This window comes from Pteropus alecto, unplaced genomic scaffold (genome assembly GCF_000325575.1).
Source record: "Pteropus alecto unplaced genomic scaffold, ASM32557v1 scaffold223, whole genome shotgun sequence".
Classification (NCBI taxonomy): Eukaryota; Metazoa; Chordata; class Mammalia; order Chiroptera; family Pteropodidae; genus Pteropus; species Pteropus alecto.
Window position 1 is genome coordinate 1199012 of NW_006434441.1, and position 69102 is coordinate 1268113.

Below are 69102 nucleotides of genomic sequence, written 5' to 3' on the forward strand. Positions count from 1 at the left end.
CTGTGTGTAAATTATACCTTATTTCTTTTTTTAAATTAAAGGGGGATAAAGAAGCTGGAAGGTATGGACACACCGGGCACTAAAAATATGAGAAACAGGAAGGAGAGGGCTGTGCACACGCCTGTTCCTCTTCCTTGAGTCCCGCCCTCTCATCCAGCCTCAGAGTCAACCCCCAACACACAGGCTGCTCTCCAGGCTCAGTGGGGGTGCACTCATATCAGCACCAAGTGGACACAAACAAGCATTTAGTGCCCTCCTGGATGCTGGATACCCTGAGCGAGGGGCACTGCTGACACTCTCCTGCTTGAACATCATGTTCCTCTTGAGTCCTTGACGACTCCCTGGCTTGCTTCCTCCCTCTCTGATGGTCCCTGCTCTCACTCCTTCCCCAAACCCGGTCCCCTTACTTGGGCCATCCTGCCTGTGGCTAACTGCACTTCCACACCTGCATGTCTAGCCCAGATCTTGCTCCTGAGGTCCGTTTGTGCTGCCATCACCTCCTTTGATCTCTACCCGCTGTTTCTATTAATAAAATCTGAGATCCAGATCTAACGCACATGGTGCCTGTCGTTGGCTGAAACCCACAGTCTGTTTCCCACATAAGCTGAGCTCAGGGCAAATTGCTTTTAGGCAATTCTACAAGGGCCCCTTTGCTCAAGAACCTCCTGCCTACTTCATTGAGACAACAAAATTCCTCAGTCCTCCCCCTGCCCGTCAGTCTGAGCTATCATCTTTCCTTCACGTTCACTTACAAATTTCATCCATGTAGTGCTCTCCACTTGGAACACCCTCCCCATTCCTCTTCACTTCCCAGTTCCAGCCTTTCCTGCCTCACAGATTCATACAGCCTTTCCCATAGAGTAGCAGGACACAAGACAAGGCAGCAAAGTAGGGGCCTATCCAAGGACCATTGGGGGTAGTGAATCTGGTCTCTGGGGCAGGAAGCTGTGGCAGGAAACTGTCAACAACACAGTTTGAGAAGCTCCTCCCCACAGTGGCCACAGGTGCAGCTTGGGTAGCCAGAGGGGGGTTCATGCAGTTGTGGGGGTGGGGAGAGGCTGGCCCCTAGGGCCATAAGCCGTGATTGGCCACCTTGGACCCAAGGCCAAAGTGTCCCAGAGACAGAAGTGTTCCCTGTGTATTCACAGCTTTATCCCAGCTCCCTGTCTCACTGCCAATAATGACAATAGTAATGGCAACGGCTTTCAGAGGAGCTGGGCCAGTCTGCAGCTTCCTATGAACCTGGGCTTGAGCAGGAGGACCAGATGTTTCTGTCATGAGCTGTATCCTTCAGATTCTGTGGCTTTCCCAAGAGATGGGCCCACCACAAGACCCCCATCCCAGTCCTGCCTGGGCAGACCACACCAGCCTCCCCTTAGCTCAGGAGCATCTTGTGAGTTCAGAAACCCGGACTTGGCCTTCCCCAGGTATGCAGCTCCACCGAGACGGTGGGATTTTCTGTTCTCACAGCCCAGGCCCTGCCACAGGAGGAGGAAACCTTAGAGCCTTGGACAGACATATCTGCCCGAAATTCCAACATTCAAGTATCCTCTTCGGGTAAAGGCAGAGTTAGATTATATCTGTTCCAGAGAGACCTGACGCCCCAAACATGCTGCAGAGGAAAAAAGGGTCAAGTGATCAAATACATTTTGAAAAGTATATTAGCATATTAAAGGCTCTGATGCAGCCACTAGGGGAAACAGTATGGAGGTTTCTCAAAAAACTAAAATTAGAACTACCATATAACCCAGCAATTCAACTTCTGGGTATTTGTCCAAAGAAAATGAAAACACTAATTCAAAGAGATATATGCACTCCTCTGTTCACTATAGCATCATTTATGATGGTCAAGACATGGAAGCAACTTTGTGTCCATTGATAAACAATGGATAAAGAAGATGTGGTACATATATGCAATGAAATATTAGCCATAAAAAGAATGAAATCTTGTCATTTGCGACAACATACATGTACCTTGAGAGCATTATGCTAAGTGAAATAAATCAGACAGAGAAAGACAAACTCGTTTGATCTCATGGGTAGAATCTAAAAACAAAACAAAGACCTTGAGAAGACCTGCTAGAAGGACGCTGTCCAGTTTTGTTTAATCCCACAGCTATGTCGCACACAACATATTCTAGGCATCAAAAGCCCCCATTAAACGCCCATGATGAGAGCCCAGAGCGGAGGCAGGCTATGGAGGAAATCGATCCAACTGGACCTGCCGGGAGGGCATGGGAGTGGCCCAGCCAAGCCTGTAGGCTCCACATGCCACCCTCAGATATCAGAAGGGTCCCCACTCAAGGTGCTGCCGAAATGAGGGCCCAGCCCCTTACTGCCCATGCCTATTCTCACTGACCCCCAGTCCTCTTCCCAAGACCCCAAGGCCCTCTGGAAGCCATGTTTCCTGCTCCTTAGTCTACAGCCATGGTGGGGGCCCCTATTCCACCAACAGAGGCAGCATAGGCACCTGTCAGCCAACAACATGCCACTTAGGTTACATTCTAAGTTATGAGGACAGCAGTTAGCATGGTGCCATGGATGGCGATAGACTCCGTCATATCTTTTTCCTAATCAGGGCATCAGATTTAAATCATGAAATCACAAGTCTGCTCTGTAGTAGCAAGTGTGGTCCTGAGCAGTGAGTTAAGTTCGTCAGACCGCACTGAAAAACTGGGCCAGCAAGTGAGCCCAACACTGGGGGACTGTGGGATTCCACGACAGATGGCTCACTGGGCACCAAGCACAAGACCTAGCTCACCCTTGTGCTACCATGTCCTTTTCTGCTCCAGGACTCCCACCTCACTCGGGTTTAAAGCCTAAGCCCTCATTGGCAGCCCCCAAGCCTTGCCCAATCTGCCTCAATACTTTCTTGCATTCACTCCCTCCCTACCAGCCACACAGGCTTCCTTAAGTTACTTGTTGAGGTCACTTGAACAAATCAGTCATGATCCAATCTCAGGGCCTTTGAACTGTCTGTTCCTACTACCTGAACACTCTTTTCCCAGTATCCCTCACTTCATTTGGGCCTCTGCCTAAATATCACCCCCTCCTCCAAGAGGCCTTCCCTGACCCCACTCTCTAAAATCGCCTCCCCTTCTTTCTCTACCAACAAAAATTGGATATATATATCGACTTGTCGACATGTGATCTTTGACATGTCCTATATGACATAATAGAATGCAAGCACTGTGAGAGTGGAGACCCTGTCTTGTTCTCCTGCCTATACTAGCAAGGTACACAATAGTTGCCCAATAAACATTCGTGGTGTGCAGAGGAGCTTACTCTTCCTGCATGTCAGGCTCTGTGACTGTGAAAGGGAGAAGGGAGGAGGCATAAAGAAGGGAAAGGTGGGAGGAGTTCGGAGGACAGAGCCTGGTATTATGTGGGGACAGCATGGTGCTGTCCTGTGTATTGTAGGGTGTTTAGCAGCATTCCTGGCCTATCTCCACTTGATGCCCATTAACATCCCCTGGGTCATGACCGAAAATGTCTCCAGACATTATCGAACGTCCTCTGGCAGCAGGGAGAAGGCAAAATTGGGTCTGGTTGAGAACCACTGTCTTAACCCTACTCTACAGGGTGGGGCCGGAAGTGATCAGCAGGTAGCAGTCCTAGGAGAGTCTAGGAGCTGTTAAGTCCAGAGCCTGAGACCACCTGAGCTAGTAATAACCATTAGAGTATGTACAGTTGACACTGAAACAACGCAGTTTGAACTGCACGTGTCCACTTGTAAGTGGAATTTTTATAATTGAGGATGCAGCCAGTCTCCATGTTCCCAGGTTTGGCATCCTAGGATTCAACCAACTGTAGGTCGAAAATTATATTTTTAGTCTGCGGATGGGAGCCCGCAGATTTGTGAAGCCAACTGTATGCACTGTTTTACTCCATTTTATACCAGGGACTTGGGCTGCCATGGGGGTCCAGGAACCAATGCCATGGGCACAGAGGAGCGACGACTGAGGAGTCAAAAGTTATACACAAGGGATGTGGTTCCATAGTGTAGCAGTTAGCATATCTGCTTTACATGCAGAAGGTCCTGGGTTCATGCCCCAGTGGATCACACGGTCCATGGTCTACGGCCATGCCACCCTGAACAAGCCCAATGTCTGATCTCGGAAGCAAGGTTGGACCTGGTTAGTACTTGGATGGGAGACCACCTAGGAAGAATAGGTGCTATAGCCATAAAATAATAATAATAATAAATAAAAATAAAAATAAAAGAAAGTAAAAAAAAAAGTTATACACAGATTTTCCACTGTGCCGAGGTCAACACCCTTAAGTCCCACCCTGTTCAAGGGTCAACTACAGCAAGATGCTCATATAGCACCTACTATGTGCCAGGCACATACTCATTCGCCCAATCCTTGCAAGAACCATGTAAGAGAAGGATTTGTGAATTCAGGATCTGAAGTGCACACAGGTGTAGTGACTTGGCCCAGGTCACACAGCACACACAGTAGGTGGCAGAGCCAGGACTCAAATCTAGGCCTCCTGCTCCAGACTATACACACAAATACCAGCCAGGCCGTCTGCCTGCCCAGCGTCCCTGCAAGGGCTGTGTGTGTATGAGGCTGGAGGACAGGTGAGAGAAGGGAGCAGCAGCTCTGGGTTCGCAGAAGAGCCTTGGCAGGTGGCACCCAAGGACTTCCTACCTCAGAAGTACCTGACCCTAATCTGTCAGCCAAGCTTTATTAAGCACTTATTGTGTACTTGCTGCCCTGGCTAAAACAAGAGTAATAAAGATCACTTTGAGTTGTCTACCACAGGAGCCCCTGTTCCTTCCTGTCAAGATCCTTTCCTGCCTGGAACACTTTTTCCAACCTCTCACCCAATAGTCAGGAGCCAAGCACCTACTAGGTGCCAGTGTTTACATCTACATGTAACAGATGCATAAACCGAGGCTCAGAAAGCCAAGCAACTTGCCAAGAACACACGATGATTGACCAGGATTCAAGCCATTTGTCCCTTCACCTCTCTGGGTCCCCTTTAACCTGAGCTACACTACAGGCGGTTCGAACTTGCCCTGGACCCCTCATGGGACTCATTGGCATTTTGTTGTTCAAGTTCACAGCTCTGTTGAGCCACCCTCATATTCATGGGGCTTGGGGCCAGAGCACAGATTTGCTTTCTCTGGAGGTTTCTCTGCTTCCTGAAACCAAGGATGCCACACTGATGGGGCCCAGAGGGAGGTTGAGGACTGAGCAGACATCTGTGTCCCCGGGACACTTCTGCTCTGCTGAAACTCTGGAAGGGGAGCTGTTTCCTTCAGGTGTTCCACGTCTGCTTTCTTCTCTAAGTGAACACCACCGGTCCCAGTCTGACAGCCCTCCTAGTCCTTCCCGGAAGCCTCCTTTCTGACTCTGTCCTCCTCCACCAGACCCAGGCCATCCCTGGAGACAGCACCCAGCCACTGCTCCACCCAGGATGACTTACCTGGGGATGTGCGATAGATGTCCAGGCAAACAGGCCACCTGAAAGTTCTCTGGTCCCCAATGCCAACAGACGGCTGGTTCTAAATGAGGAATGGGGGACCAAGAAACCAACTTGGGTTTCTCTGCAACCTGAGCCCTGCGCCTGAGGCCCCCGCCAGCTAACCACCCCCTCTCATGCCCAGGCAAAGTATAAGGAGGTCACGCTCTACCAGCGTTTCTCACTGGGGAGGAATTTTATTTATCCTCTGCCAGCTGCCCCAGAGTCCCCTGGGGTGGCAATGCTAGCAGAACAGAGACAGAAGGCCAAAGGATGGCCACTCACCTGGACACAGCAGCGGCAGCACCGAGGCCCAAGCTGAGCAGGGACCTGGGCCAGAAGGCCTAGTGCACTCTTAGCAGCGGGTTTCTCTGACACTCAACCTATTTCCTTGATGCGAAGACAGGAAAGGGGGCTGTGTTTGAAGTTTACGTATAAGTCACAAAGTGCTGTGTTCAAGGAAAATCTCAGGCCACGTGCTCTGGGGAGGGCAGAGGGCATTTCCGGGGCCAGGCAGTATCTGCTCCAGCAGGGGAGACTGAGGCTAGCTGCAGGCAGGGGTCATGCAAAAGTGAAGATTTCAACAGCACCCCCAAACTGGTGGTGAAAAGGGGGAGCTGTGTGTGCTCAAATTGGGGGTTGGGCCAGTGCCAGTGGGAGGGGGAACTCCCAGGACTCACTGGAAACTGGAATGCTCCTACTCCCCCCATCCCCCGCAAGGGGACACGGACCCAGGCCTGCCCCCAGCTGAACTGCTCATAAGAGTGATTGATTTATTCCACGGGTAGGTTAAAGCTAGAAAGAGGGGAAACCTACTAGGTAGGGCCATACCATGAAGGTTCCAAGCTCAGGGTGACAGCCCTGTCCCTGATGGCTCAAATGGCTCACAGGCTAGAAGAACGGGCAACTGAGTCAACGGGGAGATAGGGCTGGACAGTGGAAGCCTAGGTATTGTGTGTCCCCAAAGGAGCCCCACACAGCCTGGAGACAGCACCCAGCCACTGGTGTCAGGGAAGGGTTCTGAGAGGGATCAGTCATGTCAAGACATGGAGACAAGGTGTCGCCAGGGCCTACCCAGTCCCAGCCCGCCCACCTGGGACCTTCCCTTCACATTGCACTGGCTGATCATCACCTCCTGCTCTAGCCACAACCGCTTCCTCATCTTCTTTTCCTCCCTCCTTCACTTGCCCACCCCATCATGATACCCATCCGCTCTCTGACCAAGTGGCCACAACTTACACCTGCTTCCTCAAAGGCTTGCAAAGCCCCTCTGCTGCACGGCCAGCTCCAGGGCTTGGCATGTACTTCACCCATCTCTCCCTCCAGTGCCCCAAGACCCCTGAGGGCTCTTTCACTCCCACTTTCTTGCCCTCTTGGACCTGTGGGGCCTCAGGGACCTGTGTGGCACTATCCTAGGCCCACTGTTGAGACCCCAAGAACCTCTCCTCACTGGTTCCTGCCACCTGGGGGAGGTGAGGTCAGTTCTCAATCTGCCTGGTGTTTCCTCTGTGCTGCAGCCCAGGTCTCCTTTCTTGGGGACCCTCTCCCCCACCTCTGCTATCCCCCAGTCTCCTAAACCTCCATCTCCCACATGGGACAGCTTTTTCTAGATTCCTGGCTGGGATACTTTTCTTCACATAGATTTCCCCCAATACCGTTTTTGTTAGAAGCATTCCCTTTCCCCATAGCATCATGAAACTCAGGATGCAGAAGAAAATTTCTTTGTTTCCATACTGGATCCTCCTCTCTTGGGGAAGTGAGAGAAGAATGCCCCAGCAGGCTAGGAGAGAAGTCACAGCATTACAGAACCATGTAATCTATAGTGATAATCCCAGTGGCACTTACTCAGCACCTACTATGTGCCAGACAACATTGTCAGCAATTCACAACTCAGTCTATTTTCCAGCCAAGGTAAGTAAAGCCCAGAGAAGTTAATTAACAGATGCCAAGTGGCCAGGTGGGATCAGAGCAGGGTCTAGCCCCACAGCCCGACTTGGGCAGACAGAGGAGGAAGAAAAGTTGGTTGCAAAATAGGTCCCTGTGAGCCAGCCTCTCAGGACCTGAAAGGTAAGTAGGCTGCATATGGGGCTCCTGAGATGCAGCAGGTTTGGGGCTCCCAGCCTGGGGTCTTCAGGCCTGAGAAGGGGACCTCCAGCCTCTGTGAGGCACTAGCTCAGCAGCCCTCAAGGCCCCTTCCGGTCCCAGAAGCCACCCCCTGAAACTACAGGGCCCCAGACGTCACTACAAGATGTGCCTGCAGATAAGGCCTATGTTCTGCCCAGGGGGTGATGGATGGATGTGTCTTTTGAATATTCAGAGGAAAGAGTACATAGGATGGAAAACGTGGGCTGGGAAAGTTGGGGTTCATTTGCCTGGGGTTGCTTTGGGGTAAATATTCACTCCAGACATGCAAAGAGCCACGGAAGAAACTGATTGCTCACTCTCACAGCCCCAGGCCTCTGACCTCACTGTTCTCCCCTACCTCTTCTCCTGCCTAACTCCTCCTCCTCCCCCAGGTATCTGATTAAATGCAGCTTTCTCCAAGAAGCCTTCCAGGCCTCAAACTGGGTGGGGTGGAGCTTTGTGTCAGTTTCACCAGACAATTGTGCAGGCAAGATTTGGTTCCAGAGTTAAAAAGACCCCAAGCCACTGCTGGGGAAACCTGTAGCCAGTGGGCTGGAGGGAGAGGGCTCACACCTCAGAGAAATGATTCCCCCAAGGGAGAACAACAGCCCCTTCCCCCAGGGCCCCTCCTCAATTCCTTCCACCTAGGCATCTTCAGCCATGCAGCTCACCTGCCTTTCCTCTGGATGGTCGGACAATGGTGGCTTTTCTCTTCTTGTTTTTTTCTGGTTCTGTCACTTACAGCTCAGGGAGCTCGAACAAGTTACTTGACCTCTCTGTGCCTTAGTTTCTTCATTTAGGAAACGGTACCTCTGTCATAGGGCTATTGTGAAAATGAAAACAGACTTCGAAGCACATATACCATTATTGCCACCGCCACCACCATCATCATCATATCGTCACCATCATCTCTGGATTTTCCCACTTTTCACAGAGAGCTAGTGACTGCATGTCCACGGGCAGCAACAGAACTTCCCTGCGCCCTCCAGGGGCAGCTCTCAGGTACTGCATTCTTCCAAGCACAACGCAGGAGCCTGAGGGTTGAAAGTGAAACACGTTCCCACCCCACCCCCGAAAATAAAACTGAATCCAACTCCGTTTAAGTAACAAGAGAAGCGATGGGACACAACAGCCACTTGCTGTGCACCTCTCCTAGGGGCCATCAAGTACCCGGGTTCCTTAAACATTTAAACCACAATGGCAGTGTCACCTCTTCTGACAGTCCTTTTGGGGACCCTTATTTATTCAACACTGAGTCCCTATTCCATGCCAGACTCTGTTCTAGGCACTAGAGATCTGCTGTGAATAATGCATTTGAAAATCCCTACCCCTGTGGAGCTGACCTTCTAGCGAGGGTGAAGGAGAAGTAGCAAAATAAATATATATTCTATGGAATGTATCAGGTGGTTTCAGAAGCTGAGGAGTGAAATGAGTCAAGAAAAAGGTGTGGGCATGTGATTTGTAACAGAGCAGGCCTCACTGAGGGGATAACCTGTGAGTCAAGACCTAAGGGAGGTGCGGGAGGGAGCTATGGAGATATGGGGGGAAGAGCATTCCAGGCAGAGGGAACAGCAAGTGCAAAGGCCTGGGGCAGGACTGTGACCACTGTGAAGTGAAGAGTGTCTTGTTCCTGGCTGCATCCCAGCAACTGGAATGGTACATTGCAGCCCACTGGCACATAGTAGTGTGCAGTAAAAATGGCATGGATGGAGGAAAAGCCCAGATGTGGGCTTCTGGGAAAGCTCGCTAAGGGCTCAAATGTTGGCTCCAGGGTTGCTGCCCTCTCTACCTGTTGGCTGATTCTCAGACAGCTTTCTTCTCTGTGGTCCAAGACTGTAACTTGGCTTCAAATCCCACTGAAGGAGCAAGAAGCTTTCTCTCAGTATTCCCAGCAGAAGCCCCAAACAACTCATTGGCTGAGTAGATCACATGTTCATCCCCAGCCAGTCCCTGAAGCTGATGGATGGGCCCGAGAGTACCCTAGGATCAGGTCACATGCCCCAGCATACCACACTGAGACAAGGGAGAAGAACCCAGGGAAGTCAAAGGCTGTAACTGGAAGAAAGGGGAAATGGTGCTAGGCAGGCACAGAGCCAAAGCTCTGCAGAGTCATCATAACAGCTAAAATTTATTGATTCATTTATTATAAGCACTACTGTGTGTGGCCCCAGCTAAGGTGCATTTATGCTCACAACAGCCCCATAAAATAGGCTTACCCCATTTACAGGGATAGGAACTGAGGCCAAGAGGTTTCACAGCTAGTAAGAGGCAAAGCCTGAGATTTCCTGACTCAACAGGAGCCCAGAGCCTCCAGACCTAGACTCTGTAATATTCCAGGCTGCCAGGTGGACACCCCTCACCAAGCCAGGGACAGGCTGCTGGACCAGCCAGTGAGCTGAAGACAGAAGCCCTCAGCATGAGAGAAAACTGAGAAGGCAAAGGGAGCCACGTCCTTGACAGACAAAGAGCAAGATGGAAGGCAGCTCAAGGCTGCCAGTGGGCCCACAGGTAATGGGGAGACCTTTGACAGAGGCTAGAAGTGGCTTAGCCCAACTTGTTCCTTAAATGGAAGCCTGAGGTAGGGGTTGGGGGCCAACAGGAGGGTATGCTGTCTCTCAGGTGTGGGGCCCCAAGAAGTTAGGATAAGGAGGGGATGAGGGTGGAAGTACAACTTGTCGAGAGCGCAAGAAAGAATTTGGCATTTATGGTGTGCCTGCTGTATACCCAATCCCTGACAGATGCATCTCATTTCAAGCTCAGTAGGACACCAGAAACCTGCTGTGAAGAAGGCTGCTCTACCTGCTGGCAGCTGGTGTCCCCACCATCCAGCCCAGCATAGTGCCAGGCACACAGAAGGTGCCCAATAAATGCTTGCTTGAGTGGGGACCAGTGCTCAATAAATAACAGCTGTGGTTGATGCTGACTAGGGGAGGGCTCCCCTCGGCCCCCCACATTAGCCCAATCCCCAGCCAGTTCTTCCTCACCCCTGCCTTCCTTATCCCTCATTGGTCCCACTCCTCCTCATTCAAATCTTCCCCTCTACTCCATTCCCCCTCTTGCTCCATTTTCTTCCCACCCCATTGCCCTGCTCTCTGGTACCTGGACCAGTTCTTCTTTCCTCCTGCCCACCTGTCTCCCACCCTCCCACTCTGTTCTGCTCCAGCCTGCTCCTCCTCAGAACCATTACCCACCCCCCTTCCTCTCCAACCGTCACTCGTCACCTTCCTCAACCCATTCCCCCCAACTGAATCCCAGGCCTCTCACAAGTGTCTTGGGCCAGTTCCCCCATCCCTTGATGGGGACCCTGTGCTTAGGCCACACCCCTTCCTTGCTCTCAGCCTCCCTCCTCTCATCTATGACCTCCCCTGTCCCTGCATATCCCACCTGGTGTTCCAGGACCCTGCGTCTCCCCCTCTGGACTCAGCCGCCTCCAGGGTTCCCGGGGCAAGTGCTACTTGAGCAATGTTGGCTTTCCTGGCTCCTGCAACACCCAGCTCCGAATAGAGGGCCCAACCTTGGACCGCAGGCCTAACAGAGCACCCGAGAGCCTCAGCCGGCCCATTGCATCTTCAAAGCCCGCCAGGGCTGTGTCTGACTCCCACACCTTCGGTTGCCAAGTATACTGATATTGTCTACTTGTTCGGTGTTCAGTTAATGTCTGTTCGAGCAATGGCTAAATCAATGAATCAACATTTTAATAAAGAAATCCCATTTGCCAGATTTGTCTTCGGGTAAATGCGCCAAGTTCCCTGCGCTGGTCACAGTGCCATACCACTTTCAGCATCCTGCAGTGGAGCACTATCCCTTGGTCCCCCAGGCTGAGAAGGGAAGCGTTCGCCAGGTGCCTCCCGGGTGTGGAGACTGGCTGCCGCAGCTCCCTGTCACTGGGGCCGGCGCCTGCTTAGACACAGGAATCACAGTTCAGCTGCTTCTGCTTTTCTGTGAAAGTTTTGGAGTTCTTTTCTTGAGACTTTTGCCACCAACTCTTTCCGTTCATAATGAAAACATTGTAGGTCATGTTTGCTGGAGGGTATCTGAAAGAAACCCAGCAAAATCGCACTGTACCAGTGCACGACAGGGATTCCCGCTGCGCAGCCGCCCAGGGAGAAACCCACTCTGTCTCCAGGCAGCTCCGTCCCTCACGTTCTCCCAGCTCAGGCCCCCACAGCTCTGGTGGGTCTCTGTGGACGTGGCCCGTCTTGGCTCCTTCTGATAGCGCCAAGAACAAGGAGGAAAATGGCGAAGATGACGGAGAAGCCCCTCAGAACTGTGACATGGCTCAGGCTCGTTTCCATGGGCTCTTTCCATCTCCCAGCTCTAACTCCTGCCCCAGTCAGGGCTGCCCTTTGTGTCAGGGGACCCATTCCTATCTCAGAGGTGGTCACTGGCTATGAGGTGGTAGTAGCTGGCCTGTGTGTGTTACCAGGCCCAGGAGCCCTGGCATTTTAATAGACACCTTTGGGGAAAGCAGTGCCATGCTGGTGGGGAGTTACATGCAGCAGCCTCTGAGCCAGAAAGGGGCAGGGTGGGGACAGACACCTCACTCTTCACCCAGCCCCATTTCTCTGTACACGGCTGAGCACCCAGCACAGTATCCAACAGGCCCTGACGGGCCTGCAGAGACCTGCTCTTCTCACAAAGGGTGCAGAACAAGAGACATAATTTCAAGGTACAATTATCACATATACATAACCGTGTAAACAACTTGCTTTCTGGTGCCTGCTCGTGGTCAGAGCCCCTGTGCCTGAGCCTTCTTGTCCCAGGGGACAATCGAAATACTGACAGGCATTGACCAGCCAGAATGGCCACGCTGGGCCAGATGTTAACCCTCCATGCACAGGGAAGATGGGAGATCTGTGGGAGGTTCTGGGGAGGGGTGTTTACCAACCAGTAGTGTCTTTCAATATCCTAACCAGCTGTACCGATGGGGATGAGCCCCGCTGTCACCTCTCTGGCCCCATCTTCCCGTCCTCTTGCTGTACTTCCCCTTTCTTTGCTACATCCACATTCCTATTTTCTGGCCTCCCAGCCAGAGGCCACACCACCCCCTTTCAGGAGCCCTCAGTGGGAACAGGGGCGGCCCAATCTGCGCGGCTTATAGAGCCCAGCCCTGCCCAGGCAGAGACCCCGAAAACAGGCTGTGCACCAGAAACTCCAAGGCAGCGCCTGAACACTGACAGCCAGCGAGCTGTGCTTTCACGAGGCTGACAGGTGATGCACGTGCACCCCAGGCTCAGAGTCCCTGCCCTCCTTACTCCAAGATCAACAGGGAGATCTGGGCCACACTGGGACAAACACTGAGCTGTGGGAAGGACCGTGGGAGTTAAGAGCCACTCACAATGGCTGTTTCTTCCTGGTCAACACGAGCAGCAACAACCCTGTGGCCACCAGGATTCCCGCCACTGAGATGGCAGCGATGACAATGTTCCTCTGGAGGAAGAGCAGAAGCTGCGAGCAGGGCATCGTCTTGTTCCGGGGTTCTAAATGAGAGGACAGGGGGCAGAGAGGCTGATATATAGGGAGGGGGCAAGAGAACACTTTAAATGTTACATCGACTACACTCAGAGACTGCAACAGTCCTGGACAGCCCTGTAGCCTCCTTAAGAACACCTGGAGAACAAAGGAAGATTCCTGATGCCACTCCCACACCCTGAAGCCAATGCAGGAAAATAAAGCCTTTAAGTCACACCTTACACAAAATAAACACAATCATTCATTGCTACATAAAACCCTGGGGAACCTATGGACCAAAGGCTGGAGACTGCCTGCAGCCCTTCCATGCCACAGAGTCTACCTTTCACACTGTAGGCCCACACCATCAAGGAAGTAAATGAGCAAAGTCTTTAAAGTGTAATTCACTGGAACTGAGAATGATATATAAACTGAATTCTCTGAATTCAGTCCCTCTCAGTGTTTTTCTCTGTCCCTGTCTCTGTCTCTCTGTCTCTGAGTCTCTCTCAGGCTCTCTCACTCTCTGCCTCTGAGAGGAAATCACACTCTGTCTGTGGAGTGTCACCCCTTCTCAAACGGTCTCTCCTTTTGACTCTGCCTCTGGAGTGAGCTGAACCCTCTCCTGTGCTCAGCCAAGGGATTCTCTCTGTGCAGAGCTTGAGCTCCCCGCTTACCCAACCCTCCCCACCACCTTGTGGGAACTTGCCTGTCCTACATCAATACAACCTCATCCTGGTCTACAGGGAACACCTGTTAGTTCTGCCTGTAGCAGAAATGGAAACCTTAGCCTCTGAGCTGCTGGCTCCAGCAAACCTCTCAGGAAGGAACTGGCCTTGTTTAAGAAACACATTCGTACGCAGTTTGGTGATAAAAGTGAGCTGCTTTGGGTATGAGCTGGGAAGCAGCAAAGCAGTCAGAAAGGAGGTTCCACAAACCACAATTTGTAGGAAGTGAGGAGACAAGAGAGCTCAGATGGAGGGCAGAGGCAGCAGCACTAGAGGAGGTGACAAAGTCCTACTGCAATGGCTTTTAAGTAAGCCATTGGAGTCAGATATGGAATCAGATAATTGGTTTGAAGCTTTTCCCAGAGTAGCCATACAACCTCTCTGCTGCTCCCACCCCGAGTTCCCCAGTTTCAGGAAAGTCTACCATATACAGAGCCTGCCTCGTATATGTAGGTTTGGGGAATTTTGTGACATAAGGCATTTAATCCTAAGATGCTCCCAAGTTCTAATGGCCCTCTGGTGTCTTGCAGAAACCTTAAGGGTGGCATGTGTGGCTTTGGAGTATAAGGCAGTCTTAGCGAAATCTCAGAGGAAGGAAACTGGAGACTCCTTGAGCTTTTGTCATCCCCTTTGTAGTACGACCAAAAGGGAAATGGGGTAGAGAAAGATACAATGACAGGAATCAGACGGTTTGGTGCTGAAGGGAGCCTAGGATGAAGGCAGGAGGTGCTGGCTTATTCAACTTCCTGCCTGTACCTCTGCTGTGTCAGGAGGCAGCAGCATCAGGTAACTATGAGGGCTCTGTTGGAATAATTCAGTATTTAATCTCTCGGAGTTAGGAAGTAACACAGGTATAATTTTGACAGCAGGTGGCTATATGGAAGGAGTGACCTGGTTTGGGTACCAGCACATTGCCATGATGGGCAGGTTGCCCACCCATGCTGAATGGGCCCAGGCTCAGAAAGTCCAAGGCTGATGATCAGGGACTAAGTTCACGGTCGGCATGTAACCCTTCCTGTTGTTAGAAAGCCTCAGCACCCAGTCCTGCCAAGGGCTCACAAGATGATGCCCAAGTTATGAATGACCCTGGCTGAGAAGAAGCAACATGAAAGCGGTATCTTTTTGAAAAAATGGTCAAATTCCTGGATTTGGTTTAATTCATAATTTTAACTGCAGATCTATGCTTTTGCAGAATATGCTGACAACTACTCTGTTAGAAAAAAACCATGAAAGGCAAACAAACAAGTTCTGACTCACCTGTGTTTAAGTTTCTCCTTTCTTTCACATTGTGTAGATTATTACCTGGCTTAGCTGTCTCTTGAAGTATTTCTTTTTTTACAGTAGTGTACTGCTCACTTACAGCCCTGTTGAATAGAAAGGGTTCTTTATTCCTCTCCTCCTCTGACATGTGACCTACAACAGATAAAAGGCAAAATGGGTTCCACTAAAAACCATTGGCAAGTGATTAGTTCTGTTTTTAGGGTAAAAGTAACTTCCTCTCTGAGTCAAAGTGAGGAATTAAGGAGAATTTTGAAGCGTCCAAGTGTACATCAAAGTTTTGTTTTTATTTTTTAGTCAAATTCCTGGGTGACCCGTGTATAGACTGAGGTCCGGTGAAGACGGTCCTTACCAAATATTTTAGCCAAGCCTTCCTCCAGATTTGCTGAACTTGGTGAAGAGTCGGCCTTGGAACCTGTGGGGAAAATAACCCTTAGCTGTGAGTCACTCTTTCACTGGCTCCACACAGAACCTTTTCAAGGCCATGGTCTCTCTTGCGTGGTGTTCTGAGAGCAGCATTGCACAGGGGGCCTGCTGGAGGGAGACAGAGCAGGACACAGTTCCAGTGCCCCTCTCTGAGTGCCTCAGGAGCTTGGGCAGTGAAGTTCTGTGGGTTTACTTTCCTCCTCTGAGACCCGTGGGCAAGGCACCAACCACAGGAGGCCCACGAGGAGGGGAGAGAAAACGTGCTGCTGTGACTTGGAGACTGAGAAGTGCTTAAGGTAGGGACAACAAAGGAAGACAGAGACACTCCTCAGGTTTTTGAGAACTTTCCCCTGTCTAGGGAATGACACCAATAGGGGGAACCCTGACCATTTTGAAAATGTGGCACTTTCTTGTTTTGGAGGCAAGGGAGCAATACTACCTGGCTCTCCCCTATCTGCACTGTGGGTCTCTGTTTGTGGGGTGCTCAGAGGGCCTGAGGATTCCCTGCTTGACCTGCTTGATGAGCACGGGAACCCCTGATGTTGTCATTGGGTCCTTGAATGAAAAAATGAAGGTGAATGAAATGGACTGGTGCACAATGGCCCCTAGGAAGTCACGGACTGAATTCAAGACTTCTACTCAGACTCATGGGGCTCCATCAAGGATATGAATCAATTTTGCTAAAACAGTGTAGTGACCTGTGCAGATTTTGAGCTATATGTTCAGACTGTTTTTATGGAGGTTGTGATGTCTCAGTGTCCAGACACATTTTCTTGATTCAAGGTCAAGGGCAGCCCTTTCCTCTGGCCCCAGGAAAGTAGGTGAACCACCGAAGAGGAAAACCTGTCCCCTAAGGAAGAGGTCACCAGAGCCACAGCACCCACCTACTCTGAATGTCTGTGGAATCCGAACTTTAATTTAAAACCAGTGACGATGCTGTCACTTGCTTTCCTGGCATTCATTCTGTATAGCCACTGAGTAATTTATAGGCATGGCAGCTTTCAACTCTATAAGCAAATTAGCAGGACAGTCTGCATGGTGTTTGCCAAAGGATTTTGAGTTTGACTAGTCTGATCCAATAAATTACACACAGACAGTTCTCTGTTCTGAGACATTGCTGAATCAGTAGGAATACACTGACATACACTAAATCATGTAAGCGCTTGGCTAAAAGTGTGTTGTTCATACAGTGTCAGCCAAGGTGCATGATAAAACCGTGTGCAGGACACCATCCCGATTACAGTATGTTCCCTGTTTTAATCTTGTGGTTCATGAAATGAACCGTGCGCTGGCATGGGCGTTAGTCATAAAATTGGTTTGCTAATGGTTTTATAATTTCTACAGGACATGTATGCCTGTGTATCCTGATAATTACTCAATTTAAATTTTTTCCTAATGCACATAGTGTCTACCTTAAAGGGTTTCTCTGTCACTTGTGTGATTTAGGCTAATGTGCATGTTTTTTGTGTATGTGACCCGCTGGTTCCCCTCAGCTTTGGCATTTGAGCATTTCGCAAAGAGAGAAATTGGCTCTGCTCCTCAGTGCAAGTATTTTCCAGATGCTAGATGGAGGGAGGTGATGGGAAGGGAAGTGGGAAGGCTTCACTCTCAAAGCCAATGACCTGGGCACTTATGCGCATTGAACCACAAGGCTCTGTTGAACAGAAAGGTACTAAACTACTCATGGTCAGTGCTACCAGCAACAGTGAATGCCACCTGGAAATTAGTTCCTGTCCCTTGAACAGCCCACAGAGTGAGAGAGACTTCTTGACATGTGAACTTCAGAGATCACCCCAAAACTCAGGGGTATTCACACTGGAGACAATAGACTCCCATAGTTGCTAGGTTATAGAAGGTGTTTCACACAATTTTCCTTCCACATCTCAATTTTTGTTTGCCCCACACATCTGGTTTCAAGGATGCTAAAATGGTAGGGTAGAACAAATAAGACATACACAGGCCTGCAGAAATGTGTGTGCTTGCAGGTTTAAAGACATATACTTACTTTCTTTCATGGCTCTCTTTGTAATTGATTTGCCTACTGTTCTTCTTGTCTCATCCAAGGCAGCACTGGAAAACACTTGCAGGAAAATTTCATCTCAAGGGAAGCAAAGAAAGGCAGGTTAATACTAGCAGTGCAGGATTGACATGTCCTTCTCTGTAAGTACCTAATGCATTCTAGAAATTCAGTAAATCAGTGACACATATCATTTATTAGACATATAATGTCACACTCTAAAATGCCTGGTCTTGGGAAGGAGAACTTGGGTCTATCAAAATCATTTCTGAAAAATTGTGATTTCACTAGATATCCCAGACAGGAAACATTGTAGACACACTATAGAAATTTTTCCCCAAATCTCATGATATTAATGTTATAATTTTTCTTCTTGCACCTGTGCTCATTCTCTCCACCTCTGGGACTGTCCCCAATCTATCCCTCTGTATGAACAAACCTCTACCCTGTTTCCATAAGAAGTACATCACTTTCTCCCCCGGAGACGTGCTGCCTCTCCTATGAAGCTGCTCGCAGGGAGAGTCCTGCTCTTGTGGCAAACAGACTTCATTAGGACTTTGCCATTTACCAAAACGTGATCTTTGGCTAATAACTCTAACCCCTTTGAACTTTGGATTACTCACTGGTAGGATGGTAACACAATTATTTAACTCGAAGAACTTCTGGGAAAAATTGTCTAAAATGATGTATACAAAAGCACTTAACACAGGACCAGCGTAAGGATCACGATAAAGGCTATTTAGAAAGTGCTGCTCACCATCTTATTTATAACAATAACGCCCAGATCAGTTGGTCATATTGCTTGTTTTCTACTCATTGGAACTTTGCACAGGTGAAATGTAGGCAAGGAAGAAAAAAAAGACATAAAGTACAAATGAAACAAAGATCTAATTAACATACGTGCCAGCACCAAGCTGATCAAGAAAGGAAGGTTTCAGTGGTGAGACGCCCATTTGGAAGAATACACAAGAGGCCAACATGAGGATGAAATGGCAGACACCAACTTTATTGTGGGGAGCGTGTTTCTATTGCAGGGAGTGCAGTTCTATTGCAGGGAGCACACTTCTGCTCTTCTTCTGCTCCCCTTCTGCACCCCAAGGGACTGCATGGCTCCACATATATCAGAGTACAATAGTGGCATTCAGCCACACATGCGTGATACAATAAGCTGAATTATGTTTACATATTTTAGGAGCAGGCACCCTACTACACTAATGTACCATTCTAAATCTGGGGTCCTATTCCTAGCTGCGAGCCTGGATCACAGCCAGACCTGGGACCAGCCAGGCCTGGGACCCACAATATGACCAGACAAACAAACAAACAAACAAACAAACAAAAAACCTGGCATAGATTCTGCGGTATACCATTACCAGCCATGTTTATCTCCTTCCTTGCCTGTTTTTGATTGGAGCCTCAGGGATTATCCCTGCAAAGCTCCCCTGAAAACTCCTGTGACCCTAGAGGAGCCTTGCCTCTCAGATGAGAGAGAAAGCAGTGCTAGGGCTGTAGTTCCCCCAACCCCCACCTCATGCCTTGAAAGTGAAGTGATGTCTGTAGCTGCAGAAGCTGTCTTATGACCAAGAGACAGGAGGACCAGGGAAGGCCCTGATGATCTCAAACGGGCTCCAACCTGAGGTCACCGAGCACTGCACCAAAGCCAAGGTTGCCTCCCTCAGACTGTGTGACAGAAGTAAAATGAACTATTCTCTGTTTAAGCCACTAAACTCAGGTGTTCTGGTAACTGCAGCCAAGTGCATTCTTAACTGGCACAGCGACTATGATAACATCTGGACGTCCTTCACTGAGATGATCCTGGCCACTCAGTTCTGATGAGTCATTATTGTACAGAGGACCCAAGTATAAGTTCCTGAAAATCATAAAGCCCATGCAGATTGGGATAGAATAGAACAAGGGGCCCCGACCCTTGGACCACAGGCCAGTATTAGTCTGTAGCCTGTTAGGAACTGGGCCACACAGCAAGAGGTGAGTGGTGGGTGAGCAAGTGAAGCTTCATCTGTATTTGCAGCCGCTCCCTAGCACCAGCATCACCACCTCAGCTTCACCTCAGATCATCAAGCGTTAGATTCTCATAGGAGCACAGGTCTCTTGTGCCAAAAAGGTTGGGGACGGCTGGAATAGAAGACTGTGGATCATTCATACACAAAGCTTTTGCCTAGCTCTACACAAAACTGTAAGAGGAACTGGAGGTCCAAAGGGGATGGAGACCTGCTGCCTGGCCTGCATCCTTGAGCCATCCAGACATGTGGGAGAGGTAGATATACATAAACATGACCAGGCACACCGACACAGCCATGCAGAGCAATGAGGCAAAGGCCAGAGCAAAGAGGAGAGGAAAACCAGCTCAGCCCCAGGCAGCCAGGAGATAGGCACTGGACCAAGCAGACTTCAGGAGGAGGTGGTGGGCCCTGCCAGGAGGGGCTGAGTCTGGGTTGAGTGAAAATAGTTCCTGAGACCCCCAAGTTCACTCCTGTCTACGAATGTTGGGTGCCAGTCAATTCTCTTCAACACTCTGGTGTTCATAGTGGTCATAGCAGCTCTGGTGGGTCAGTATGTGAATGCAAGAAACCTGGGAGAAGCAATCTGGGGACACTAACCCAATGAGCTACAGGACCATGAGAAGTCCTTGAAGCAGACATTAAACAGCTGCTACAGACCAATGACAGCCCCACCAAGATCCCACAGGACATTCCCTGTGCCTCAGAGAAGAAACTGGAGTTGGGGGTCATGACCCAGACAATTCCATGTCACAACAGGACTGCCAAGGACACAAAAAATCCAAAGGGTAAGACTGTCCTCAGAGGTTTCAAATTCATTTACAGATGTTGTATATAAAAATTATACCCACAAAAATTAGTTAGAGGCTGGGAGGAGGGGGGAAGAAGAATAATAGATTCTATAAACAGAAAATTCTCCATTTATAAACCTGTTACTAATGTCCCATAGTTACATTTTTTTTTTTGAAACATACTAATTTCTCCTTCACTTTTAACGCCTTTTGGTTTCTGCCTGTCTCTGAAAACTGCCATTTCATTTTCCCCTTCCAAGTTTACTTTGCTAAGCCACATTGATGATATTTATTCTGAGTCCTTTTTCAGGGGCTATTGGTACATTTTTGGGTGGTCTACTCGCCTGGTGAATAGATAGGTGATTATTATAAGGACACGATAATTAACCATCACATTCACTCATTCCAAACAATGAGTTCTCATCACCAGCCCTTCCTTGGTGAATGGGGTGAACTACAAGTTCCTGAACTGCTGCTCAGACAGAACCAGGCAAGTTGATCGGTGGCCTACCAATGTCAAGGCCCATACTGGCAGAGCACTGGAGCTCAGTAGACCCTCAGGGCTGATGAGAGCCTCCTAAACCCTGACCCAGACACCCATCTTCAGATGCACGACCCTTTTCCTCACATGTGGATTCAGAGACATGGGGCACCTTTAGGAGAGAAGTCTTCTCGTTCCCAGGCAGGAACTCCCAAGAGCAGGGACAATGGGGCTGCAAGAGTTGACTGCACCCATTCCTTCATTCACTCATGGGTGCCCGCCCATTAATTAGCAGATAATTACGCAAATTTACTGAAGCCTCTTTAACAGCACATGGGAGAAGGGCAAACCACAATTCCTGACATGGGACAGCACGCGGTGCATAGGGCCACAACCCACATTCAGGGATGTCCTCTCCCCAGAAGACTGGCAGGCACCGCCCTGAGGTCGGAACATCCAGCAGCGTCTAAACCAGAGAGAAGCACTCGTGCTCCCACCCCCAGCCCCCATAGCCCCTATTCAGACCAAACAACTCTCGGGGCCCAATCCTGACCCCACACAGCACCAAAGAGGTTGCTCTGGAATCTGGACGGTGGCCTTCAGCAGACGGCTGTGGCTTCACACCCTTCGCCTCCATGTCCACTACTGAGGCCTCCCTAGGCCAGTTACTCTCAAGCAGTAAATGGGAGGTTTGGGGTAGATCGAAGAGCCCCAGCCGAGACCTACCTGGCCGGCTTTAAAAACAACTCCCGCCAAGGTTTCACCCTGCACCAAGGAACCTGATGGCCCGGGTGGGTCTGGATTTTCTACTACATCTCCCAGGCAATCCTCACACTCCAGAAGGCTGAGGACCTGGGCAGAATGTCTCTTTCAGTCTCTGGGCCTCACCTCCTCTACCACAGGCAGCTGCATCTCCTGGTACAGTCCAGGCAGATGCAATGCACCTGCCCTTAGGGAGGGCTGACGCTGCACTTCCAATATCTTCCAGAGGGTGGCCCTGCTGCTGCCACCAGGAAGCCTCCCTGAGGGACAGAATCCTTCCCAGGTGTCAATCAGCTACGCTTTTGATGATTTCTCAGGACTCCAGCCACTCAGAGAACTGCTTCCAGCACCCATACAAAGCACCTTCGTCCCCATCAGGGCAGCAGGAACTGGTTATCTGGGGGCCAACTGGGGACAAGCATGTGATGCTCAAACACGGCCCTGTGGTTCCCATGAGGAGAATCCTTACCAAATATTTTAGCCAAGCCTTCCTCCAGATTTGCTGAACTTGGTGAAGAGTCGGCCTTGGAACCTGTGGGGAAAATAACCCTTAGCTGTGAGTCACTCTTTCACTGGCTCCACACAGAACCTTTTCAAGGCCATGGTCTCTCTTGCGTGGTGTTCTGAGAGCAGCATTGCACAGGGGGCCTGCTGGAGGGAGACAGAGCAGGACACAGTTCCAGTGCCCCTCTCTGAGTGCCTCAGGAGCTTGGGCAGTGAAGTTCTGTGGGTTTATTTCTCTCCTCTGAGACCTGTGGGCAAGGCATCAACCATGGGAGGCTCATGAAAAGGGGCAAGAAAACATGCTTCTGTGACCTGGAGACCGAGAAGCGCCCTCCCCTTCCCATGTCTGGGTATCAAGACCTATTGTGAACTCATGGCTGTGCTCAGGGATCACAGTAGGGACAACAAAAGCAGACAGACACGCACCTCAGGTTTTTGAGAACTCCCCCCTCTTCCCCATCCAAGGAATGACACCAATAGGGAGAACCCTGACCATTTTGGAAATATGGCACTTTCTTATTCTGGAGGCTAGGTAGCAATACTACCTGGCTCTCCCCTATCTGCACTGTGGGTCTCTGTTTGTGGGGCGCTCAGAGGGCCTGAGGCTTCCTCACTTGACCTGCTTGATGAGCAAAGGGAACTCCTGATGTTGTCATTGGCGAATGAAAAAATGAAGGTGAATGAAATGGACTGGTGCACAATGGCCCCTAGGACGTCACAGACTGAGTTCAAGACTTCTGCTCACACTCACAGGGCTCCATCAAGGATATGAATCAATTGTGCTAAAACAGTGTAACGTTCACATGGATGTGAAGTACAGCATAGAGAATATAGTCAATAATATCATAATAACTATGTATAGTACCAAGTGGGTAGTAAACTAATCGGGCGCATCACTTCATAAATTATGTAAATGTCTAACCACTCTGCTGTACATCCGATACTATTATAAAATAATATTGAATGTCAACTCTAATTTAAAAATTAAATTAAAATTAAAAAGAGTGAAACGATTGAAAAATCAATGTAGTGATCTGTGTAGATTTTGAGCTATATGTTGAGCCTCTAATGGAAGTTGTGAGGTCTCCGTGTTCAGACACATTTTCTTGGTTCTAAGGGCAGCCCTTTCCTCTGGCCCCAGGAAAGTAAGTGACCCACCAAGGAGGAAAAACCTGTCCCCTAATGAAGAGGTTGGCAGAACCATAGCACCCACCTACTCTGAGTGCCACAGAGCAGGCCTAAGTGTTTGTGGAATCTGAACTTTAATTCAAAACCATTGACAACATTGATTGTCACCTGGTTTCCTGGCATTCACTCTGCATAGCCATTGAGTAATTTGTGTACATGGCAGCTTTCAACTCTACAGGAAAATTAGTAATCGGGTCATTCCCAGTGCCTGGACATTGCTTCCAGGTACAATGCCTTTTTGGTAAATGAAAGAAACAAAAAGTTCTCTTTTGTTGAGATATTAGTAAATCATTAAGGATCAATACAATAGAAGTGTAAGCAAACTAATGCAGTAAAATATATCTTCAAAAAAACCCTTTGGATTTTAAAGTGCCCTAACAGAAGTAGTTCCTGTAGTCTTCCCTTTTCCTGCTGTCACCCCTGACTGACAGTTTGCATAATGTACCTACTCACTGTCCTTTAAGACAATTGACACTGTTTTGTGATCTTGGTCTATATAATTTTTGCAGAACAATACTGTTCTTTCGCCATCCCAAGGACTGTGTCTACTGTTTCTGCTTTTATCTCTAGACCTGATATATCTTACATTGAAAGAATTTCCAAGAATTACTAATTAGTTTAGTAAAAAGCAAAACAACAGGGAAATCTAATGTTTACTTGGAAAAAGCTATGAAGTATGTTCATAACAGCGTGATTCAGATAGTCAAAAGGTGGGAACAACCCAAACGCCTGTCAAATAAATGATAAAGGAATTAACAAAATGGGGCATATCTATACAATGGAATATTATTCAGTCATAAAAAAGGAATGAAGTACTGATGCATGCTACAATGTGGGTGAACTATAAAAATATATTAAATGAAAGAAGCCAGTCACAAAAGACCACATCATTCCATACATGAAATATTCAGAATAGACAAAACTATAGAGCAGACAGTAGATTAGTGGTAGTCAAGGGCCGTGAGAAAGGGGAAATGAGAAGTGACAGGTAGTGAGTGTGACATTACTTTCTGAGATGATGAAAATGTTCTAAAATTAGACAATGGTGATTCACAACTCTCTGGATATACTAAAAACCACCACTTTAAGAGGGTGAATTTTACATTACGTAAAAATAATACCTCAAGCTATTATTTAAAATATAGTATGTATCTATGAGGGGACAGATATAACAAGACTATCTTGGCTAGCACATGGAGGGTTCACTCTACTAGTCTACTTTTGTGTATGTTTGGAAATTTTTATAAAGAAAAGTTAAAATATGTATGTATGATAAACCCCTGTGGAACTCTGGATTTTGAGAAAGCTTCGAAGTTAGGAAAAATGGTAAAGTTACTCCCTTCTCCTGAGCAAGAATTTCATATGGCAGATTCAGGTACAGGAAGACGGTAGAGATGGGGTGAGGCCCGTGTCACCACTGCAGAGCCGACAGGAGGAGACCGTCTCTCCACAGATTTAGGCTCACAGTGTGTCTCCCACTTTATCTACAACAATATACTGGTGACAGTACCTTTGACCTGGAGGAACAGGTGGTGGCGCTCCACACCCTGCCAACAGTCCAGGAGGAGGACAAAGAGGAGGGTCTCTGCTCCTCTCATCTTCGCCATGCTCTGTGCACCATTAGAGAGAAGTAAACCTTCTGAAATCCTCAGATGATAGAACAGCCTTGACCTGCAGGATACAGTGGAACCCACCAGTCTGTGAAGTCACAGCCGAATGAGGTGGCAGCAGTTCTACAGTAGGAAAAGGGGAGGGCCCAGTGTCTGTGGACAGGGACTGGAGGGGGACACCGTCAGCCCTGCAGTGCCTTCCTTCGTCCCACACGCACTGTAGCCAGGAGGCGATGGGATGTTAACCGGAATCTTAAGTTGCAGGTGACAAAAACTCTCTAAATCAGCTTAAGTGAATTGGAAGTGGCTAGAGTAGCTAAAAAAATCTTAGGATAAATCAAGATGTCACATTAAGTGTTGTTATTTATTGTATTACATAAAATTATAACAAAAATATTATAAACAAAAGTATAAGCCAATAATTGTGTATCACTATTTCTCCTATTGTTTTATAAGTATTAAACTACTTTCAAAGAAAAAATCTTTGTATTTTAGCACCTTTAACTGCACTTTTTTCCCTGTATTTTCATTCTGCATTGGGTCCCACAAATTATGTTGCCAGCCCTGCCCTTTAGCCCCCATGTGCACACACTATACACAGTGACAGGTAGAAGAGATCTTTGAGGGGCAAAAAGTTGCACAAAAGTTATAAAGCAGAATTCTGAGTGGCTCAGGCTGATATAACAAAGTACCACAAAATGGGGAGCTGAAACAATAGAATTCTATTGTCTTACAGTTCTGGAGGCTAGAAGTCCAAGATCAAGGTGTCAGCAGGGTTAGTGTTTTCTAAGGTCTCTCCTTGGCTCGTAGGTGGCCATCTTCTCCCTGTGCCTTCATATCATCTTCCCTCCCCACACATCTGTGTCCAAAGTTCCCCTTCATACAAGGATACCAGTCATATTGGATTACAGCCCACCTTAACGACCTTATTTAACCTTAGGCACCTCTGTAAAGACACGCCAAATAAATCCATATTCTGAGGTTCTGGATGTTAGGACATCAACATATAAATTTATTGCGGTGGGGGACAAAATTTAACCCATAACATTTATTGCGGTGGGGGACAAAATTTAACCCATAACCCAACACAAAACTCTCACCCTAAGCATAACCAGGAGGAGATGGCATCAGGCACAGCATTCCATCATCTCTTTTTTTTTGGGGGGGGGGTGTCTGTCCCTAGGGGGAATTCCCCAAAGACCTCACCTTATGAGCTCCTCTATATGTGCTAAAAACTTACAGGATTGGTACATCTTGTCTTGTCAACAAAAGGTTACTGCCCTTAATCCAATACCAATAGGAATCCCCAATCTGGGGTGCAGTAAAAGGAGAGACTTTATTCAGGGAAACGCAGCCACCAGTGGAAACAAAAAGTGCACTCCCCCAAGACAAAGTGGAGGTCTACTTATACAGAGAAAGCTCCTGCCCTGGTCCCTGATTGGTCCACATTTATGCAAATGAAGGATCCAAATTTGCAGTTTGATTGGTCCAAATTGCAATGTCTTGATTGATTGGAACCACTTGTTCTGATTGGTCAGTATGGAGCTGTTCTGATTGGTCAGTATGGAGCTGTTCTGATTGGTCAGTAAATATGCAAATGAGAATATAGCTGTATAGCTCTGATTGGACAGGGGTGGTCTCAGCCCATTGGTCAAAATACCATTCCAGGAAGTCCTTTATAAGTGCTGGCTTAACCAGCAGGAACACGGTGCAGCAGTCTTGGCAGCCCAGTCTGTGGCTTTTCCCCGAAATATAACATGAGCGAGAGGTGCCCTGTAAACAATAACTGCTAGACTCTGATTATGAATTTGAGCCCAGTTAACCATGAGTCTTTTTTGACAGGTATAATCTTTCTTGGATCAACAGAGATTATCAGTAAAGTGAGTGTAAGTGACAGTTACTGAGATTGAGAAGATCAAAGGAATCTAAGTGCTAGGGTGAAATTCAGGCAAGAAACGGAGGTGCTGTCTGGGAGATGCTGAGAGGATGGCCAGAAGGAGCATGAGAGAGTGGCTGGCTCTGTAGGTTTGAGGGATACTCTTCATACTATCATGCTCTTACCCACCTCCCTCTCTTCCTCTCTTTCTTTTTTTCTCCCTCCAAAGTAATGTTTCTGAGCTTTTCCTCTTCCTAGTTATCTCAGAGGATAATTGATGAGCCTGCCTTCCTGCTTCTGTAGCCAAGTTTGCTCTATAGTCTTCAACAACATGAACTTTTAGGGCCCTTTTCAGCCGCTCCTCCCTCCAGCACTTTTGTCCCTTTGCCCATTATTCATGGAGTTTTTTTCACAAACAAGACCCTGGCCTTCTTTTATAAAGGCTCAGGTATTTATTAGTTATGCAGACACCTTTTCACTTCAGTTTTTAAATTTTATTTAAAAAGTAAGATATCATAAAGACAGACATATAGACCGAGGGAATAGAATAGAGAGCCCAGAAATAAGACCTCACATATATGTTCAAATGACTTTTGACAGAGGTGCCAAAACCATTCAGTGGGGAAAGGACAGTCTTTTCAACAAATGGTGCTGGGGAAACTGGATATCCACATGCAAAGGAATGAAGTTGGACTTTTATCTAACAGCATACATAAAATTAAAGAACTAAATAGAAGAGCTAAAACTATAAAATTCATATCTTAGAAGATATAGGGCAAAAGCTTCAGAACATTGGATTTGGCAATGATACAACACAAAGTCACAGGCAGCAAAATAAAAAATAGACAAATTAGACCATGAAAACTTAAAAATTTTGTGTATCAAAAGACACTATTAACAGAGTAAAATTTCAACCCACAGAATGGGAGAAAATATTTGCAAGTCATATATCTAATAAGAGATTAATACCCAAAATATATAGAGAACTTCCAAAACTCAACAACAAAAAAGCAAACAAACCAATTCAAAAGTGGGCAAAGGACTTGAATAGACATTTCTCCAAAGATGTACAAATGGCCCATAAGCATATGAAAAGATGCTAAACACTACAACTCATTAAAGAAATGCAAATCAAAACTAGGATGAGATACCAGACACCACCTCATATCCATTCGGATAGGTACTATCAAAACAAAAAATAAGCATTGAAGAGGATGTGGAGAAACCGGAACCTTGTGCACTGTTGGTGGGAATGTAAAATGGTGCAGCCACTATGTAAAACAGTACGGAGGTTCTTCAATTAAAAATAGCAGTACCATATGATCCAGAAATCCAATACCTAGTTATACATCCCAAAGAATTGAAAGCAGGACCTCGAAGAGGTCTTTGTATACCGTGTTCATAGCAGCATTATTCACAATAGCTAAAATGTAGAAACAAACCAAAGGTTTATTAACGGATGAATGGATAAGCAAAATGTGGTATATATGTATAATGGGATATAATTCAGCCTTTAAAAAGAAGGAAATCCTGTCACATAGATAAACCTTGAGGACATTATGCTAAGTGAAATAAGCCACACACACACACACACACACACACACACACACACACACACACACACTGTATGATCCCATTTACATGAAGTAGAGTAGTCAAATTCATAAAAACAGAAAATAGAATGGCTGAGGGAGAAGGGAATAGGGAGTTAGTGTTTAATGAGTACAGAGTTCCAGTTTACAAACTGAAGAGTTCTAGAGATGGACGGTGGTGACGATGATGCACAACTTTATGAATGATTTTAATACCGCTAAGTTAACTGTACATTTAAAAATGGTTAATAGTAAATTGTATATTATGTGTTTACCACAATAAAAATGAGAAAAAGGTATTATATACATGAGCAAGTTAAAAACAATTCAGTACAAAAGTTTATATTGTAAAAAGACTTCTCCTCTTGTTCACCCACATCCAGCAATGGTTCTTTTCCATATTAAAGGGTCTTAAGATGCCTCATATAATCTTCAGAGCCTTTCGCACATAACATTCTGGACACTGCATCTGCTCTTCTTTCCTCTGATTTAGCCATATATACTGATGTTTCACATTAGATTATATAGAACTGCCTTATCATTTTAAATAGTTGGACATGGACCATTTTATGAATCCACAGACACCAGATACAAATGAATACATACCTATGATTCCATTTGCATTAAGTTCTGTAATAGGCAAAACTAACCTGTAGTGTTAGAATTCCGGAGAGTGGTCACCTCTGAGGAGGATCAGGGCAGTTCCTCTGACAGGGGTGGAGGGCTTCTGGGGTGCTTGTCATGCTGTTTCTTAAACTCAGTTATAAGTACATGAGTGTGTCCACATTAAAATAATCCATTGACTGTAAACCTATGATTTCTGCACTTTTCTGTATGATGTTCTTCGATTTTACCAAATTCAATCTCACAATCTAATGGGAAAGGTATATATAGAAGCAAACCATTATGACTCAGTTAGAAAATGAATTTAAGACTGTTGCAGCCTTGACCCCAGCGCAGCTAGAGGCTGCCCGCACGCTAATCCCAGCTGCTGCTTGCTCCATAACCTGGGGGACGTTATGTAAGTGAGGGTCCTCAGTGCCCACGGTCTGCAAAATGGGAATAATCATACAACTACCTCGTAGAGTTATTGGCTCAATTTAATATAATTCATGTAAAGTGGGTAGAAGTGCTCCGCATAGTAGGTGCTGGATAAACGCCAGCTACCGTTACCACGAAATTGTAATTATTACAGGGAAGGATCCTCCTCAGTGCTCACTAAAGAATTGCTTTAGGTGAAATACCCAACGCCGGCCTCCTCGGGGACTGCGCGCCCACGAAGGGGTGTTGTCGGAGGTGCTGGAGATTCGGAAGACACCCTTCTGGATAAGTGACCTCGCGCCTGCCTGACTCTTCCCACGTCCCTTTTAAAACCGGGACCATGACGTCATCCTCACCCTGCGCAGCCTAACTTAGAAGCTCCCCAACAGTTCTTCCGGGCGGCCACAATTGGCTAGCTAGTTCCCGGAGGCTCCGCCCCCTTGCCCTCAGCTGCCCGGGGGAGCGTGCTGTCAATCCGCCCAGGTAGGAGCGATGATTGGCCACAGGGCGCGCTCTCCAGAGAGCCCGGGCACGCGTAGGCTGCGAGCTCCGGGTGGGAGGGGCACGGCCCCGCGTTTGGAGCCGCCGCGGTCCAGTCCTTCTGCCTGCCCGCCTGTTCGCTAGTCCCTCCTGCCGCCCGCCTGCTGGGCAGGGCCGGCCCGGCCCGGCCCGGCCATGGAGTCCTACGATATCATCGCCAACCAGCCCGTGGTCATCGACAACGTGAGGCCCGGCAGCCGGGGGGAGGGCGGGCGCCCTGCCTCCGGGTCGCACGCGGCGGCGCCGGGAGGGACATCGTCCCGCTGGGCTAGTCCTCTGCGCGCTGCCTGCCCGCTCTCTGCTTGGGAGCCCGCGCACCCATCAGGGCCGCGGAGCCCCTACCTGAGCCATGCCCCAGCCCGCCCATGAGGAGCATCTCGGGAGAGCAGAAGTGACAGCGGGCGGCCCTGACCTGTTGAGAGTATGGTCACTTAGCAGGTTTCGACCCCAGCCTATTTACCCGCCTTTCTGGCTGTGACTCTGGCAGCCCTCCTTGGTGGAGGAGGAATGACATTTGCCCTTTTGCACACTGCTGGCCTCATCTTTTCGACAGGGTTGGCCTGGTGACTTCTACAACAGCACTTCCGAAGGGGCCGCACGCCCCAGCAGAACCTCCAGAGTGAACAGGCCCTACTGGGCTCTTTTCCTGGGACCTGGGGGAAAATGCACGTGCAGCTCTGCCAGCCACAAATCCAGTATCATCTGGATGGCCACTTGGCTACTTTGACCCTCTTCTGAGGTGCCCCCCTGTGTGGGGCAGAAATGCCACAGCAGGCAGGGCATGGAGAGAGTCAGGACCTATAAGCAGTTGGGTATAATTGTTTGGAAGTCTCAGAGGAAAGAGGCCTGACTTCCTTGTGTCCTTGTCCTTCACCACTGGGGCTCAGCATGCTGACAGCTGCCTTCTCAGGATTTCTGGCTTTAGAAATTTCTGGTCCTTGGGAAGAAAATGAAAGGCGGGAGTCTATGGCTCTGCCCTAGCTGGATATCTTCCTCTGGTGTGTGAGCCTTGGAGTTTTTGATAATGATTCCCTTCTCTTTCTGGGATCTGTCTCCCACATGACCCCCAAGTCATTCCTGAATGGCTATGTTTTTTTGGAGTACCTATGTGGGCTCCCAGAGTCACATCAGGGGATGTTTAATAAGAAGATGAGAACTGGGCTTGGGGATGCTCTCTAGCAGGTTGCAGAAAGGACCAGGTCCCTCCCTTCTGGTAGGCAAATAGTTACTTAGACTAATTAACAAGTTCCGAGGGCCACCTGCATGGTCCCTCTGGACTTTCAGCTGCTCTGTAACTTTGGCATATCTGTTCCTGCACTGCAGACCCATATTGTGATGCAAATCTGTAGGAAAAGGGGTTCAGACTGATTCCTTCCTTGGATGGGAGGGTTCTAGAAAGAGATCCTGAGTCCAGCTTCCAGGCTGGAGCAGCGACAGGACAAGCTCTCCTTTGCCTGCAGTCTTTGGAGAAACCACTGGAGACGTGCCAGTGTCCCCAGGCACCCAACGGTCTTTCCAGTGGGCCCTGTATGTGGTCCAGTCTACAGGGGGAAGGGGGCCAGGTGCTTTTTGAGAAAAACAATGGTTAGGGGTTGCTTTTAGCTGGTTTCAGGGAAAGCTTTGCCATGGCTCTCTCCTGCCTGACCCTGGACTGCGCAGAGGACACTGTGCTTCGTGGTCTCCTCACTCCTGGCATTCTAGGCTGGATAATTCTCGATTGCGAGTGGCCGGCCCATGCATGGCAGGATGTTTATCAGCCTCCCTGGCCTCTACCCAGTGGATGCCAGTAGCACCTTCCCCGCCGACCCCAGTCTTCAGACATTGTCAGATTTGGGCAAAGGGGTATAGAATCACTCCCACACACACAGTGTTGAGCCCCTGGTGAACTTGTAAACAATCTTGCCTTCTTGGCAGAAGCTTGGCTTCTTCCCCAGCCGCCGCAGCCGGGCAGCCCGCATGCTCCAGCACAGAGTATTGCCTTCATCAAGAGGTGAAGGCCTGCAGCTAAACATTTTTTTATCTTGCAGGGTTCGGGAGTGATCAAGGCTGGCTTTGCAGGAGACCAGATTCCCAAATACTGTTTCCCAAACTAGTAAGTGTTGCTCAAACTGCAGCCCTAACCCTTTTGTTTGCTTCCTGGGAGAATAGTGGTCCTGTGTCACAGCTGTCTTTCAGGCCAGCCTTGCCCCCACCTGAAGGGAAGATAGCAGATGTGTAAAGCTGACACTGTTGAGGGCTCTGGAAGGAGCAGACAGGAGTCTGCTTTTGGTCTGTCCTCTAAGCTAGGGAGAAAAAGCCACTAGCATTCCCCCTGGGGACAGAGTGTGGTAGCAGCAGCAAGAATAAAAGGAAGACATTTCAGGGAGAAAGAACTGAACTCAGAGAGGGAAGAGTGGGGACTTAGTGCACAGAGAACCCTTCTTCCAAGAAGAGGTTTTCTTTGGAGCTTATTTATCTTCAGACTCTGGAAATTATTTTATTTCAGTCAGGAAGGTCTTTTCCCTGAATGGTGCCAGTGATGGCAGAGGTCAGAGGAGGTCAAGCCCAGAGGAGGCCTGGGGTGCATCTTCGGCCATTCCAGCCCTCTGGGAAGTTTTCTCTCTGAAGCATCACCTCACAAATCCTGGAGGCTTTAGAGTGGTTGGCCTAAGGTGGGAGGAGTTCCTGAGGCCCCTGAAGTGGCCAGCTATGCCAAGACCCAGGCCTGGTGTGGGGATGAGCCATCATGGAGCCCCCATAAGGCTCCAGCTCTCCTTTCTGAACCCCACTTGGGCGTGGTTATGGTCTCGTTGCTGTGCAGGGGACTTGGGTGGAATTTCAGAATCTGTCCTGGAAGCCCTGACAGTGGGAAGGGGCAGGATGGCTCAGTGAGAGAAGGATGCACAGGGGCTACTACTCGGCTTCCTAGGCTGTCCTCAGTCTGCAGCCACAGCCACAGCCCTGCCCTCCTGAAAGCAGAGTGTGGGCTGAGTCACTGACTGCCAAAGCTGACCCCTGCCAGGGCTCTGAGCCCTGGCAGAGGGAGGGTGGCGGGAGGGACACCTGTTCTTTTGACCTTGATTTTTCTATCTTACCAAGTTCTGCCCTGTAGCCCCATGTGCCATAGGCCTGGGTTCTGATCTTTACCCATGGCCACATCTGAGGCTTTGGAGGACAGCACTCTCGGCCCCTGGAGCTGGGCTCTGCTGCAGCCCCTCCCACCCCACTGACTTGACCTGTCTTCACAGTGTCGGGCGCCCTAAGCACATGCGGGTGATGGCTGGAGCCTTGGAAGGGGACCTCTTCATGGGACCAAAAGCAGAGGTAACACCTGTGGAGTCTGCCTCGACCTGGGTGTGGGGTCCTCATAGTCCTAGGAGCATTGGTGGGGAGCAGAGCTTGCTGTGGAGGCCTTCAGGGCTCTGTTCTCTGGGCCGTGTGCACAGTGCTCTCCTGGGCTCTCTGGGCTCCACCTGGGAGGAACTCTGCCCTGTGATATGGTGGTGGTTGGAGGTGGCGGGGCACAGTTAGACCACTTCATGCCCTTGGAAGCTGCAGAGGAAAGAGCTGATTACAAAGTGACTTGAGAGCCTGAATCACCTGGACTTTATAACCTATGCAAACGAGAGCCATAGGGCCACCTCTCGTGCCCAGCTACGGTGACCTGCCAGAGCCACCCGGCTAGAGGAGGCCCTCAGGAAGAGTGAATATGGGGTGGGGGAATAGCAGCAAGTGCAGTTTAGACACCTAGGGAGCATAGCATGGGGAGCCAGGATCTGTGGAGCTGAGCTGGGGGTGCAGCTAGGGCCAAGAGATGGGTCATAGCCACAGCTGTGAGAGAGAGAGGCCAAGTGGTGCTTGGCAAGTAGGAGCATGCTGTGGGGGGACGTCGAAGGACAGGTCCATGAGCACTGACTGGGGAGCTGGGAAGAGTTGGTGACAGGTGACCACAGGAGGGAATAGTACAGGGTCACCCACGAGGAGGCTCCTGGCTCTGATGAGCAGTAACTGTGAGTGGCAAATTGTGACCTGGGCCATGTGTGGGGAGAGAAGGGGAGAACATGCTGACAGTGAATGTAGAGAAGCATGGCTAGGGGAGGGAGGGAGTATGTTGCCACCCTTCCTGGTCCCTGGCCAGTTGAGGCTGGCTGGCCTCTGAGAGCCTGAGACATTGCCGGACAGTTGAGCCTGTGCTGAATTTGGGAGCCACCACAGGGCGTTGGGGACACGCAGTGAGCAGCAGTGGTCCTGCTAGGGGCAGGTAAAGGGCAGATTCCATGGGGGCTGAAGCAGAGCAGGAGAGGACTCAGAGCTGTGCTGGCCTTCCCCCATAGGAGCACCGGGGGCTTCTGGCCCTGCGCCACCCCATGGAGCACGGCGTTGTGCGGGACTGGAATGACATGGAGCGCATCTGGCAGTATGTCTACTCCAAGGACCAGCTGCAGACCTTCTCCGAGGAGGTGTGGTGGCCAGACGCTCCCCAGGGCTCCGAACCCCCTCGCTGTGCCCCCTCCCTGCAGCTCCCCTCCGGGTTGGCCTCCCACATCACCTGCATTTTGACAGGGCCTGCTGCCTCTTAACTGTGTGTGGATCTGGGGACAGTAGTCAGGGCCAACCAAGCAAAACCTTCCAGAAAGAGCTGGCTATTTGCAGGACTAAATGCCGGCAGATGACAGGACAGTGCCCTCAGAAAGGACAGTGGCTGCAACCATGGTGCTCACAGTAGCTCCTTGGAGAGATCCATTTAGGGCCTCGCATGCCCACGACTCTGCCATCTCTTGCAGCATCCTGTCCTTCTAACGGAAGCCCCGCTCAACCCAAGTAAGAACCGGGAGAAGGCGGCAGAGGTGTTTTTTGAGACCTTCAACGTGCCAGCCCTGTTTATCTCCATGCAGGCCGTGCTCAGCCTGTAAGTGGTCCCCAGAGTCTCTGTCCTCCCCAGGGCCATCCTCCTCAAGATAATCAGGTGTCTGACTACTCTGTAGAAAAAGCCCCCCCCCACACACACACACACACTTAACTGTTTCTTTAGGGAGTTCTACATGTCCTTTTTTCAGACCAGATCCTGTAGTTGTCCCAGGGTCCCTTCCAGGGGTGGGAAGTCCCCATGCCTTACTGGCTGAGGTGAAGGGATGCTGACCTGCTGACAGGTACGCAACAGGACGCACAACAGGAGTGGTCTTAGATTCAGGGGACGGGGTCACCCATGCTGTTCCCATCTACGAGGGCTTTGCCATGCCGCATTCCATCATGCGGGTGGACATTGCCGGCCGCGACGTCTCCCGCTATCTCCGGCTGCTGCTGCGCAAGGAAGGCGTTGACTTTCACACCTCAGCTGAGTTTGAGGTTGTCCGAACCATCAAAGAGGTGACAAGGGCTGAAGGGCCTGAACATGACCTGGAGAGGGAGTGGAGGGTGGCAGGACCAAGGTGTGATTTCAAGCCCTGGGGGTGGGTGTCCAGGTCATGGCCTTCTGAGGGTGTGTCCCTGCCCCCCACAGCGGGCCTGCTACCTGTCCATCAACCCACAGAAGGATGAGGCTCTGGAGACAGAGAAGGTGCAGTATACTTTGCCGGATGGCAGCATACTCGACGTAAGTCACAGGCCTGGCCCTGGGTGGCAGTGGTGCCACCGGGACCTGGAGGAAGAGGAGGCCCATCTACCTCAATCTTGTCTTCCAAAGGTGGGGCCAGCACGATTCCGGGCCCCTGAGCTGCTGTTCCAGCCGGACCTGGTGGGGGACGAGAGTGAGGGGCTCCATGAGGTGCTGGCTTTTGCCATCCACAAGTCCGACCTGGACCTCCGCCGGACACTGTTCGCCAACATTGTGCTTTCAGGCGGCTCCACGCTGTTCAAAGGTACCCTGGTTTAGAGGTAGTGGTGGGACTCTGGAGGCCAAGGGTAACCGTACCCTCACCTGCATCCTGCCACCCACAGCCTGGGACATGGCCTGATTCCTATTGGCCTTCTGGTGTTGAGTGAGCACTTTTTTAAATTAAATTTTATTTTATTTACTTTGTAAATAGGCGATAAGTTTACATGAGATCTGAAATGAAGTCTCCCTCCCAGTTGTCCTGGTCACCCCTTCCCTCCACACAGGAGTTGTTGGTTTTTCAGGCAGCTGTCAGCCACCCCCTGCATGTAGATGCAAGTGTGCACCCCCACACAAACTGTAGCTTACTCCAGGTCCTGATCACACATGGCGCCATGTCTGGAAGGTCTTTCCCCACCTGTGTAAGTTCTTTTATATGGCTGTGTGATGTTTCACCGAACAGATGTGCCATTTAGCCATTGTCCTGATGGCCTTTGAAAGAGCTGCAGCCATTTCTAATCACAAAAACGCTCAGTGGGCACCATCCTGCTCTGTCACTTCACATCGTGAGAATACACTTCAAGGGTAGAGCAGCCAACTTGGGGCGCATGTGCCTTTGTTACTTGGTGCATCGTGCCAGAGCTTCCCTCCTGAGAGCCTATACCCCACCAGTTATGACATGAGTCCCCACACACCCACCTGATGCTGTGTGGCCTTGGCCCATCTGAAGGGCAAGGTGGTAGATGTTTTCCCCCGATTTGTCATTTGCCTTTGACTTTGCTTCTGGTGGTTTTTGGCTGCTAGAGCGGGCCAGCAGAGCCATGTGAGTTAGGGTTCCATCTCATGTCATCTCTCTTTGGAAGCTAGACCCCGCTGCAGGTACAGTGCTGGGTCTTTCCGCCCTTGGGGTGGCTTGCCCCTACCCTTAATCCTGGCAAGAACCACTGAGAGGAGGGAGGCAGGTTAGGTACAGGGAAGCTAATGCTCAGGGGGCTAGATGTGGACCCCAGTTTCAGCCAGCCTTGTGTTCACAGGCTTTGGGGACCGATTACTAAGTGAAGTGAAGAAGCTTGCACCAAAGGATGTCAAAATCAAGGTGAGGTTGTGGGGAGTGCTGTGGGATGCGGGTGCTGGGCAGCTATGACCCCGGGCAGTGGGGGGGGAGGGGCTTCTCACACCCTGCCCTGCCTGGCCTCTCCTCTCCGCCACATGCTCCCACTGTGCCAGCAGGTGCTCTTGCTGTGTGGCCTCAGGCCTGTGGGACTCACCCCAGGGCTGGGAAGGGGGTGTCGTGGAGATAGACAGTGACATTGCTGCCTGTGCCCCCAGATCTCGGCCCCCCAGGAACGGCTGTACTCCACATGGATCGGGTAAGGTGGGGCCCACGGTTTGGGGGATGTCTTGCCCTAGAGGCTTTTCCCAGGGCTAGCCCATTCCAGGGGAGGTGGGTGGGCTTCCCACCAGATGATGGGAGCAGAGCTCTGAGCGCCTAGGGAGGCGGCTGGCTTGGTCCTCGGGTCCACAGGAGTGCCACCCCTCCATCCTCAGTGGCTCCATCCTGGCCTCACTGGACACTTTCAAGAAGATGTGGGTCTCCAAGAAGGAGTACGAGGAGGATGGCGCCCGTGCTATTCATCGTAAAACCTTCTAGCGCCCAAGGAGAAAGGCAGTGTGCTGGGCGAGTGGGAAGAAAGGGGCCAGAGCCCCAACCCTGTCTGGTCTGGGCCCACATACACCAGGCCCAGGGTTCCCTGTGTGCCCTGAACCCCGGGAAGGCGGTACAGCATCTTCCCTGCAGCCCTCCCCTTTGCACACACACGCACACACAGTAACGTTTAGCTGCATGGGTGGGGGTCTTGAGCTGGAACATAGAAATTGATGTGCCCAGCCATAGGTGGTTCTGGGTGTCCCTTTGGCAGGGCCAGTTAGGGCTACGGTTCCTGGCTCTGATCCTTGGGGCTGCTTCTTCCCCAGGCTCCAAGGCTTGACCCCCGAATGCCCCCGTTTCCTCTGACAGGGTCCCTCCCAGGACGAGGGCACCCGGGTGCCTGTGTAATTAGCCTTGGGGAGTGGGATAGAGGAGAAGGTGTCCAGCAGCTCCCCACTGGTGCATCCTTGCTTCTCGTGCCATCTCATCTTCCTGACCCGACAGAGTAGCACAGAGGGCCAGCCACTCCTGGCATAACTGGCCTCCCACACTGTCCCCCTCATCTTCCTGAGTGGATGTCTTTGTGTAGGCTGAGTACTGAGCAGTCTGCTGTCCCCAGTGAGGGGGTCTGACATAGGGTTGCACCCCCTGGAGCCAGGGCAGCAGATGCTTGGGGTTTGGACAGCCAGTCTGTTGCGCTGTCCCTTTCACAGTGCTTCACTGCCTTGCTTCTCCCCTGTCCTTTACCCTGGGCAAGCGTTAGTGGTCTTCCCTTGTTGAGAGTCAGACCCAGAGGGGTGAGGGGAAAGATCTCCTGTCCCACCTCACCCACTGGGAGGGTCATTACCCTGGGCCAGGGCCCCTCCCCGTCCCAGGTATGTACAATAATTTAACACAGTTGCCTGAAGAAAACTTTTTTGTAAATCATTATAGTAATAATTATCAACAAGGTCCTGTGTGTGGCTCTGCTTTCTTGTGGTTCTTGTGCTGTTGTTTGCTTACCTGTCCCTGGGGATTTTGAGAGAAAGGAACAGTAAGAACGCAGCATGGTGCTGGCTATGAGAAGCCTGAGAGTTTCAATGGTTGGTGGGGCAACCGGGCACGGGAGGACCCAGGAGGCTGGGCTGTCACCCTGGTGGCAGAATTCCCCAGCCTCATTACCCACTTGCTGCAGTCCTCCAGGAGAAGCAGAGAACAAAGCAGGCTTCCTTTGCCTTGTTCCTGGGCCGGGCCCCTGGCAGGTGGAGCTGGGGATTGGTGCCTTGGTGTCCTCACCTATTCTCTCTGAGCACATCTGCTGCCCTCCTCACACGGGGGCGCAGGCCAACAGTGATGCAAGCTGAGTTCAGACAAGTTGGGAAAGAGAATGATGGGGGAGACGGTGAAGGCTGTGTCGAGCTGGGCTCTGAAGGTAGAAGTTGAGGATAGAAAGAGTGGTGAAAGCAAAGGGAGCACTGAGAAATGAGTCTGGATTGTGTCTGCCTTTTGCTTCCCTCACCATGAGCCTGAACACCTACAGTATGTCCAAGAGGATGCCATGTATTTGGGACCAATGGTAAGCAAGACATCTTTGCTCCCCAAAACATACAGGTCAGAGGAAGATAAACAGACTGCTTTAGTAGAATTGTGGGGGCCCAGGGGGAGGGGCATCTCACCCAGCAGGTGTGTTGGGCTAGCTTGCAGAGGTCTAGGAGGGTGTTCCAGGTAGAGATAAGAGCTCAAGGAGACATCTGTGACTGGTGGGGCAGGACAGGAGGCCCCAAGTGATGCCAAGTCATCAGGGAAGGGAAAGTGGTCTCAGGCTAGAATGCAAGATACCCCAAAAAAGGAGGTTGGGGCCAGTATGTGGGGGACTTGAGGGTTCTTAGCTGTGTCCTGGACCAACCATAGGAGGAGGAGGATCAAAGTTGTGTGTCAAAGGCAGTTGGAGTTGGTGGAGCTGAGGGAGCACCCAGAACTGAGATCGGGTAGGAGGGGAGATACTGAGTCAGGCCTACCTTCACAGGGCATTTGGAGGGCTCATGATCACAGAGCAGCTAAGCTTGTACCTGCCCTCAAGGGGGAAACAATTTACAGAGAACCCTTGTTTGGGGTTCTCGTGCTGTTGTGTTGTAAACTTCATGTTCACATTGCTGCATTTGATTTGTCAATATTTTTAAGCGAAGTTTGTCTACGTTGATGAAGGCTACTGGCTATGAAATTCTGTTGTGATGGCATTTTCTGGCTGTGATTTCAGGTTGCTTTGCCCTCAAGAACCTTCTCCCAACCATACGAGTTAAATCCCTCTTATTTTTAAAATCCTCCCTTTTCCTTACCCCCACATTCTGCCAGTTGTCTAGTTGTGCTGGTCCTTCTGTAATACCTTCCCTGCCCATCACTTCTTGTCCATGATGCCACTGCCACCCTGGCTCAGAACTACAGCTCTCCATTCTCCTCTCCACCATGTCCATATGCTCTTGGATCTAAAGCCAGGTAGCCTTGATTCTGCTGCTTCCTAATCCAAATGTCATGAGGTCCTCCACTGCCTGCTGAAATCACCTTCATGAACTACACATTGCATTTAATGCAGGCCCTTTGGGATCCGTCCCTTGTTTTAGGCTTATCGTTAATACCCTGCCTTGTCTGCCAGCCTATACTCATGCTGTTCCTCTGCTGGAAATGACCTTTCCATGTCTGTCAAGATCCCATCCTTTAAGCCAAGTGTCCTCCACCCCCAGGCTGCAGACCATTACCAGTCTGTGGCCTGTTAGGAACTGGGCCACACAGCAGGAGGTGAACGACAGGTGACAAAGTTTCATCTGGATTCGCAGCCACTCCATGCACTAGCCTCAGCTCCACCTCAGATCATCAGGTGTTAAGTTTCTCACAGGAGCACCCATCTCTAGTGCTGAAAAGGTTGGGGACTGCTGCTTGAGGCCAAGCACAGTGCAGCATCCTTCCTACTCCTTCCCAGCAGGGACACTGTGGTAGAGCTCTGGCCCTGCCCAGCTTCTCACTGCTAGAGCAAAGCTATAGATGAGGAGGTAGGTGGTGAGGCTAGCCTGAAGCTTCAGTTGGGTTGAGAGTGGAGGTATGGACTCAGTCAATATACATTCAGATAGATACTGAAGTAAACATGCACGTGTGTGTAAGCGCCAGGGTTAGAGATACTTGTGTGTTTCCTAGCCTTGTAGGCTCAGAGGGCCTAGAGGCGCTGACACCCCAGTGGCAATGAGCACATGGTGTCCAGACCTTGGTTTCTAAATATCATTTTTTGATAAAAGGAATCAAAGCTCCTTGGAGAAATATCTGAGACAGAGTATAAAATGAGCCTGGAACGACATACTCAAAAATGGAACTTGTCTGAAGGACACAGGAGCCAACTCTAGGAGCCCCTAGCAGTCAAATCTGTAATGCATCGTAAGTCATAGAATAGTTGTCTACTCTGATAATAACTGAATAAATACACACGTGGAGAGGTGACAGTTCTTAGAGTAAAATTCCAATAAGTGCTGCTGTGAAGAAATTATCACACAATTAATGGCTTAAAGCAACATAAAATGTATTATAGTTGTACAGAAGTCTGACATGGGTTTTACTGGGCTGAAATCAAGGTGTCAGCAGGGCTGCATTGCTCTCTGGAGACTACAGGAGAGTGGTATTTCCTTTGCCCGCTTCCAGAGGCTGCTTGCATTTCTTGGCCTGTGGCCCCTTCCATCTTCAAACCTGTAGCACGGCATCTCTGACCATTTTTCCAGCTACATCCTCCTCTGACTTCTGCTGCCCTTGTGATTGTTAGGCCACCCAGATAACCAGGAGAATCTCTTTAAGGTCAGGTGACCGGCCACCTGCATTCCATCTGTTGCTGTGATCATCTTTTACTACAGCACCTAACATTGTTTCCAGGCATCAGGACATGCACATATTGAGGGGCCGTTAGACTCTGCCTACCATAGTCTGGAAATATACTGGAGATTTTTCTTTCTTTAGGGAAAAACTGGTTAAAATTTTTAAAAGACAGAGAAAACGGCAGAGTGGGCTTGGAGACAAAAAAGACAGATCAGTTATTGATATGGGGCATCATTTGAGGCAGGCAAAGTGTTTTCCTTCCAAAACGGAAGGGCCCTGAATGGCAGATAAATGCTCGGGCATTTCCTGGAAACAAATGAGACTAACTGACAGTAAGGAATCAACAGTTTTCGCTATACCTTAAGAGGAGACAGTGCAAGCCTGGGGCAAAGGGGCTTTTCTCTTAGACACTCTTATCAACAGTTCAAGTGAAAGATCTAGTTTGAATCAATTTTGTGAGACACTTAACTAAAGGACCCCTGTGGTTAATCCTAACACAAAATGGAAAGGTACTATTTCCATTTTACAGATCAGCATAGTTGTTGAGAACTTAATTTGTCCAAGGTGTTACAAATATAAAGGGGCTAAACTGGGCTGTTTATTAATCTCTCCAACTCTCTTTTTCTGATGCTGTTTTATTACAGTTCAAACACACACAAAAGCAGAAAGAACAATGATCCCTCACATGCCTGGCTACAAAGGACAAATCACATCCCAAACCACTCTCTTCCCCTTACCAGTTTTAGATGTAATCCCAGGCATATTTTACCCCTAAGTATCACAGTATGTATCTCAAAAAGCATAAAAAATTCCATTAACACACCTAAAAATAAATACTTAAACATTAAATATCCAAAATTCAAATTACTCGAATTTTTCTTTACAGTTGTTTTTTTTTAAATTAAGATCCGAGGTTCACACATTGCTCTTGCTTGCTATCTCCTTTACATCCATTTCATTCTATAGGTTCTCCCTAGCTTTTTTTCTTCTTCTAGTCATTGGTTTCTAGAATTGTCCCATATTCTGGATTTTGCTGATGGTATCCTCGTGAACAGTGCTTTGAACTTGGGTCCCTCAAGACTTCCCCACAAAATTCCCACAAGTTCACTCTGTCTTTATAACAATACTGAGGACGTATCATCTGCCAAGCTCTTTATACCTCACCATTGTATCTTTCTTGTAGATCTAACGCACCCTAAGAGAACATGTCCCCAGTGAGAAAGTTAAATGATGGAGCCAGTGTTATAAGCCCAGTCAGCCTAACTCCACAAAACACTTTTTCTCCCCATATGCAGTAGTCCCAAACACAGTATTATGAGATTGTCCCTCTCAGTGTCCACAAGAGGACAGCAAGCTAATGCTAACAGCTAGCTATTCCTGATAACAGAATTATCCATCTCTCTCCAAAAACACAGGAAAGAAATGAGACCAGCCAACTATGGGAGAAAGAGCCAAAGCAATGGCTAGTCTTTACTGAAAGAAAGCTTTACAGCACATTTTGAATGACTTAGTAAAAGGGCTCAGTGGGCCAACTGGTGGGGTACCAGCTTGTAATGGGTTCCACAGTTAGGGCATCGCTGGGTCTCGCCTTTGTGCAGCCAGAACCAGATGACAGCACTGTTGTCCTCTTCACCTGAAGGGAAAAAGGTGGTTGAAGGCAAGCCACACTCCAAGAGGAGAATTTCAACATGAATCTCTTTTCCTGAGATATCTCTGAGACTAAGGTGTGGTTGACAGCTTAAGAGATCAGTTCAAGCTCTCCTCTCCATTTTTCAGATGAAGAAACTGAGGCCCTGAATTTACCTGTCAGTAAAGTGACCTCATATCAGAGTCAGTATAAATTCTAACAATTCCTTTGCCCGTGGAGAATCCCAAAGCAGGGTCATTCTAATACATAACTCTAGTGTCTAAGGTGTCTAACAAAGAGAAAGAACAAAAATAAATTTTTTTTTCGATGAATACTCCTTCATGTTGCATTTCCAATAACCCATGATGACCTATTCAGGCATAATGAGGCTTGAAAGGCCAGGACCCTTAAAAGGAGACATCCTATACCATAGGGTATGTTAAACGAGAAAATAGTGATGAGGTACTTACAGATACAGCCCACTATTCGCTTGTTGGTGATGGAGGGGACCAAATTAGGGTCTTCCTTGGTGCCTGAGGCTGGCTTTGGGGCTAACATATTGTATGGGTCCTGAAAAAACAAGAATTGAGCTGTTATGCTGGATGACCACCCACCCTCCAGGGGCCGGCAGTACTGTTCCCACAGCCAAGCTTCCTGGACCAAATGCTCCCAGACAGGAAACTGCTCTAGTCCCATCTAAGGCTCAGAGCTCCAAAGAACATACAGAAGGGAGTATCTCCTCACCAGGCCCTTCCGCGCGGCCATCATGACCTCCCGCTCCAGCCCCGTCGCCTGGTCATCATCAGTAGGAACACCACCTAAAGGAACACACCTGAATTATGTCATCTGAAATTACCAAGACAGAAAACGTACACACATAAACTTCTGCATACAAATTAAGTGAGCTCACAAGCTTCTATAGGGTACTCACACCCACTGTCCCCTAAAGACCAGAGTCATGATCCCCAAAAGTAACAGCGCAGGGAGAATCTTCTCTTCAACCACCAATGCCAATTTTTCTACTCATTTTTTTTCCAAAAGCAGGTCAATCGGAGGCTTAGTGGGGCCATCCAACTCACAGTGCGAGTGAGTCTGAAGGGCGGCTTCGACCCTCCCCAACGCGCCTGCAGCACTGCTGTACGCACAACATCATTGTTTTGCATAATGATCCAGCCCAAACTAGACATGTCCCCTGGCCTCAGACAGCACAGTCGCAGAGTGAAATACATGGCAACCTCTAACAGATGTATTGTGAGAAATTCAGTTGGACAGTCACCCGGGACCACCGTTTAGGATTCTTTCGCAGCCGGGTCAATTAGGTGGGCGACTATAGCGGCGACTGGGAACAACAGAGATGCCCGCGGAGTCTGAGCCCCGCCCCGCCCCCCAGGCTGAAGGGTGATCATTGGGGCCCAGAGGAGCCGAACTGCCGGCTCCGCTATGCTGCGCTAGCACCGCCCCTCACCCCCGGAGAGCCACGGCGCCGGTCCCAGACGCGCCTAGTGGGTCAAGTACCTCTAGATGCCATGGAGCGCACCGCGGCCACCGCATTGACACCGCGGGCCCTCAGGGCCTGCGCGGCTAGAGCTCTAGTTCCACGAAGTAACCTTGAAGCCATCACGCCCGGTGCAAGAGCAGCACTTCCGGAACAGGCTCCAAAGACGGGCGGGACTTCCGGGCGGGGCTCCTTTCTCCTCGGCGTCAGTCTTCCGCTTCCGTCCGGCCCTGCCTCCACCCCCACGCGTGACTCGGTCCTGGACTGAAAAGAATGCGCATGCCCAGCGCTGCCAGGCTCTCCGCTGCGCAGCCGTGGAGGCGTGGATGGGTCGCGATCGCAACTCTGGCTGATGGGCTTTGCTCTTCGTTAACGCTGGGTTTGGGGCAGCGCGCCGTGCTCCCGCGGGGCTACGTGGACTGCGAGGGCCACAGCACTGTTTCTGTGCGTGCTGCCCCACAGCTGTGCTCGCGAAACGTGGAGGCCGCTAAGGGAAGTCGTTAAGCCCGCGTCTGGCGAGAGACTTGCTGGACCCCAAGTAATTTAAATTTAGGAGGAGCTCCTAAAGGCCCCTGTATTCACTGTTATGCTTGTTCATTGTGATGCTGGTTCTCCTGGCGGTAGGGGAGCCGTTGCGAGCTTGCTGCGTTGGTTTTGCCATCGAGAACGCGGGCGGGACCTATCCGCAGTGCTGGCATCAGCATCCCGTTACAGGGATGTTGTGATGAAGTCACTACAGGCGATGAGGGGCAGGAGGATAGAGCCAGGTTTAGGACCCCTTCCAGGACCAAGGTCCTTAGCGATGTGGGAGGAGGTGGCTACACTGGGAGCTTACTAACCAAGGAAGAGGTTAAGGGAGGGAAAGCGAAAAGGGGTGTTGATCATGGGAACCAGAGTCACAGAACATTCTGTGGTTGGAGTTCTCTTTAAAAAGGGAAACATCTTCTATCGCTCACCATGCCTCACAAGCTAAGGTGTACAAGCTGCCTGGCTGGGTGGGCATCAAAAGGTTTTGCAAACACTGCCCTCCATCGGCTCCTAACACTTCGTTCACTTGTCGTTTAACCCTGTCACTGGCTCCATGCAATATCTGTATTTCCCTACCCGATAGAAAATCCCTTCAGAGCAGGAATTATGCTCTATTCTTCTTTGAAATCTCCAGTGCCTTACAGAGGTCTTGAATACAGTAGGATCAAGTAAATTTTAGTATATTTATTGCTTGGAAAGAATAAACAATATGTCTTGTAGGGGTTCCGGAATGTGGTCAATGTGAGGCAAATTGAGGAGGGTTGAAGTGACAGGTGTTCCCACCTGTCTCCTGCAGGTTGTCATATTTTTAAAAGGATTCTGGTGAACATTCCTTCACAGGAGCACATCTAGCATTTGTTAGTGCCCCCTCCATCAAGAAAAAAAAAATGGACTCTATTCTGAGGCCAAAAAATGTCTTGATCGTCTTTAAAGGTGGGTTTTGCTTTAAATGGCTTCCACTGTTACTCCCTCACCTCCACTGTAACCCCTCAACATTAAATTGAAAATAATTTTTTCCTTAAATCCTAGGAATGGTCCCCAAGAATCTATAGTTGGTTTGTTTCTGTGGTTATATGTTTAGTGGGTGAAAGAAAGCCATGGTCTGGAAGACAGGTTTCCTGAGATGGAACCCAAACAGCCAGCTCAGCCAGTCACTTTTTCTTTTGGCCACTATTTCCTCATCAGTAAAACCATGCTTAGACTAGATTAGTATTTCCTAAAGTGTACTCCATGGAATCCTACTCTCAAGAGGTGCTCTCAGTAAAAAGCACTTGATCAGGACACCCTCTGCATTTGAATACCTTCCTGGAGATGCACATTGTAGCATATTAAAGGCTCTGATTAGGCCTGCAGCAAAGAATCCTGATTTGCAGAGACTCTAAATGTTGGGGAGATTGTCAAGTCCTTTCCATGGGCCAAGGCTGGTCATTTTCAAGAAAGAAAAACCTGGTCTCTACCTTGAATCTAGCACAAGAAAGTAGAAGAGAAGAGGCTGTTATTTGTTTGGACAGAGTTCACACAAGCTTGAAGTAATGGGGTCAAAAAAGGGACTTAATCTGCATTTCTGTTGCTGAAACAAGCAGCTCTGAGCTCTGACTGGACCACAGAGGCCCTGCCACTTACAAAGGCACTTGGGCCAGTTTTTAATTACAGCAGGGGTGGTGGAGACAGGTGCTGTTTGCAAGCCTGCCTGGATCCTGCATCAGCCAGGGATAGCCCAGACGTGAGGGTGCCCTAGAGAGGCCTGAGGAAGATGTAACAAAGTGCTGAACCTCGGCAGGCTGCTGGGACCTAGGACCCTTCCCACCAAAAAGCCAAGTCAGAACAAGTTTTTGTGCCGATGCCCCAGATCCAAAATGGGTCACCTGAAACTATCAGCATGAGGCCTGGCTGTAGCTGGGACTTAGAGGGATCAGAGGAGAATTCTTATTTAAAGAGTGTGTGTGTGTGTGTGTGTGTGTGTGTGTGTGTGTGTGTGTGTGTGTGTGTGTGTGTGTGTGTGTGTGTGTGTGTGTCTAAGAAACAAAAGCAGTCTGGCAAACCAGCCTGGCAGCAGAGGCTATCTCATACAAGAGACAGCATGACTTGCCACTTTCCCCTCCCAGGAACCCTGCTCTCACTCAACAACCCCCTGTCCAATCCCACAGAGCCCTATTAATTATTCCAGAAAGGAACTTGAGCTCCACCTGAAAACTCCTAGCATTCCTCTCTTCCCCCACATACACCTCTTCCTTCCCCATGCCTTCCCCCTCCACCCACTCCTGCCCAGAGGCCCACGGTGTCTGTGTTTCCTCAGGGCCCCACTGAAGCACAAGGAAGGGTTTAGTGAAGGAATGTTTGCAGAAGGGTGGCAGGTTCAGGAGCCCTAAGGGACAGTGAGGACTGGGGACGGCTGCAGTGGGATACTATGACTAGAGCCAGCAGTACTGGCACCTGGTGAGAACTGTAGCAGCAGGAGTGGTGCCACTGTCAGGGCCTTGGCAGAGGGGTTCGGGGTGGAATAAAGAGGGATTTTGAGGAATTTTCATCCAAAAAGGCTAACAGCTCTCATCTGCTTCTGTAAATATGTTTGCTGCATGCAAAAGCTCACTTGCACTTTGCTCCACCTAAGCAACAAATGTAACTGCTTGTACCCTTAGCAGCTCCTGCCTCTTGTAGCACTTTGTACCTTAGCAGCTCCCACTTCCTGTAACAATTTGTAACCATCAGTAACCCATAACAACTCTGTCCCTTCCACCAATGTTACTACTTGCAACCATAGCAACTACTCCCTTGCATTGTAACAGTCTGAGTTGAAATTAACCAATCAGCGTGTGTGTAAAATTCTTGTATATAAGGAATGTTGCAACTGAGCACGGGACCCAGACCTTCAGAGCACTAGCTCCTCTGGGACCGTGCGTAATAAACCTGAGTTCTCCTTCTCTCCAGAGTTACTGCTTGGTTTTTTGCTGGTCTGAGTTTGGAACTTTTCCGCAACAGAGGTGCCACACAAATAAATATCTCTCTCCTCCCACCCTCATTCCTGCCAGTGAATCCAACTGGGAAACAGAGGGTGAGAGAGTCCCTTGGTGTGAGCCATAGAGGACAGCTCTGCAGCACAGAGCAGGGAGAAGAGTGGAGGGTGGACCTGGAGGTGCAGACACAGAGTGACCACATGGTTCTCTTGCCTGGGACAATCCCCTGCCCAGATGGTTTCATCTGGCATTCTCAGTTCCTTACTCCCGTGTCTCATTGGTACCCAACACTAAATACTCCCCAAACCTTTTTTTTCTGGGTTCCTGCTCCCAAGGTGTCTAGTACTACTAGAGAGAATCATACACCGTTATAGGCTGGTGATCATCACCCTTGGCTCAGCCACTGATGTTGAGAGCTTGGTGGTTCTTTCACTCACTGCCTTTAAGCCCCAGCCCTGCCCATCTGGTCAGCCTCCCTTCCATCCCCTCCAATTTTCCTCCGCCTCCTCTTCCCCTTCCTTCATTCTTTCCCTCTGATCTTGGAGGAACTGTGTCTCTTCTCCCCAGGGCTGTCCCTTCACCTGCCAGGCTCTGCCTTCTCCCTGTGTCAGGTGCCTTCCCATCACTTTCAAGGATGCTGAAACCTGAGTCCTTCCTCAGCACCACACCCGTCATCAGTCTATCTGCTTCCATTCATTTCCAGACCTCTTAGAAGAGCCGTTCCCTCCCTGTGTCTACCTCTTCGGCTACCGCTCATACGTGGTCTCATCAAACCGGCCTCTGACCTCACTGCCCTGACCCCTGGCTTCCTATTTGCCAACACTCAGACTCTGTCAACAGCCTCATTCACTTAAATGCCCTCCCGTTGCTAACCACCTCCTCCTCTCCTTCCTCGACACTGAGCGTCCTTAACCTTGCCTTTCAGCCTCTCTTCTTGGCTCCTCTTCCTCCAATCGGCTCCCAACTGCTGTTTCTCATTCAGGGCTCCCTAGAGCTCCCTGTCCACTCCCAGCCCACTCTCCCCAGCTAAGCTGCTTACCTCCATTTCCACTTTGTAGTTCTTTGGGGACTGCAAAGTCAAGTTACCCAAATGCATCATCTTTCCCCTCTAAGTTTCCTCCACCTCTTCCTTCCCCATTCATCCCTTCCCTGCTTACAAACTTAACAAACTCCTCCTTTCCCAGAGAAGGAAGGCCAAATATCCCAGAGGGTCTTTAAATCCCGCTCCTGTGCCCTTGCCCATGGCATTCCAACCACGCACAGTCTTTGCTATATTCCCAAAGGCCTCTCTGCTTTTTCCCTTTGGAGCAGTTCAGGACCAGTCCCAACACCTGCCTCCTGAGGGGTGGGGAGTTACTGGTTCCCCAATCTTGTTATTTCACAGAACTTTGCACAAATCTGTGGAGCTCGGTGTGGATCCAGAGTCCTTTATTAGCTCTGTGACCTTGACCAAGTAGCCTTACCTCTCTGAACTTCTAGAAAATAATGATACAAATGTCCACCTCAGTTGTACACCTTTATGGTCAATTGATTTTCAACAGGGGCACCAAGACATTCAGTGGAGGAAAGAAGAGTCTCTTCGACAAATGGTGTCAGGGAAACTGCACATCCACATGGAAAAGAATGCGGACCTTTCTACATTATGTACAAAAATTAGCTCACAAGGGATCAAAGACCTAAATCAAAACTAAAACCATAACATCCTTAAAAGAAAACATAGGTGTAAGTCTTGGTGATGTTGAGTTAAGCAATGTTTTTTTTAGATATGACAATGCACAAGCTAAAAAAAGAGGAAATAAACAAACTATACTACATCAAAATTAAAAACTTTTGTGCTTTGAGGACAGTATCAAGAAAGTGAAAAGACACCTATAGAATAGGAGAAAATATTTGCAAATCACAAAGAAGATATGCAAATAGCCAATAAGCACACAGAAATATGATTAACATCATTAGTCACCAAAGAAATGCATATCAAAACCACAATGAGATACTGATTCATACCCACATCAAGTGGAAGCTGTAAATGAATAAAATGATTGAAAGTATCACTCCAGGCTGACCTTTGGAAGAATAAATGCTACTCAGGAGATGATTTAGGAAGAAGTAACAAGGCCAACTTGCCTAAAGCCCCCCTACCCTGAGTTAGTCCCATTACTAGGGCCACGATCCAAAGGACTCTTGGAAACACAGCTTCTTTTTTTCCAGTTTTATTGAGAAATAATTGGCATATATCGCTGTATAAATTTTAAGGTGTACAGCATGACTGTTTGATTTATATATATTGTGAAATGATTACCATGATAGGGTGAGCTAACATCCATTTTCTCATATAGATACAATAAAAAAAAGGAAAAAAATTTTTTCTTCTTTTAATAAGAACTCAGGATTTACTTTCTTAACTTTCCTATATATCCTACAACAATGCTAGCTATAGCCACGCTGTCCATCACATCCATAGTACTTACTTATCTTATTACTGGAAGGCTGTACCTTTGAATCACCTTCCTCCAATTCCTCCTTCCCCCACTCCTCCCACTTCTGGTAACCACACCTTTGTTCTCTTTTTCCGTGAGTTTGGTTTTTTTGTTTTTGTTTTTAGATTTCACATACGAGTAAGATGATACAGTATTTGTCTTTCTCTGTCTGACTTCACTCAGCATAATGCCTTCAAGGTCCACCCATGTCGCAAATGGTTGGATTTCCTCGTTTTTATATGGCTGAGTAATATTCCATTTTATATGTATATATACATATATATACATATATATCATATAATATATATCATATATGTATAAACTGCAACTTTTTATCCATTCATCATCTATGGACTCTTAGGTTGTTTTAATGTCTTGGCTATTGTAAATAATGGTGCTGTAAACATGGGGGTCCGTGTATATTATTAAGTATTTTCATTATCTTTGGATATACTCTCAAAAGTGAACTTGCTAGGGCATATGGCAGTTCTATTTCTAATTATTTGAGAACCCTCTATACTGCTTTCCACAGAGGCTACACCAATTTACAATCCCACCAACAGTGCACGAAGGTTCCCTTTTCTCCACATCCTCACCAGTGTTTATTATCTCTTGTCTTTTTGATGATGACAGTTCTAATGGGTATGAGGCGATCTCATTGCTATTTTAATTTATATTTCCCTGATGACTAGTAGTGATGTTGAACATCTTTTCGTGTACTTGTTGGCCTTTTGTATATCTTCTTCAGAGAAATGTCTATTCAGGTCCTTTGCCAAATTTTTAATTGGATTATATGTTTTTTCCTGCTGTTGAGTTGTGTGAGTTCTTTATATGTTTGAGATATACGGTTTGCAAATATTTTTTCCCATTCTGTAGGTTATCTTTTCACTTTGTTGATGGTTTCTTTTGCTGCGCAGAAGCTTTAGTTGTTCTTCTGGTGAGGGGAGCAATGTCAAGAATGACCTATGTCACCATCTTGGTGATATCACTTTCAGAAACATAGCTTTTTAACTTGCCAAGAGATCGCGTCACTAGGAGTGGGCACACACAGCACAATGTGCCATGGAGCAGGGCCTGAGGAAGCAGAGATCTTAGGAATAAGGAGGAAGCAGAAGAGGGGAGACTGGGAAGTCTTCAGCTGGGCCATGCCACACAAGGGCCCTCTATTGGGGTCCTTGAGCCACCTGAAGCAGCCTTGCTGGCTAAACTGCCTTTTCTGCTCCTTCCAGGGTCCTCTGGAAGGAATGTGGAGGTCTCAAGGACACAGAGCCTGAACACAGACAGTGTTCAGAAAAAGTAAGGACAAAATGAGGGCAAAATGCTGGAAGGTGTGGGGTTGAGAATATAGGCCAGTAGCAACAGGAGCTCTCATAACCCAGTATGTGGCTCTGGGTCAGGTAGGAGGCCTCCAAGCCTCAGTTTCTTCATCTACAAAATTAAAGTAGTAATAGAGTCCTCTAGCCTGCCATGAAAATCAAATGAAGTGATGTTAGTGGAAGCAATTTTTATACTGACAATGGATTATTCTAGTGTAGGTTATTATTTCAATTTTGCCTGGGGTCAGCTCTGTCTCTTTATAGTAAACATTCAAATGATGTTTATTAAAATGGACGGACCTATGTATATCTAAAACATTTAAAATGGCAGTTCTCCAAAGAACGGTAAGGAGTTTGGAGATGATCCTTTCAACCTCTCCAATATCCCTTTTGACAAGTGGAAATCAGATGAGTTGATGGGCCTAAATTCCTAGAGGAGTTGATCAAAGGAAGTAAAGTTCAGGTAGCAAGTTGCGGGGAAAGCCTCCTAGCACAGCAGAGCTCCTGCCTTCTCACCCATCACATCCTGGCCGGAAAGAGGGGCTTGCTCCAGGCCTGCCATCGCTAGAGTCCCAGCAGCAGCATTGACTAGCTCAGCTCTTCTCTACTGCACTTTTGCCTGGAGCACAACGGAGGGGACCATTAATTAATTATTCATGATGCCTAATTAAAAATCAGAAAAGTAGGGCATGGGTTTTAACCGATGACAGGGCTGACGGAGGATAAAGAATAAAAATGTGTGTAAATAGCCAGGCACAGGGTTGGGGCTCAACCGTCATGAGCATGAATCTGAGGGCCGACATCCCCCGATGCATGCGCACGCACGCGTACACGCACGCACGCGCGCACACACACACACACACACACACACACGCAGATACATGCCAAGGACATATCTATTCTCAAAGCAGAAGATGGTAAAGAATAACCGTGGTTGGTGGTTATGCGCAGAGTGCTCTCAGCACAAACGCCTAGAGCACATCAACTTTGCAAACATCTTAAATAGCCAGACAGCTGAGTGGCCACAGTCTGTTCTGTGTTAAAATCTCTACGCCAACCACTTCTGTCTATGTGCCCTTGTCAAGTGGCTCTTTTCCTCTGCGCCTCAGTGTCCTTCTCTGTAAAATGAACGTCCTTGTCCCCAGATGAGGACTCAGTGACTGTGTGCAGCTGCGGGCACAGACCCACGCCTTGGGAAAGGGGCTGCAGCTGAGCAGCCAGGTCCAGCAGCCTGCAGGGTACTCCCACCAGGCCCCTGTAGAGCAGGGTCCCACGTGTAGGGGCTGCGCACGTCCGGCTGCGCACGTCGGGGTGCGCACGTCGGGGTGCGCACGTCGGGGTGCGCACAACGGGGCTAACCTGGCGGGGCTGTCTACGTGGGGGCGCACGTACGGGCGCACGCCGGAGGCGCACGCGACAGAGCTGCACACGCGGCTGCGCTGGAGGCAGTGTCTGCGTGAGCGCCCCCTACACCTCCGCGAGCCCCGAACTGGACGCCGGTTCCCTGTCGAAGTCAACGTTAGGGTGCAGGCAGACACTGACTACCCTGGAGGTAGGGAACCACGCCTCTCCCCACACGCCTGGCACCGTTATGCCAACCCCACCACCCCTCCCCACCCCCATCACCATCCAGGAAGCCGGTTCCTGCTTCCTGTCCCAGCTAACTGGCCCCAACCTCCCTCCAAGCCTGTGCCCGCGCTCCCGGCGCCCGCCCTGCCCCTCCGACCCCAGCTCTAACCCTTGGGTGCGGAAGGCGACCTACCCTGCGCAGGCCATCGTCGCAACCCAGGATGGGATGCTGGCGCCATTGTACGTGAGGAAACTGAGGCTGAGGAGCCCCAGGCCTGCTGGTCACACAGTCAGTGGCGCCGTACGAACCCCTGTCTGCCCCAGGCCAGCCCAGCGCAGCTGCTGGTGCCATTTGGCTCTTTCAAGGATCCCCGCATTTGAGCACGTGTGTGTTTACCATTTACTTTAACTCGGCCTAACCCAGACCAAGAGGCTGGCCGGGCCTGCCCCTCCTGAGCAGCACATCCGCAAGGCATGTTTACTTGTTTGGGTGGAACTTTCTTAAACGACTTGGGAGACTTGCTTTATGCTTTGGTTGATATGGTGTGGTTTGTTTGTTTGTTTGTTTGTTTGTTTGTTTTGGAAAGATCCTCAGGCATAAAAGTTAGCTGCTGTTTTTCTTCCCATAAAGGCTTTCTGTCCCTAGCCCGTGCGCAGTTTGACGGATATGCAGTTCTTGATATTGGAGACTGTTTGATTTTGTGGAAAAAAACTCATCCCGTTTCATCTTTCAGATTGTGAACTGAGGCCTTGCTGACCAGCGTGACTACCCCCAGTAACATTCCTAAGCTATTAAATATTTGCTTAAAAGAACAGACATAAAGCATGGTGTTAGGAATAAGGCAGCTTGAAAAAAGCAACATTCGTAAAAACAAGACAGTTGTAATATTTTGAGTTAATCTTGGATCTTTTTTAATCAAGCTTGAAGCACTTTGGATTCCATAATTATTTGGCCTCGTGGCCACACTTTAAGACAGATTATTTTATTTTTCTTGTAGCCAGGAATGTAAAAGAACAAACAAGTGAGGTGCCATTTTGAAAACATACTGTAAGACAGTACCGAAGGGCAGGAGAGTTGGAGACGGAGTCCCAGTTTAGAGGCTTTGAGCTTGAGCTTGCAAGCTGGATTGGAGAGGAGCAAGCATGGCTGAGCCAGGGGCCACGCTCCAAGGTGTTTTCAGTACTTAACCTGGAAAGAATGTGAGTGAGATTGAGGAGGAACAGGGCCTGGCTGATTGGGTGTTGGGGGCTTGGGAGGGAAAGGGAAGAAGGAGAAGTGAAATTTAGATGTTGAGTGTATCTCCCCATTTGACTATAGGGGGGCCTTGATATATTACTTTTGTCCTCTCTCATGTACTATCTCGACCCTTAACATACTTGGAGCATGTCAGACTAACTAGAATTATCTTTTTAAATTGATTCTAGAATGCATCTTTGTTCACATGTGAACAGCAATGAGCTGAGCTGAGTCCCCTGGCGGATGGTGTCTTTCTTTGTGTCTTTGTTCACCTGGCAGCTTTTTGTTTTACTTGGTGGCACAGAACACGGTGCTCTTAACATTGGTGGCATCTTAGCTCTGATGAATTACTGTGGTCAACGGTGGCCTTGGTCCAATAACAGTGAGTGTTGGAGTTGGAGACTCAGGCAGAAAAAATTATAGTCTGTTATCAGACTATAATAACCCTTCTACTGTCGTTCCTTTCTTTTTCTTTGAAAATACTTAGGACCTGTTGGGACAATGGGGCCCAGGCTCCACTGTCCACTAGAGTCTTGGTGACTCTGGGTGTATGACCTGGCAGAGACTGTCCACTGCTGTAAGCTTCTCAAAGACAGAAGCCACACCCTGCCCAACCTTGGTTTCCCAGCCCTCAGCACAGTGCCTGACGCCTCAGGGATGCTAAAGTGGAGTTTTCTGAGCACGACTATACTGTTCAGGTTGAGGCAAGTTGTCTTCCAGGTGCCTCAGTCCAAGTTCTCAGGCCATAGGGGTCGTGTTCTGTGTGAAAGTTCTGTTTACAGTCTTCCATGCAGCTGCTTTGTGAGCTATTTGTTGTATAAGCAAACCTAGAGACCATCTTTCTCTCTAACTACCATGTTTATTTCTAACCCTTGGCTTGCAGAATGAGCTTTGGGGACTTGGTCCACGTGTAAATTGGAACCAGCCCGTATGTCAACCCACTTGGTGACTTTACTCCCAGAGAGTCTCACTAGTTAAGCCATAGGACCTTAGAATCTCAGTTGGCCCAGTAGGCTGTCCATGCTGGGTTTGGTACTTAAACAGGTGAGCAGGTCCCAGCCTGGGAAGAGAGAGAAAGGTGGGTGAGAATCTCCTGGAAACACAAGGCTAAAGTCCCCTTCTGCTGCCTCCAGAGAAGACATGGGCCAGACCCTCGGGACCCTCAAGGTTGTGGGACTTGACTCCTACTCCCCATATATGCCTTGGCTGGCTTTTATAGCTCCTTCTAGAATTAAATTCTTTGAGTATGCAAAACACCTTTTCTCAAGCCGCACCAGCATTGTTTAGGAGTTGTTTGTATAAAAGTGTGACTTTCAGGAGTTCCTTCGTTTTCTTCCTTGGGTTACTCTCAGGCTCCCAAGGGAGGGTTACACTTTGCTTGAAATAGTGCCCCTGCCACCACCAGGTTGTCAGTTTTATTATTATTTTTTTTATCTTTGAGGTGACTTTGGGATGTTTTTATGGTAAATGTCCTATTGTCTTCTAGATTTCATTTTGATTTGTGAGAAGTACTGGTTGTCACTAAGAGTTTTGAAAAATCTGAAGCTATTAGAAACAATCAAATACTAGTCATCAACCACTACCATAAAAATTGTTTCAGGCAAGAATCATCAATGGATGTTAGAGCTAGGAAATTAAAATGTGATAAGAAATAGAATGTTTATGTAATCTCAAAGCATCTTCCCATAAGATATTGATTAATTGCAAAGGAGAAAATAGCAATATTACAGTGGAGAGAACTGGCAGATACCACATTAGCCAAGTGATTAAAGTTAGGAATAGCAATAATGGGACAAATTGATTTGTCGTGTGCCTTGCGATATGATACCCTGTGAAGGACACAGCATTACATTAGTGTATTCCTGCCCAAAACGTATAACCTGAACTTAATCATGAGAGAACACCCACAAACCCAGATGGATAGACTCTACAAAGTGATTGGCCAGTACTCTTCAACAGCATCAAGAGCATATATTTAGACACACACACACGAGAGAATTAATGATAAAACAGATAGAGTAAAATAAAATGTTTGCATTTGAGGAATTTGGGCATATGGGAAATCTTTGTTTTATTTTTATAACTTTCAGTAAGTCTGAAATTATTTCAGAATAAAAAATAGAAAAAAACTGGTTTTAACATTTTTTTTCCAGTAAGAATTACAGATGCAGGCACAAATAAAATATGCTATATGTAGTTGGCAGGGAAAGCTTGATAAATCTAAATGGTTTTTATAGTATGGTAACATCAAAATTTTGTGCGTCCTGGTATGTAGCCAACAGAAACGAGTGCTTATGTCATTTGAAAGACATGTGGAAGAATAGTCATAGCAAGTTTATAATACCCTGAAATAAGAAAGAACCCAAGTGTCTATCAAAGGAAAAGTGTATGAATAAATTGTAATGAATTCATATGCTGGAATACTGTACAGTGATGAAAACGAACTACGGACCGCAACATGCTACACTGGATGAATCTCACATATACAATGTTGAGCAAAATAGAATCAGACACAGAAGAGTATAAAATGTATAATTTCATGTATATAAATTTTAAAAACAGACTTGTTGGAAAAAAGTTTCAAAAAAATGATTGGTGGTGATAGAGTCAGAGTAACGTTATTTTGGGGGTTATTGACTGGAGGAGGTATGAGAGATTCTTCTAGCATGTGTGGAATGTTTAATGTCTTGATCTGGGTGGTGGTTACATGATACATATACATACGTCACACACACATATATGTAAAAATCCATCAAGCAGGATGCTTAATATTTGTGCACTTTAAGCTGTGCATCAATAGAAACAACATAAAAATGTGTATTGTATAGATTACAGAATCAAATGTGAATTGTAAAACAAAAGTTCTGAAAGATGACAGGAGAGTATGTTCATGACTTTGGTACAGGAGAAGATTTCTTAAACAGAGCATAGAAGGCAGTAATCATAGAAGAAGATGTTGATAAATTGGGCTACATTAAACTTACAAACTTTTGTCAAAACATGCCATTAAGAGAGTGAAGACAGGCCATGGAGCGGGAGAAAATAGTTGCAACACTGACAGGGCTCATTTTGAGACTATATAAAGAATGCCTACAGACCAAGGCCTTTTATTTATTTTTATTATTATTATTCATGCCTACAGCACCTGGTCTTCCTAGGTGGTCTCCCATCCAAGTACTAATGAGGCCTGACCCTGCTTAGCTTCCAAGCTCAGACATCGGGCTTGTTCAGGGTGGTATTGATGTAGACCACAGACTGTGGTTCCACTGGGGCACAAACCCAGGACCTTCTGCATGTAAAGCAGACGTGCTAACTGCTACACTATGGAACCATGTCCCCAAGACCTTTTAAAAATGACAACTCAGTAGAAAAATGGGCAACAGACTTGAACAAGCACTTTATGAAAGAAGATACCTAGGTAGACACAGAGTGTGAAAAGGCACTCAGTCTCATTAGAATCAGGGAAATGAAAAATATTAAATGCAATGAGAAATACTGCACACCAGCTAGAATGGTAAACATTTAAAAGACTGACCATCTCAGGTGTTGACAAGAATGGAACAAAGGGAACTGATAAATGGCTGATAGGAGGGTAAACTCATCCTAACACTTTGAAACTGTTTAGCCTTATATACTGTCATGGACACACCTGTTCCTGTGAGTCATCAATTTGACACATATGTGCACTCACCACAGAACTGTGTTCGGGAGCATGTGTATGGGGGGAGGTCATAGAAGCATTACTCATAGTAAGAACTGGAAACAGTGGAGATGTCCATCAATAGTAGAACAATTAAGTCTATATTTATACAATACAGTGGAATACTAAACAGCAATGAAAATGAATGCTCAGAAACATAACCTTGAACAAAAGAAGCTGGACACAGAAGCATCCATACCGTGTGATTCATTGGTGCAGGTTTTTTTTTCTTTTTTTTTCTCCCCAATTTTGAAAAGGCAAAGTGGATCCATGGTGGTGTGTCTTACCTTTGGGGCAGAGAGTGAGAATACTGACTGGGAGGAAGCATGAGGGAGACCGTAGTGTCTGTAAAATGTTTTTTCTGACTTAGGTAATGGTTAACTAGGTGTAGCCACTTTGTGAAAATTCATCAAGCTATGTTCTTACCCTGGTAGCGTAATGCACTTCTTTAAAGTTGATTAATTTCATTTGTACCTACTGTAGCGATGTTTGGTATATATGAACTGACTTATGTCCTTACTCCCCACCAAAAAAATTCACGTGTTGAAGCCCTTATCCCAAGTGTGATGGCGTTTGGAGGTGGGGCCTTTAGGAGGTATTTAGCGTTGGATGACATCATGAGGGTGGGACCCCCATGATGGACTTACAAGTGTCCTTGTAAGAAGAGGAAGAGCTCAGAGCTCATTCACATTCTCCATCTCCCACAAGAGCACTGTGAGCTGAGGCCACAAGAAAAGGCCTCAGAATGCAACCTACCTTGCCAGCACCTCGACCTCGGACTTCCAGCCACTAGAACTACAAGAAACAGATCTGTTGCTGGAGCCCCCAGTCTGTAGTGTTTTGTTACGGCAGCCAGAGCAGACCTAGGCACAGGAAGATGGACACAGTCTCAGTCACCTCACTTTACGGGGTGGGCCCAGGCTGCGCGCCAGGGCACAAGGCAAGGCTTTGTCTGTGCCCTTGCGTGACTCCCAAGAACTGACTCATCAGTGTGGTCAAGATACATGAGTGTCGTGAGGGGGATGCAGAGAGCCAAGAGCCGGCAGTGTCCTCAGCCAGTGACACGTGTTCTCCTCTGATGGACTTGAAAGTGCCCCCACCTTGTGTTCTATCCAGAGCCCGTGAATTGCTGAAATGCCCGAAACCAGGGCGTGCAAGTTTTTCATGATCTGAGGATAGGCCAGGATGGGAGCAGCAAAGCCCGTGGGCTCTGCCATGGGACAAAGGCTAGTGTGTTTCCTGAGCCGAGTAGGCTGTGCACTGTTCGGAAGACACAGAAAGCACTTGTGCTCAGAAAAGAAGCTGAGTTCAGAAGGACATAGCCCCCCGGCCCTTCTTGCAGTTTGGGCTGCATGGAGTTGGTCTCAGTGGTGGCGTCAGCAATTTCTGTTCTTTTTATGTTTTATCAGATCATCTCTACTGACTTCTGACCACTAAACATTTGCTTGGTTTGGGGCAGTTTTCTTGTCTTTGGTAAATGTTCCAGACTCAACTTTTTCCTTTAGAAACCCCAAATAAAAGGTTTTTTAAAGGACAGTTTTCATCCCCCCCCACGCCCCCCCCCCATAAATTCTCAAAGGCACTGTCATTCACATAGACTATTTCTGGAAGATTTTAGTGATAAGTTTTAGTCTTCGCTTTTCTTTTTCTTCTCAGTTATCATCTACAAAGTGAACAGCCCAACACACGCTTCCCACCTTCCTGCCGTGCACCCCTCATTGCCTTGGAAGGTCCGGTTCCATCACCAGCCATGATATTTAGTGTTACTCTCCTTGTACCTGCTTTTTTTTTGTTTTTAACTTTTTACTTTTTAGTAAAGTATAATCAACATCCGATATATTCGTTTCAGTTGCACAACATAGTGATTCCACACTTGCATACCTTTCAGTGTGATCACTACGGTTGCTATGTTATTGACTGGATTCCCTGTGCCGTGCGTTACATCCTTGTGACTTACTTATTTTATAACTAGAAATCTATACCTCTTACTCTCCTTTATATTTTATTTAAAAACAGTTTTATTGAGCTGTAAGTCACAGACCATGCAGTTCATCCACTTAAAGTGTACGTAGAGTTGTGCAGCCATCACCACAGTTAATTTTAGAACATTTTCATCACCCCACAAAGAAACCTTCCATCGCTTAGCTATCATCCCCAACTCCCAACTCCCAGCTCTAAGCAACCACTTTCCGCATCTGTGGGTCTGACTCTTATGGACGTTTCATATAAATGGAACCACACATTATGTGGTTTTGTGAGTCTGGCTTCTTTGACTTAGTGTAATGTTTTCTCTGTCTATCCATGTTGTGGTACGTGTCAGCACTTAATTTCTTTTTGTGGCTGAATAATATTCCATTATATGGGTATACCACATTTTGCTTATCTGTTCAACAATTGATGGACATTTGGATTGTTTCACTTTGGGCTTTTATGAATAATGCTCCACGGACATTCTCGTACAAGATTTTGTGTGGACACGTTTCACTGCTGTCTAATAACACCTAGGAGTGATGTTTTGGGGTCATATGGTACCTCTGTGTTTTACCTTTTGAGGAACCTCCATACTGCTCTCCAGAGCCCTTTTTCTTGACTTATCAGTAAGCAAAGGAAATCTTTTATGGCTTTAACTTTTGTGAATTTGACTACTGACCAACTTTGCAGTGTGTCTGTTAAAATGTTTCTAAAAAGACAGTGGAGGTGTAATCACTGTGCATACACCTCCTTCTCTCCACGTATTTCTCACCTTCTGCAAGCACTGCTAAGCTGGTTCTTAGTCCTTGATGTTCTTGGGAACAGAGACATTGTCCCAGATGCATGGTTATTTAAGGGCCAAACACTTTGTCAGATTATTCTGGTTATATGATCAATTTTTTTTGCTGATCTTTACCCGTGAGCTCACATATTAAACCATTAAGAGCTTAGGTAGAAGGTTGCTCACAATTTTTGGTTGCTTGAGCTGGTGTCTGGGTTGTCTTTTATGATCATGCTGCTGTCATGGCCACATTGGCAGCAAAACGATGTCTGAATCAGGAACGTGGGAAAGACCCTGGCCTTTCGGTATCACCCTTTCTGATACTCAAGGAATTTGAAGTCCTTTTCAGAAACCTCACCACCATTCTCCACGTTCCATGGAACTCAGGTCTGCTGCCTCCAAATAAACTGTATGGCCTGCATGGTGACACCCTAAAATTCCTATGTTGAAATCTTAATCCCCCAATACTGCAGAATGTGACTGTATCTGGACACAGGGTCTTTAAAAAGGTAATTAAGGTTAATGAGGTCACTTGGGTGGGCCTTAATCCAATATGACTGGGTCCTTGTAAGAGGAGGAGGTTAGGACACAGACATACACACAGGAGAAACCACATGATGACACAGGGAGAATATGGCCATCAGCAAGCCAAGCAAAAATGTTCGGAAGAAACCAACCCTGCCAACACCTTGCTCTTGGGCTTCCAGCCTCCAGGCCGGTGAGAAAATAAATTTCTGTAGTATAAACCACTAGTCCATGTTGTTTGAAATGGCATCCCAAGCTAACTGATACATGTACCCCAATACCCCTTTGTCATGCTACCTGCCTGCTCTCCTGCCCTGTGGGCCTGATGAGAGACCACAGATCTAAGTCTCAGACAATATCCTCTGCTTAGGTCACCCTGAAGCCCCTGTTGTGGCTTCTTTTACGCTGGGCCCCACCCCATTCCCTCTTGTTTCCCCAGGTCCAAAGTGGCTCCTGCATAGAAGGCGTACCCTGGTCCAAGTATCACCCTCCCAGGGGGAGAAGCCTGCCAAGCCATGGACTCCTTCCGACTCCCACTTCTTTACAAAGGGATTCCTTAGCCCTTGCCAGGGTCCCCTTGGAGAGTGGGACCGGGAAGGCCAACAGTGGACACATTACATGCAAAGATGGCTTGAGTGTCCCAGGAGCATTTTCATCGCATTTAACAGAATTTGCATCTTGTGTATTATGTCCAGATAATTTCTAACGTAGAAATAATTTTATATGTTGAAAAGCTGGTCTCAACATTTGCTAAGTTGAAACTGGTGATGGTTCCAAAGTTACATTTATTGAGGTGTGATTTACATACAGTAGAATTCACCCTTTCTAGATGTGCAGTTGAGTGAGCTCTGTCAGATGGATAAAGTGAGTGACCAACACCACCACAGTCGTGGTAGAGAATATTCTCATCACCCTCTGAAGAGCCCTCATGCACCTTTGTCTGGTCACAGCTTCTGAGTTAAGTTGATGCTCTAGGAAGGTTGAATCAGAAGCAATTTTGAGGAGGGAATGGGAGGAAAATAGACTAGTGGTTTTTTTTAAAGCAGAAAAACTGGAAAAAATTCCACTGGCAGATGGAAGGATGAGCAGTCCTGGGTGTAGCTCCCTGAAGGTCCAAAAGACAGGGTGTCAAAACCAGGACAGAGAGTGATTACTAAGGCCATCCTTGCCTCACTGGTTGCCTCTGATCCTGCCCTCTAGTGTGTAGATAGGCACAAATTTAAAACAGTTTATTTTTTATCAGTTGCATGTAAGTTATAACCATATATCATTCATTTAATATGGTTCTTTCATACTTCTCTAAGAATTTTTCTCTCTTTAACCTATGATTTCTACCAAACTGAGTTGACCTCTAGATGACATTATTTTACATGCTCTTTTCCCCCTATGTATAAATTACATATTTATTCATCTTTTATTGTGGTAAAATACACGTGACATAAAACTTACATTTTAACCAGTTTAATGTGTGTAATCCAGTGGCATCTAGTACATTCACGGTGTTATGCAGCCATTATGGTGTCTGGTTTTGAAATATTTTCATCATCTGAAAAGGCAGCCTTATACCCACTGAGCATTCCCTCCCTCCACCCCTGGCACCCAGCACCTGCCAGCCACTAATCTCCTTTCTGTCTCTGTGGGTTTGCCTGTTCTGGGAATTTCATACATAGAGAACTGTGCAATGGGTGGCCTTTTATATCTTCTTTCACTTAGTGTAATGTTTCTGAGCTTTACCTATTGTGACAGCACATATCAGTGCTGCATCCCTTTCTGTGGCCCAGCAACATTCCAGTGCATGAGCAGACCGACCGACCACCTTTTGTTTATCCGTTCAGTCATGGGTGGACATTGTTCACCCCGTTTGGCAGAGTGAGCCTTGCCACTACAAGCACACATATACAAGGATTTGTCTGCGTACCTATTTTCATTTCTTTTGGGTATATGCCTAGCAGTGGAACTGCTGGGTCCTAACTTACCGAGGGACTGCCAAACTGTTAACTGTGGTGGCTGTGCAATTTTACATTCACACTCGCAATGTATGAGCTCTCCAACTTCTTCAGTCCTCACCAGCACTAGTTGTTTTGTTCTGATGATAGCCATCCTGGTGGGTGTGGGTGGTTTTGATTGGTACTTCCCTAGTAAAGTGACAAATAACGTTGAGCATCTTTTCATATGCTTGTTGGCCATTTGTACATCTTTGTTTAAAAATGCCTATTTTGTTGTTGAGTTGTAAGAGTTCTTCATATGTTCTGGATACTAGAACCTTATCAGATATATTATTTGCAAATAGTTTATCCTATTCTGTGGTTTTATTTTCTTGACAGTATCCTTTGAAGCACGAAAGTTTTAAATTTTTATGAAATCCAGTTTATCTGTTGTTTTTGTTGCCTATGCTATTGTTATATGTAAAAAGCCAGTGCCAGTTCTGTCGTTATGAAGATTTACTTTGTGACTCTATATCAGAGTCATATAGTTTTAACACTTATATTTAGGTTTTCATCTATTTTGAGTTAATTTGGTATGTTATGTTTCTGCTTTCACTTATCTCTAAGTATTTTCTAATTTCTGTTATGATTTCTTCTTTGATCCATGGGCTGTTTGAGAGTGTTCTTCTGCTATGAAATGAGTCTCTTGTAGCAGCATGTAATTGAAGCATGTTTTTTTAATCCATTTTGCCAAGATCTGCCTTTTGAGAATTTAACCCATTTACATTTAAATTAATTACTGATAAGGAAGGATTTCTGCTGTTTTACTCTTTGATTCCAATATATCTTATATCTTTTTTTTCCTCAGCTCCTCTATTACTGTCTTCTCTTGTGTTTGATTAGTTTTTTGTAGTATATCATTTTGATTTCCTCCTCATTTCCTTTTCTCTATATTTTTTAGCTAGTTTTTTAGTAGCTACCCTGGAGATTACAATTTATATCTTAAATTCATAACAAACTAGTCTTAATTAATACAAGCCTAGCCTCAGTGGTATACAAAACCTTTGCTCCTATACAACTCCATCCCTCCCCTTCATTTTGCTATTGCCACAAATTACATCTGTAAACATTGTGTGTTCATTAACATAGATATATAATTATTGTTTTATGCATTTGTCTTTTAAAATTATATAGGGAAAAAAGAGAGAAGAGCCACAAACAAAAATACAGCAATATAGGGGTGACTCCATAGTGACATGGTTAGCACGTCTGCTTTACACGCAGAAGGTCCTGGGTTCACGCCCCAGGTGGAGCCACGGACCATACCTCGGGTGCGCCAGGCCCCAGGTGCCCGTCGAGAGCATGTAGCGAGAGATGCCCTGCCTTCACAGATCCAGTTCTTTAAAAATAGGGAGACAGCAACATCTGTAGGTCAGGAGTGGAAGTGGGGGGGGGGTGTTGAAAGCGGGGGGAGAAATACAGCAATACTTGCGTTTTAATTTACCTATAAATATCTATCATGGTTCACAGACTACTTCAGATTAATATCAACTTAATTTCAATAGGATACAAAAACTTTCCATCTTTATAGCTTTGTTCTCCCCTCTTTTGTGCTGTCATTGTCATATAAATTATATCTTTATACATTGTGCATTCAAGACAAGATTTATAATCACTGCTTTATGCAGTTGTATTTCAATTCAGATAGGAGAAAGAATTACAAAGACAAAATACATTTATACTAATCTTTTATAGATACCCATGTAGTTATCTTTATCTGTTCTTTTTTTCTTCATGTGGATTCAAATTGCTCTCTAATGTCCTTTCACTCATGCCTGAAGGGCTTACTGTAGTATTTCTGGTAGGACAGGTTTGTAAGCAGTTAATCTCTCAGTTTTTGTTTACCTGGGAATATCTTAAGTTTTCCTTTTTTGAAGTGTAGATTTGTTGGACATAGCATTCTTGGTCCATAGTCTTTTCTTTCAGCACTTTGAATATTTCATCCAGTACTTACTAATCACCCTGGCGTCTAATGAGGAATCAGCTGTTAATTTACTGAGAATCCCTTGTAGGTGATGAGTTACTTCTCTCTTCCTGGTTTTCAGATGCTCTTATTGATTTTTAACTGTTTGACTATGAGGTATCTCAGTGTGGATCTCTCTGAGTTTATCCTACTTGGAGTGCAAATGTTGATATGCTTGATAATGTCCCACTGGTCTCTGAGGCTGTTTATTCATTCTTTTTTCATTTTGTTCCTCAGACGTGATAATCTCAAGTGACTTATCTCAAAGTTCACTGATTCTTTCTTCTGCCTACTCACATCTGGTGTTGAAACCTAGTTAGAGTTTCATCCCAATTTTCGTACTTTTCAACTCCAAAATTTCTGTTTGGTTCCTTTTTATCATTTCTATATCTTTATTGATATTCTCTACCCAGTAGAGACATTTCTACCTGATTTCTTTTAGTTGTTTGTCCATCATTTCCTTTGGCTCTTAGAGCATTAAATATGCTCTTAAATAGACAGTTAATTTAAAATTTTGTCTAGTAGGTCCAATATCTGGTCTTCCTCAGGGGCGGTTTCTCTTCATTTATTTTTTTCCTGTGAATGAGCCATACTTTCTTGTTTCTCTGCATGCCTTGTAATTGTTAGAAATTGACATTTTGAATATTGTAATGCAGTTACTCTGAAAATAATATTCTCCCCCTCCTCAGGATTTGTTGTTGCTGTTGGTTGTGAGTTGTGGTTGGCTGTTGGCTTAATTGCTTTCCTAGACTGTTTTTGTAAAGATTATATTATTTTGTTATGTGTGGTCACTGAAGTCCTTTAGCTTAGAGGTCAACTGGTGATTTGATATAGATTTCCTTAAATGCCTAGAGCCAAAACAACAACAGCAGCAAAAAAACCCCACACAATCTCCTTCACAGCTTGGCTCTGTGCTGGAGTTCTCCTTCCACACTTAGCCAGGCCTCTTGCAACTTTGCCTTAGCCTTCACTTCCTCATTAGGCTGAAAGCTTCCAGTGTCCTCAGGTCTTTCCTCAGCTTGCATTAGCTCTAGGCACACATGCGGCCTTCTAGGCTCTCCAGCTTATGTGGGAGCCTTTCAGAACCTGTATTCCTCCATGTATTTCCCTCCTCAGCCTCTTTCTTTGCAGGCCGTTCAGCCTCTCCGCTGCTTGCCTGTCTGTTATCCCTTGCCCGATGGCTGTGGCTGGTGATCTGCCTTTAAACAGTTTTGACAAACACTGCTCAGGAGTTCACTCCAGCCCTGAGAGAGTTCTGGAGTCCTGACCTGACCCCTCAGGGAATCATCAGACACACACCAACAATTCTCCAAGGACAAAGTTTGTATCGCCCTCCCCACACACACACCAGGAACGCAGCTCCCGGCGGCCCGTGAGCTGAGGCGTAGGGGACAATAGGTGCATAAATTCAAAAGCCAGATCACGTTCTTGCTGAAATGTAGCAGCTTCCTTTTTCACTGTGTGCTCCTCTGGTTGTTAGTTTGTGATGGGATTCTTGAGTTCCGTACATGTTAGTCCTTGAAAGGAGAGGTTATATCAAGCCTCCGTCACCTCAGCAGCTAGATCTTTGTGGTGCACATGCTCAGTCCCCCAGTGGATTGGAGGGGTGCCCTGTGGGCTCCGGTGGCTGGGCCCCTCCTCTCTGGGAATCTTTGGCTCCAGGCATGACCTACCTTCTGGAGGCTCACCTTCCCTCACCTAACAGACAGTTCCTTCCAGGACAGAACATCCAGCAGTTCACAGATGTCCAGGCTCCAGAAGACTGTGCTAGCCCTTCCTCAGAGAGAAGGTAGGTTTGTCTCATCTGCACAGGTAGAGCCCTCCTGAGGTGTGGGGCCATGAGGGAGTGGAAAACCCATGGCCGAGGATGCCCTGGAGTCCTGCTCATAGCATTCCCAAGTTGTCCCCTCTCCTTACCCAGCTGGCGCAGTGGTGGGGTGGTGATGGGCAGGTGGGGACCCTACAGTACTCATCCTGTTCACAGAGGTCCAAGCAGCTGCCACTGTCCCCATCCTCATCCCTGGCCTGAAGCACAGAGGCTTTGACCATCCTCTGGGCCAGGGGCTGCTCCAGCATGGCCGGCGCCTCTGCACTCCCACCTCAGCTCCAACTTCCAAGTCACCGAAGAAGCCCAAGGTGCAGGCCACCGACATGTTCCCCACCGACTGGAGCCCACCACCCGTCGAGTTCCTGAACCCTCGGGCACCGCAGGCCAGCAGGGGTCCCCTAGCCCATAGGTGGGTGAGCACAGTGGGGCCTCAGGGCCCGAGGAAGCTGGACTGCTGGCAGCCTACAGACTTGGAGCAGGATCCCCAAGACGCAGACCCCAAGGGGAACCTGGCCTCGCTGGAGGAGCTGCTGTGGAACACAGGGGTCCCGAGACAACAGACTGCTACCCCAAGGGGTGATGCCTGCACCAAGGTGAGCCATAGCCGCCTCTCCTTACCACCGCTCCCCCATAAGTCCTGGGCCACCCCTTCTTGGCCACTCTTGCTCGAGACACACCCCTCAGCTCCCTGCGGCCCCCTTGACCCCAAGTCTGTGTGCCCACCTATTTATTTCCACTCCCAGCTCCTGCCAAGAGATGATTTGGGGGTGGTTCTAAATCTGATGCCCCCTCCTGCTGGGCCTTTCAAGGCTTTCACAGTTGAGATTGGGATGATGGCCCTGGGGAAGGATGGACTTGGGATGAGGGGGAGGGGAGGGAAAGGCCTGGCTGCTCAGGCACAGAGACTCTGCTGACTATGGTTTGTAATGAGCTCCCCGTGGGGTGTAAGCTGCTCTTATGGGTAGACAGTGGGGACATGCGTAGGACACGTGCCTCCGCTGTCAGATAGCCCGAGATTGTGGGTTGCCAAAATGCCCACCACAAGGGAGCTAATAAATGATGTTCCAGTCACACCAGGGCACCCTGAAAATGTTTTTTTAAAAAAGCTGTCTCTGTAGCACTTGACCCTCAAGGCCAAGGGCAAAGTGCAGACAGGGTGTGCAATATGCCCCACTCTGTGTTAAGGGGGTCTGTGATATCTTACTGTTTGCTTGTCTGTGCACAGAATACCTCTGAAAGCACACCTGGAGGGAGGGGACACATTTTGCCATAAGGCTTTGTGCTTTTTGATTTTGCAGTCACACTAAGGTATTGCCTATTCAGAAAAGTAAACAATAAACAAAAGGCTTAATTTAGATTCAGTTTCATTCTGTTTCTCCCTCTTTGTCTTTTTCTTTCTTCCCCTTTCCCATGTCCTGTTTCTCCAGGTCACCTCCCAGGGCTCAGGAAGCTACATCAACAGCTTAGATTACTTAGTGCAGGAGAAGAGGTGAGTGTGGGAAAGGACACCCTGGGGTATTTCTTTCTGTGGGGTTGGCAGTAATTTCATGGGGATCATCCTCCAAGATGTACAGCAAATGCCTGAGGATAAAGCAACCAGGTCAAAGGGCTATATGGCCAAGGCAGAGCTCCACAGACCCCCACCACCTACAGGGCCCACATCCCAGATCCTCTCTGCCTTGGCTTTCTGCTGCCCACCTCCTGCAGATTTGGGGGAGGGGTGGTCTCTCAGCTCCCATCATGTTTTGGAGAGCATGGAGCAGGCACTGGCCCTGCCTGCTGCCAGGACAGAGGCACACCATATCCTGCTGCCCCACTGGGTGGCAGCCCTGGAGCACAGTCCGTTTCACATCTGCCATGTCCCTGGTGGTACAAAGATCCTTGTCTCATGAAGAAGTTAGTTTCTAAAGGCCAAAGTCTCCTCCAATCAAATCAGAAGACCCCTAGGGGAGGCAGAGGTGTTGGAGACACCAGCTCTTTAGC

The 69102-nt window shown here is 47.9% G+C and overlaps 4 protein-coding genes across 6 annotated transcripts in view; 2 read left to right on the top strand and 2 right to left on the bottom strand.

The window, feature by feature from the left end:
- The window catches only part of LOC102883976 (tyrosine-protein kinase ZAP-70), a 22268-nt gene extending 16374 nt beyond the window's left edge, over positions 1–5894 (bottom strand). Inside the window, exons 1-2 of the mRNA XM_006909421.3 lie at positions 5758–5894; positions 5437–5515 (exon numbers count right to left, since the gene is read on the bottom strand). The gene's annotated coding sequence lies outside the window, so the exon portion shown is untranslated. The remainder of the gene's footprint in view (positions 1–5436; positions 5516–5757) is intronic.
- Positions 5895–29821: 23927 nt separating this feature from the next.
- On the top strand, positions 29822–38291 carry ACTR1B (ARP1 actin related protein 1 homolog B). Of its 3 annotated transcripts, none has more exons than XM_006909423.3 (11): positions 29822–30079; positions 31924–31988; positions 33124–33199; positions 34210–34335; positions 34660–34784; positions 35026–35242; positions 35376–35468; positions 35559–35733; positions 36722–36783; positions 37017–37057; positions 37236–38291. In XM_006909423.3, exons 1-11 carry the CDS (start codon positions 30032–30034, stop codon positions 37336–37338), a joined length of 1131 nt encoding a protein of 376 aa, XP_006909485.1. In that variant the 5' UTR covers positions 29822–30031; the 3' UTR covers positions 37339–38291. The 3 variants fall into 3 exon arrangements, with proteins under 3 accessions (XP_006909485.1, XP_024900816.1, XP_024900817.1); XM_025045048.1 differs by having other exon boundaries at positions 29898–30079; positions 35406–35468; XM_025045049.1 differs by lacking the exon at positions 37236–38291 and having other exon boundaries at positions 29898–30079; positions 36918–37031.
- A 4309-nt stretch (positions 38292–42600) lies between these two features.
- On the bottom strand, positions 42601–44462 carry LOC102884658 (cytochrome c oxidase subunit 5B, mitochondrial). Its single transcript, XM_006909424.3, has 4 exons — positions 44306–44462; positions 43535–43608; positions 43261–43360; positions 42601–42796 (listed from the first exon to the last, which is right to left on the bottom strand). The coding sequence occupies exons 1-4, from the start codon at positions 44406–44408 to the stop codon at positions 42684–42686; spliced, it is 390 nt and encodes a 129-aa protein (XP_006909486.1). The 5' UTR covers positions 44409–44462; the 3' UTR covers positions 42601–42683.
- Positions 44463–67034: 22572 nt separating this feature from the next.
- The window catches only part of FAM178B (family with sequence similarity 178 member B), a 70814-nt gene continuing 68746 nt past the window's right edge, over positions 67035–69102 (top strand). The window contains exons 1-3 of the mRNA XM_006909473.1: positions 67035–67080; positions 67276–67712; positions 68547–68608. Coding sequence (XP_006909535.1) covers positions 67035–67080; positions 67276–67712; positions 68547–68608 — 545 coding nt within the window. The remainder of the gene's footprint in view (positions 67081–67275; positions 67713–68546; positions 68609–69102) is intronic.

Coding starts and splice junctions, on each gene's coding strand:
- ACTR1B (XM_006909423.3), top strand. CDS start 30,032: ATGGAGTCCTACGATATCATCGCCAACCAGCCCGTGGTCATCGACAAC. Junction 33,200..34,209: donor TCATGGGACCAAAAGCAGAG/GTAACACCTGTG, acceptor CTTCCCCCATAG/GAGCACCGGGGGCTTCTGGC. Junction 35,734..36,721: donor CGGCTCCACGCTGTTCAAAG/GTACCCTGGTTT, acceptor TTGTGTTCACAG/GCTTTGGGGACCGATTACTA.
- LOC102884658 (XM_006909424.3), bottom strand. CDS start 44,408: ATGGCTTCAAGGTTACTTCGTGGAACTAGAGCTCTAGCCGCGCAGGCC. Junction 43,361..43,534: donor TGGCCGCGCGGAAGGGCCTG/GTGAGGAGATAC, acceptor TTGTTTTTTCAG/GACCCATACAATATGTTAGC. Junction 42,797..43,260: donor GCGAATAGTGGGCTGTATCT/GTAAGTACCTCA, acceptor TTTTCCCTTCAG/GTGAAGAGGACAACAGTGCT.